Source organism: Malus domestica, chromosome 10 (assembly GCF_042453785.1).
Source record: "Malus domestica chromosome 10, GDT2T_hap1".
NCBI classification, from domain to species: domain Eukaryota; kingdom Viridiplantae; phylum Streptophyta; class Magnoliopsida; order Rosales; family Rosaceae; genus Malus; species Malus domestica.
Genome location: NC_091670.1, coordinates 37,468,942 through 37,529,889, shown reverse-complemented (window position 1 = coordinate 37,529,889; position 60,948 = coordinate 37,468,942). Strand labels below are relative to the sequence as shown.

General features: G+C 36.7%; 6 protein-coding genes and 1 pseudogene across 7 annotated transcripts; 3 read left to right on the top strand and 4 right to left on the bottom strand.

The window, feature by feature from the left end:
* The first annotated feature begins 714 nt into the window (after nucleotides 1-714).
* On the top strand, nucleotides 715-6,080 carry LOC103412399 (potassium channel KAT1-like). 2 transcript variants are annotated; one of them, XM_029110248.2, is made up of 11 exons: nucleotides 715-1,554; nucleotides 1,659-1,874; nucleotides 1,977-2,132; nucleotides 2,237-2,294; nucleotides 2,399-2,716; nucleotides 3,379-3,618; nucleotides 4,095-4,193; nucleotides 4,290-4,322; nucleotides 4,537-4,722; nucleotides 4,817-5,501; nucleotides 5,677-6,080. In XM_029110248.2, exons 1-11 carry the CDS (start codon nucleotides 1,376-1,378, stop codon nucleotides 5,817-5,819), a joined length of 2,313 nt encoding a protein of 770 aa, XP_028966081.2. In that variant the 5' UTR covers nucleotides 715-1,375; the 3' UTR covers nucleotides 5,820-6,080. The 2 variants fall into 2 exon arrangements, with proteins under 2 accessions (XP_028966081.2, XP_070661949.1); XM_070805848.1 differs by having other exon boundaries at nucleotides 1,659-2,132.
* Nucleotides 5,820-10,297, bottom strand: LOC103446189 (mannosyl-oligosaccharide 1,2-alpha-mannosidase MNS3-like). Its single transcript, XM_017335211.3, has 6 exons — nucleotides 9,859-10,297; nucleotides 8,540-9,489; nucleotides 7,758-8,013; nucleotides 6,974-7,171; nucleotides 6,692-6,840; nucleotides 5,820-6,574 (listed from the first exon to the last, which is right to left on the bottom strand). The coding sequence occupies exons 1-6, from the start codon at nucleotides 9,937-9,939 to the stop codon at nucleotides 6,316-6,318; spliced, it is 1,893 nt and encodes a 630-aa protein (XP_017190700.3). The 5' UTR covers nucleotides 9,940-10,297; the 3' UTR covers nucleotides 5,820-6,315.
* Nucleotides 10,298-12,478: 2,181 nt separating this feature from the next.
* LOC103446247 (uncharacterized) lies at nucleotides 12,479-12,949 on the top strand. The gene has a single exon (XM_008385336.4). It carries the CDS (start codon nucleotides 12,479-12,481, stop codon nucleotides 12,947-12,949), a length of 471 nt encoding a protein of 156 aa, XP_008383558.2.
* A 2,172-nt stretch (nucleotides 12,950-15,121) lies between these two features.
* Nucleotides 15,122-19,975, top strand: LOC108174293 (nuclear intron maturase 1, mitochondrial-like; annotated as a pseudogene).
* A 597-nt stretch (nucleotides 19,976-20,572) lies between these two features.
* On the bottom strand, nucleotides 20,573-21,010 carry LOC139188706 (uncharacterized). The gene has a single exon (XM_070806388.1). It carries the CDS (start codon nucleotides 21,008-21,010, stop codon nucleotides 20,573-20,575), a length of 438 nt encoding a protein of 145 aa, XP_070662489.1.
* A 10,591-nt stretch (nucleotides 21,011-31,601) lies between these two features.
* LOC103446246 (alkaline ceramidase TOD1-like) lies at nucleotides 31,602-35,414 on the bottom strand. The gene is made up of 4 exons (XM_008385334.4): nucleotides 35,032-35,414; nucleotides 34,729-34,932; nucleotides 34,068-34,628; nucleotides 31,602-32,344 (listed from the first exon to the last, which is right to left on the bottom strand). The coding sequence occupies exons 1-4, from the start codon at nucleotides 35,276-35,278 to the stop codon at nucleotides 31,983-31,985; spliced, it is 1,374 nt and encodes a 457-aa protein (XP_008383556.3). The 5' UTR covers nucleotides 35,279-35,414; the 3' UTR covers nucleotides 31,602-31,982.
* A 3,490-nt stretch (nucleotides 35,415-38,904) lies between these two features.
* Nucleotides 38,905-40,432, bottom strand: LOC103446187 (uncharacterized). The gene is made up of 4 exons (XM_008385258.4): nucleotides 39,942-40,432; nucleotides 39,682-39,828; nucleotides 39,507-39,584; nucleotides 38,905-39,411 (listed from the first exon to the last, which is right to left on the bottom strand). The coding sequence occupies exons 1-4, from the start codon at nucleotides 40,245-40,247 to the stop codon at nucleotides 39,193-39,195; spliced, it is 750 nt and encodes a 249-aa protein (XP_008383480.3). The 5' UTR covers nucleotides 40,248-40,432; the 3' UTR covers nucleotides 38,905-39,192.
* Nucleotides 40,433-60,948: the final 20,516 nt, after the last annotated feature.

Here is a 60,948-nt window from a genome sequence, read left to right as displayed (position 1 = left end):
CCTCTTCAACTTTGTTGTTGACAGCCAGTCATGCTTTCCAGGATAAAAACAAAACCAACATCCCATATGCCACATTGTGCATCAGCTGGGGCACAAATTTCATGCACTAAGATCTCATGGAGGCAGCAGATCTGCATTGCATGATTGGAGGTTTCCAGATGGGAAATTAGCATTATTCTAGATTAACTGATCCTGACCATCCAATAAAACCCTTTTCAATTAATTAAGCCATGATCATCTGTATGTATAATGATCAACATGCAGACCACAAACATGAAACAATTTTTCTTTTTAAAGAAAACCATGCAACAATTAGGCGGTGAAATCGTGTAGTGCTGAAAAAAATTTGGGCCATGCAACTACAAACGGGTCAAAATCAAAGTATAGACTAGAAAGAAAGGAAGAAAGAAAGAAAGAGAGATATAGAGGAATATGGATATATGGCACCAATCCATTTCACTTTTATGGTTCTGATTGAGTTCCATATACAAACAATCTCACTCTTAGCCTCTTACTATTGAATATGAAAGGAGCTGAAAAATCATGATCTAGTTAAAAAGAAAATTTGAGTTTTTGTTTCTTGGATTGTTTAACCACCTCTTAAAAAAATCTCCTATTGGTCCACGTGGAATATGTGAATTGAGTTAAAACATTCCCAAGAAAACTTATGTGGGACTATTCTTTAGTAATAGCGTAGAGTGAATATATATCACAAAACTTAAACACATGTTATCTTTTAACTAGACTTTTTTTACAACTTTATATTGTCACGTGGTAGTAACAACCTCACCAAACTTTTCTCACATTTCTAACAGTTTGAAATGTAAAACCGAAAACCAAAAATGCACCGATGTCATAACATGCTTAAAACCCAAATGAAATCGCTCCTTGCTGAGCATCCTCTTGGAGCACAACTTCACATGTATCAATGATGGAGCTCCCACCACCCCCACCTTTATACAACAAGAACCACCATTACCATCTTCTCTGCTTCTCTCACTCACTCCAGAACATATCTGCAGCTGCAGCAGCATTACACAAATTAAGCTGCTCATGTCTGCCACTTCCCCAACCCCCTCTCAACTTGTTCGTTTCGTGTTCACGTTTCTCTCTTCCATCCTTTACCTCTCCTTTTGTTCCCTACTCCCTTTTCCATCCGTAACTACCTGCACAACTTAAGCTTCCAGCATATTCGTTTAAAAGCAGATAAGTCACAAGTATGAACGGCGAAACTACCCGAAAAGCAACAAGGGAAGCTGCAGAGACAAGTGTCCTTACTATTATTAATAACTCTTTTCTCACAAGACTTTTACCAACCTCAAAAATCTTGTAGCTAGCTAGTTAGCGAAAACCCTTTTCTCGAACAAAGAAAAAAATGACGTTTTCGTGCACGAAAAACTTCTTCCGGAGGTTCTGTATTGATGAATACCAAATGGACACTGTTGCTCAGAGCAGCTTCTTCTCTACTGATCTTCTGCCTTCCCTTGGAGCCAGAATCAACCAGTCTACTAAGCTCAGGAAATACATTATATCGCCATATAATCCTCGTTACAGGTGATGATCATCTTGCCTTGCCACACTGCTATTCCAAGGTTAACTGTTAGTAAAACTTCTACAACTCATCAATTCATGCCCTTTATGTGATCCTCATTTTTCAGGGCTTGGGGGATGCTACTTGTTCTTCTAGTCATCTACTCAGCGTGGATTTGCCCATTTGAGTTTGCATTTCTGCCTTACAAGCGGGATGCTCTTTTCGTCATTGACAACATTGTCAACGGCTTCTTTGGCATTGACATCATTCTCACTTTCTTTGTTGCCTATCTCGACAGCCGCTCTTACCTTCTTGTTGACAATCCAAAGCAAATCGCAATGAGGTGCGTAAAAGGCTTCATTCTGGTTCAAAACATCCAACATATATGTTTTGATTTCTGTGCAAGAAATAACCCTTTTTTATTTCACACAATACAAACAAACAGGTACTTATCAACCTGGTTTCTTTTCGACGTGTGTTCCACTGCACCATTTCAGTCTATTAGCCTCCTCTTGACAAATCACGGCAGCGAACTTGAGTTTAAAGTACTCAATATGCTCCGCCTCTGGCGCCTCCGACGAGTCAGCTCCCTCTTTGCAAGGTCCATCTTCCTTCGCCTTTGTTTTTTGTCCAAACTTTCCAATTGTCATAAAACTATCAGAATACACACACACACACTTACAAACCGATTTCTGCCGACTTCAGACTGGAGAAGGACATCCGATTCAACTACTTCTGGATTCGCTGCACGAAGCTTATTTCTGTAAGCCCCGAAAAACCCCATAAGTGTATCACAATTCTTGTCATTTTTCTCTTCACCAATTCGAACTTGGGTGGCATCAAAACTTGTGTCCTGTCAAATTTCAGGTTACCCTTTTCGCAGTGCACTGCGCAGGATGCTTCAACTATCTGATCGCAGATCGGTATCCTGACCCGAAAAGAACATGGATCGGCGCTGTGTACCCGGATTTCAAACAAGATAGTCTCTGGAACAGATATGTTACTTCAATGTACTGGTCAATCACAACGCTAACCACCACTGGCTATGGAGATCTGCATGCTGAGAACCCTAGAGAGATGCTGTTTGATATTTTCTACATGCTCTTCAACTTGGGATTGACATCTTACCTCATTGGAAACATGACAAATCTTGTAGTTCACTGGACCAGCAGAACCAGAATCTTTGTAAGTTTTAGTCCTCCTCCTTTCGGTTCTTTAGTTTTTAGTACAGCAAATAAATAGATCAGTAGCTTCCGGGGGAGGTTTCTACTTCTGAATGGACCAAAATAAACCCCCTGTCGCAATCAAAGTTCTAGAAAAAGGTCCCCATGGCCATATATTGCCTGCAGAAAGACTTGGAAATGTTTCCTTTGTATCCTCTCTTGCTACCCCACGTTTTGAAAGTGTTTCTTCAAACCCTAACCTAAATCATAAAAAATATTAGTTATTAATAGTCATATGTCCCCAATCTCCATGGGACAAATATACACCTCTAGTTTTCATATATTACTCAAACCGAAAGAAAAAATCTTGGGTGTCACCCGTGATATACACCCATGTGAGTGTCTCACTATCTCTATTCTTTTGAGGGGGATCTAATTCTTTTCCCACTCATCGGTTATCTATTCATTGATGGACCTAACTCACTGAAACTTCTCCACTGCGGTCGGGTGGAACCCAGACGGCTGGTGGATCAATGGTGAGCTGTTAAGGAATGTGAGATACTTGCATGAGCGTATAACCTCAGCGATAAGGCAAAATCTTTCCGCACCGAGACAAAACGCTACTAGTTTCTACCCATAATACACCTATATTAATTGTGTTTTCTTTGGTTTTGGTGTTGATAGAGGGACACAGTGAGAGCTGCATCAGAATTTGCAGCAAGAAACGACTTGCCCCCAACGATTCAAGACCAGATGTTGTCACACATATGCCTCAAGTTTAAGACAGAAGGACTGAAACAGCAAGAGACCTTAAATGGTCTCCCGAAAGCCCTTCGTTCCAGCATTGCCCAACATCTCTTCTTCCCCGTCGTTCAAAGCATCTACCTCTTTCAAGGAGTTTCTTATGATTTCCTCTTTCAATTGGTAAAATCATCACATTGACTTATAATTATTCTCACTGAGTAACGTTATTCAGATACAAAACGGACCACATTGCCGACACTCTCACTAATAGAAGTGGGTCTCGATGATAGGGCTCACCTGTATTAGATAGTTTGTTGACAATAGTGTGTCTACACATTTTATTGTTTATCGGCTTTTTAGTTACAATGATTCTTGAGATTAGTATAACTACTTGCTTTGATCCTTAAAATTGAAAATCGATAGAAGTGGTTTTTAAGTTTGCCCACACATGTACTCTTTACCTGCTTATGCGTTCATAGCACAAGGCTTCATTAATGAAAAATTTGTCAATATCCTCTTTGAGTGGAGCGTTGGTTTGATAAAAATGCCCTTTATAAAGTGATCATGTTTCTTATGACAATTTAACAAGGATTTAGATTTTTCAGACCATTTTTGGCTTATCACAAGATGCTAAAACTATGTATTCTCTTATTAAGGTTTCAGAAATAGATGCAGAGTATTTTCCACCCAAGGAAGATGTAATTCTGCAAAACGAGGCTCCGACCGATCTTTACATACTGGTTTCCGGTGCAGCGGTGAGCCGGCTTAACTCTTACCTCTTACATAATCTCCTAACATTCTTAAAAACGCTTTCTGACATGGAGTTCAATCGGAAAAATTCATGGTTGCAGGATCTGGTGTCCAATGTTGATGGGCAAGCTCAAGTAAGTCACGCATACATATACGTAAACAGACCCTTCCAAAAACGGGATCCCATTTTGCGGGATGTGAGAGGCCCGTTGACCGAAAATACACTCTCGGTTGACTGGCTCTGACATCCCGCAAATGCGAACCTGCTTCTTACTATTAAACATTTCAATGCTCTGTGAAATCGGAGTACAGGTAGGAGTTAATATCTGACTTGACTTCTCTAAACAGTTTATACGAAAGGCAACTGCGGGGGATACTTTGGGAGAAATCGGAGTATTATGTCATAGGCCACAGCCCTTCACCGTTCGGACAACCGAACTTTCCCAGATATTACGAATCCGCAGAAGTTCACTCATGACCACCATAGAAGCAAATAAGGACGACGAGCAAATTATCATGAACAACATTTTTCTGGTACCGAACAAAATTGTTTTCGAAAAAATGTACATGCAGTCATGCACACCACCCTTCTCTTCCAAAGACTGATATTCTGTACTCTACTTTACAGAAACTGAAGGAACAAGAAGGGTTGGGCTGTGAATATCCACATACCGAAGGATGCTGTTCTTGCGCTGGATGCAAAGACAACTCACCTCAAGAAACATCAATGGAGGAAGCAAGGAACGACTTGTTTACAGGTTCAGAGGCTACAAAAAAGAGCGAAATAGGCAGATCTGATATTTCAACGAGATGTGCAATGGATGTCAGCATGATGGCTGAGGATGGCCAAACGGCTCTTCACACTGCTGTTCGTCAGGGACATATGGAAATGGTCAAAATTTTGGTGGAAGGAGGAGCAAACGTAAACAAACCAGATGCTAGAGGATGGACGCCGAAAGATCTAGCACAACAGCAAGGAAACAAGAGCATAACTGACCTTTTACGAATATATGAGAATAGGAGAACAGATGAACATAGAATAGAGTTTATTGAACCGGAAACATCTGAAATAACCAGGAATTGTAAAGGAAATTCCAAAAGACAAGAGGGTGCCCAATTTTCCCACTCTCACCAGAGAAAAGTACCCATTAAGTCCTACCCGAGCAATTCTATCCCTGATGGAGAACGGATGAGATCAATCAACAGGAGAGTAACTATCCACATGCATTTTCAAAATGGAAGTGCACCGCAGAGGCAGCTTGCGAAGTTAATTATCCTACCTGATTCGATGGAAGAGCTACTCAGAGTTGCCGGTAAGCTTTCTTTTTCTTACCTAAAAAGACACATTTAGACAAATCTAAATTTAAAGTTCTTATAGATTAGACAACATTCAACAGATTAAAGCCAAAATTGAATGTTAAACACATACCTTGAGCAGAATCAAACATATCGTAACAGCATAGTTGGTCTCCCTCTATGACATTGCAGGTGAGAAGTTCGGAGGATACAAACCTACAAAAGTCGTTAATGAAGAAAATGCGGAAATAGATGACATAAGTGTTGTTCGAGATGGTGATCACCTGTATCTTCTTCACAACGACAATAATAATATGAATTCTGATGCGGCTTAATATCATTCAAGTACAACTATATTGATGTGAAGATAACTTGTACCTTTTAGGCAATGTATGATAAGATAGGAACATAAATTTTGATGTGACTACACCAGTTGAACATTTTAGTTCCCCGAAGCCAGTAATACTACTGGAGAAGTAAGAAAGTGAACCACAGAATATGGCCCTTAAAACTTTCAATGGGTAAACCCCGTCAGGTAATTAATCAAAATTGTAAAATAGCAAGAACACATATTACAATCTTCTCATTCTTCTCCAGGTCTTGTATCTTTATCACGTAGAAGAATCACTGATGAGTTGCACAAGAAAAGAAACGAACTAAGCCGCCTCTAAGACTTCAACCAGGGTATTTACTGTCTTCTGGAATCAGATATACTCTATAAACAAGTATGAAACACCAGTGAGTCTGAAAAAGCACGTTTGCGCCTGCTACCGTATAATTTGTCCATACATACTTTCCTTCCTTTGAATCGATGCTTTAATCAACAAAGTTTTATCCCCTTTTGGCAGTGCCTTCAATTGGAATAGGATGAGCTTCTGTGTTAAAAACAAATTTATCCAATGGAATAACAGAACTATCTCCAAACAGCAAGTACAAGTACTTCAGAGTCTCGCCCAAAAAGAACGTCTCCATCTTGTCTCTTTTATGAGGAGGAACTGAAGTTACATCATCCAAAGAACTGTATCCACCAGCGTCAACCCTTGTATATTTCTCAAATGCTTCGAAAATCTGCCAACCCCATTCACGATATCTGCAATGTTCAAGTATATAAGTGAAAAGTGCTCCAAGAGGGGATATCAACCTATGCGTGTGTTATTTAAGGGGGAATAAAACTCATGGATGCATAAGAAAGAAAGTAAAAGCATACTTTGGATCTTCCGTGATGCGGTACAATACAAACAATGATTCCACAGTTTCAGGACGCAAGAGATTATGACGATCAGCAGGTTTGATGATTATGTCATTCATATATTGAGAACTCTTGTTACCACCGTCAAGACCTCCTTCAGAAAATTCCTGCTTCAATAAGAGAAATTGTCAAGTCCCTCCATTGAACATAGAGAGTAGAAAGTTGAAAAGGCTAAAAAACACCCAAAAAAAAAAAAAAAAACTAACGTATCTTAATAGCTCAAGTAGATCCAAACCTAACCTCTGTATGGAAGTAAGCAATTTCTGGAGCAAGACCAGTAGAGGTTACTGAATACATTTCAAAGCATGTTTTAGCCAGATCTTCCGCGAGTTTCAAATTTTCCAGGTCCTCAAAGTTAAGCATATTATTTCTCATTGCTTTTTCCTTGGTAAGGCCTTTCGTGGCACCGAGTGCAAGAGTGCCAGGCAAGAAACATACCTGCAAAAGGCAGTACGAAATGTCACATTAAGACCCATTTCCGAAAGAGCAAGGATGATGATCATCATTCTAGTGACAGGTAAGTGCTTTTCCAGGATACACAAAAAGCTAAACATACATGTATGTTGTGGTTGTGCAAAATACTTACAACTAGAAAGAATATAAAGTTAAATATTGACAGTCAGTTTAAATTAAATAAGTTAGAAGGTTTCACAAAGCAGGATGAGGACAGAATTCACTATCACAATTTTTAGTGGACTGTTTCCTGATAATAATGGGCAATTAATTTATCACTTCTTGTTTCCTAATGTAGAAAACAAAGAGATTGTTATTGAATTGCTTTCTCACATATAATCCCAACACGAATCCTTAAACACAATAAGCAAATCAATTCACAAAGCTAGATGTCAAAACCATGATTAAGTATATTCAATGCCACCTACACGTCACCGCCCTATGTGGAGCAACATGATGTCCAACTAGTCAAACTTTTCCTTCTCTGACTTAGAACTTATAGCAAAAAATAAAAAAGGCTAGTTAACTTATAAGCTATCTAAATGCCAAAGATTTGTGAAGTATAACATACCAGGTGATCCATTTTGGGACTAAAAGAACTATCAGCTCCGAAAGGCAATTCCCCTACAAAAACCAATCCATTCGGGATTGATTTCCGAACAAGAAGGTGTCTGACACCCTTCATTGCTTCCTCGTACATATCATGGAGATACGTAAAATTACTTTCCCGATTTTTCTGAAGCCAAACTTTCAGTAGGTATTCATAGTAGCTGTCACCACGAGATCCCAGTCTTATATTTTCTCCACTAAACTCACCAGTTCTAGGGCTGCAGAGACAACGTCAACAATTAAATAGATGGTAAATTAATAAACAAAGAGAAAATCAATAAGACATGAGACGCTGACTACACATTGTCCAGAAACAGAAGACGAAGAGATAATTTTACTGCTGAAGCTATTGCGTCTATGTCAAACATCCAAAATTCCATTTGATGTTGCAGTTATATGTAGGCTACATGAAATCAACTAGTTGAGCAATTCTCATAAAGAACAAAGAAGTACACTCTTACATATGTTTCGCTCTTAGATAAGAAATAGGGGATCCTTTTCATATTCCCAGCTCTACATTTATATTTCCATGACCCAACTATATAAATGTTTCAATCAACCTACATATGCAAAAGATTATCATCATTCGAGAAAAGTATTAATCATTTTCTGCAGCGTTAATGACACAGAAAAGCTCTCCTCAGTACAAGGAAAATGTCAACATGACGCTAGACTTATAAACAAGAATTAAGAACTTGAAAAGAATAATGATGCAAGTATTAGAATAATATTTCAGACTCATACCTTATAAATATGGGTACCAGTCCTTCCACCCTAGGTAGAGTCTTTATGTGTTCCAAGACCCTCATAGATTCCACAGTGTACTTTGGATCACCAGAAACTGAACTTAAATAATTGAACTCAAGCTGCAAACTAGACACTTCTGAAGTACTACTACGACCATCAGGAGCTGGATGTGCTGAGGGATCTCGAAGAACAACATCACCAAAGGGAATGGCAGTTGGACTAGAAGTAAAACCAACTAGTAGACGATCAGCCAAGTTCTTAGCAGTTTCTAGATAAACAACTGGCTTAGGTCCTTTATGTGTCCAGCCCATCCCATTTTCCACAGAACTCAGATGATATGCACTCAAAAGACCACCCAAAACACGTATTGTAGTTTCAAATAAATTGACTTGGCTCGTCTGATTAATCTTATTTGAAAGGTGTGTTTCAATCCATAAACCAGCTTCAGAAACAACTTTGTCAGCACCCATTATCATCGCAGTATCAAGGCCATCCACAATAGTTGCACCTAGACCACCTAACCCATCAACCCCCCGCTTGCTCACGGGCATCAACTCATCATAACCCATTGCATACTTTTTATATCCCGACCACGCATGAATAAACGCCTTCTTCACATTTTGTTGCCTAGCTATCCATTTCGAGTCAGACTTTAACTTCCTATGATCAAGACCAGTGTTACCACGACCACCTTTTATGTGAGCCGGCAACTGAGGAGGAAGCCTTGGAGGCTTTCGGAAAATATTTCCAAACCTAATGCCGCCACTCGTAATGTGCTCATGCGTACCATTCTTACTACCTTTCACTAATCCATCAGTGGTGGGACTTGTATGTGTGAGCATAAGATACGCTACACCGAATATCATTAGTAAAAGTAGAAACTTTCCCGTACTACAACTCATACAATGATTCTTTACGTTACTGGTGTGCAAGTTTTGAGTTATCACCTGGGAAACAAGAAACAGAAACTTAATTGGTTTAACAGGATAATTAGAAACAGAAACTTAATTGGTTTAACAGGATAACTAGAAAGCAAAAGAATTTACAACAGAGATATGAAAATTTGAGAAAATAATGGTTTAAATGTGATTATGTTCATAAATTTAGCTGTTAAATTCGTCCATAAGCAAATTGAAAGTTGAAAAATGAAATTTGAAAACAGGGAGCATCATAAATGCATTAATCTCCAGAATGTAAGAAAATTGAAATTTCAGGTTCTATGAAAAGACACTAAATTCAATCAATTTGCATAACTAATCGCGATCAATCATGAATCGGAGTTGGAGAAAATGGAAGAGAGCTGAGGAATGGAAGACCTTGAAGAAGGAGCGATGGCGGAACTTGGCGTTGTCGTAGTGGACATCTTTCTTGGAGTAAGGTAGAGTCTTGGACGACATGATCGATCCGATCGTCGTCGTCGCCGCCGCCTTAAGGTTCCGTTCTCAGTCCTCAGCTCCGCCTCTAATCGGAGACTGAGAAGCGCCGTGCGGCGGATTGGATCGAAATCCCGCGGGAACCTGATTTCGCGAGAAAATGAGGGAGAACGTTGGATTTCGGTTTTTGGGATTTGTGAGAATTGGGGGCGCGGAATTGGATTCCAGGGAATGTTAGACTGCCGATTAGCGATCGTTCAGGAATGAAAGCTCCTTCTCTCTCCAGTTTTTGCTCACCAGTGTATTTAGAGAGAGAGAGAGAGAGAGAGAGAGAGAGAGTTAATTGTGATTAGTTAATTTTGGTCAGTCAATTTGGGTCAATGAGAATGAAATGTATTTGGGTTTTTTTTATTCATGTATTATTTGGTCTATGTCTATTACATTAATCCATACTAGTAGTTGCTTACACATTTTATATGTATGAACACATTTTTTTAAGAAAATGAGAAGGAGAGAGAGAGAGAGAACGTGGGAGGAGTGGGAGGTTTATTTTATTTTATTTTATTTTTTAATATTAGAGGTATTTTAACATTACCGATAGGTTAGGTTTCAATAAAAAAAAAAGTAAAATTTAGACATGTGAAATTACGTTATTGTCCATCATTTTTTTTTGTATGCTAGAAGACTAAGTAGTCTTTTCACTCTCTTTTGGTTGACAAAGAGGATTTCATTAATTAATAGAGATAATGTGTCTGTTGTATTTTAAAAATGGAACTTTAACGAAAAGCTCCCGGTACTGTTCACTTTAACGAAAAATCACATTTTTATACTAAAAAGTCAATCATGGTACTATTTACTTTATCATTTATTTTGTCTTTATTGTTAAGTTATTTTCATTAGTTTCCCTTTTTAAAAAGGATAGTTAGGAAAATCAATTTTTTTTTAGGGAACTTTAACGAAAAGCACCCGGTACTGTTCACTTTAACGAAAAACCACATTTTTACACTAAAAAATCAATCCTGGTACTATTCACTTTACCCTTTATTTTGTCCTTATCATTAAAACTCAAAGTTTTCAAGCCCTTTTCATTAGTTTTCCTTTTTTTTTAATAAATTTGTAAAATATGTGATGTTTTATCAATCGAAAATAAGCACGTTAATTAATAATTCAATCATTACCAATTACGTCATGTGATTTATAAAATATAATTTTAATAGATGGTCTCCCAAGCATTACCATTTAAAAAAAATAGTATGTCTACTTGTCAGAGAGATGTTTCAGTCTGTCGAGAATATGGCTTAGTACATCAAAGTGTAATAATACAATTAGTTGGATTTTTTTTAAAGTTTCCAACAAATTGTATTATACCACTTAGTGCACCAACCCGTGTTTCTCACATATTAAAAAACTTCTCGTCTCTTACACCTGAACTCGAATTATCTTCTTGGTAGTTTATATTGTTGTTTTGTTAAAGCCAAAAACAGCTAATGAATTGCCAACGAGGGTCGGGTCAATTGGTAGGGTTTATGTCTTGTAAGTCACCCCACTAAAGTTCAAGTCATGCAAGCGGTTCGTTGATACGCGATTTGTAAATTCGTAAATCTATATAGGTAGCAACTGACAGTTAGGTGTCACGTGTAAATTCTTCTGACTTGAAATTGTGTGTATACCCTGCCACTGTTTATGAGAGTAACCAATCTTCCCTAAAACGCAAACTATTCAATTGGGATTTTGGGTGATTTTAATTCTTTTAATGAATCTAGAGGTATTCAATAAGGATTTTAAGTAATTATCTAAAATTCAAGATATATTCAATTAAAATTTAAGGATAGTTTATTAAAATCCTTAGAAATCTAGGTGTATTCAATTAGGATTTTAAAGAAGTTTATAACATTCTAGGTATTAAATTAGAAATTGATTTTAAAGAATTTGAGAAAGTTGAGGAAATAGAGAGAATTTGAGAGATTTTTCATGAGATTTCGAGGGAATTGAATCAAAATTTTATATGGAATCTCTACAAATCAATTAAACTCCATAAAAATCTATTAAAGTCTCTCAAATTCTCAATTGAATACACCCCCATAAAGCTTGCTAATGAATTCAAAAAGGGAAGATTTGAAATAGGTCCAATTTTATAGATCTACTTTTGAAATAGGTCAAATGTTTAGTGACTTTTAACTTTTGAAATATATCTAATTTTTAGTTACTTTTGACCCATATCAAAATACCTCATTCAAAAAATGGAGTTTTGTAAATGGGTTCAAGAATCTAATCAATACCCACAACCAATATAACCCTAAACAAAAAACGAAAAAAATCTTAAAATGTCTGATATATCCCATTACTTGGTTTGATGATCGTTCCTTTTATTTTATTTTTTTTTTTTTTGAGAACTTCGTACCTTTTATTTCTTAGAACCCAGGTGTTGGTTACATATAGTGTAAGCTTTCTTGGGATTTACACACCTCTCAAATTCTCAACCGCAATATCAAATTCCAAATTTCATTTTTCTTCACCATAAGTGCACTAAAGCACCAAAAACCCAATTCTTCTCAACTCTCTCATGGGTTTCTGTAACAGTCAAATCACCTTCAACTGCATGATCTGCACCTTCCTCTTCCTTCTCCTCCTCCGCACCCCCTCCTTTTCCGCCCTCTCCTCCTCCGCACCCCCTCCTTTTCCGCCCTCTACCTCCACCTCACCAAAACCCCACGAAATCCAACACCAGTCCCCACCAGCCGCCGTACCCACCGCCCCCACGCCCCAATACCGAGTGTTCTACATCAAGAACACGCCGCCGTTTGAACTGGACAAACAAGAACAGATCAAGAAGCACAGAAGGATGCGGCACAAGAAGAACAGGAATAAGAAGAGAAAGAAGACGACGGCCAAGAAAGACTTCAAAACGCGGCCGTTCTCGGTGATGCTGCCCAAGGGTTTCATTCCGCCTTCCGGTTCGTCGCCTTGCCAGAATGCGTACCCCAACTCCGTCGCTTTCTTCTGCGACCTCGCTCCCACTTCTGCAAAACCCTAAACTACCCGCTCGCTGTTTCAGTTTGTTCCGCGCACGTACGTGGATGATGAAACAAATGACGGAGATCGATGGAGCGGCGTACTACTTTTTCTTTCATCTTCTGTTGGTTTTCTACTTTTATATGAATTTCTTGGTGAATTTTGTTTCGGATCTTTCACCCGCCTTTTTTATGGAAGCGCTAGGGTTTGCAGATTCAGGTGGCGCATGATCAATTGTAAACACTTTTTTGTTAGCCGTGTAATAAACGATATATCATAACAGAAGTTACAACATTGATATATATATATATATATTGATATATATCAAGAAAAATATCAGAAAATATGTGTTTATGTCGTCATTTCGAGGGTAAAACACACTTTTGGTAACTAGAGTTAGGGTGGAAAACAATACTGCGATTCCAAATTTCTCAATTTCAGTTTCTGTACTTAAGTGCGTTAACAAATTAAGTTAATTGGCAAGTTCCATCAATTTTCTTGTTGTGTATTGAAACTTTAGAACTTTTTCCCCTAAAAAAGAAAAAAGAAATCCATACTGTACTCAACTTTCTCCTCTTAATAATTAATAATTAATTGTGTTGTGCATGTTGAGACATAATGTAGCTGAGATGTCTGTTACTTTTTGAGATATATACACAGATTTGGGCATGTTTGATTTCTCCTAGATTATACAGCAAGTCAATGAGGTGCTGGTGCTGGTGCTTTGTGAGTGAGTGTGAGAATTTAAGCCGCCGGAAAATAGGAAGAGGGCATGTGAATTTGCATCGTATGAGCCTATGAGGGGGCACATTTCTCCCCATACAAAAGAGGGTTGTTGAAGTTTTCGTAACGTGTACTCCATGCATAGAATGGTACGGGCTCTCTTTCTTTTGCAATATGTCAATGTTCATGCGTGCTAATCTATACGTATATAGGATACAAAATTCCCTTGTTTTTTGGTTCACGTGTTGGCCTTGTCTCTTTCTACTTTTTTGTGTGCTTGAATTGAAAATAGTTTTAGAGTTAGGAAGTAGACTGAAGGTTTACTTAATTTACATGGGATCTTATAGGTTGTGCTAAATTTATCCCTTTTAGACCATCTCCAATGGTGGCTTATAACCTAAAATTCTCCTTCCCCCCTCCCAAAACCCACTCCAACCCAAAACCTAAACCAAACCTAAAACTTAAAACCTAAAAGGAAGGCAAATACCAACCACAATTTAGCCCACAAAATAAAATAGGACCCACGGGTGAGAGTGAAAAGTGGGCTGTGAAGCCCACACCTTAAAAACCCAAACGCTAAACGCGCGTCATGCGCCCAACAATTTCCAGCTGAGGCCCACCCCACGTGGGTTGTCAACCTCAGCGTGTCATGTACATTGTAGCCCAACGACTACTTTTCTTCATCCAACGGCCAGTGTAATTGGACCGTTGGTTAATCCAACGGTGCACGTTCAATTTTTTTTTTAGTTTTATATTTATATATTTATTGAATTCAACGGCTTAGATCGAATATAATTAAATCTAATGGTAAAAAAAAAAGATCTAACGGTCCAAATTTAAATCCAACGGCTAAAAAAATTATTTAACTTAAAATTCAACAAAAACTCTATAAATACCTATGTATTTGTTCAAACATCCACACAAAACTCACTTTTCTCTTACAATTCTTCCAATTTGTCTTTCTACCATTTCTTCTCATTTCCAAATTTTTTCAAGATGGCAAAAGAGCATGTTAGAGGTTGTAATTGGACCTTTGACGAATATATTGCTTTATGTTTGGCATGGATTACTATTAGCGAAGATGGTGTCATCGGCACGAATCAAAATAGAAAGGTTTTGTGGGGTAAAATCGTTGATAAGTTCCATGAAAACTCCAATGCCGGTCAAAGGGAAGTTGGTGATGTTTATGATCGGTGGAAAATTATCAACAAAGCGTGCACTTTGTGGAAGGGAAGAGAGTCATGGTTGACATGCCTAGTGGAAGGGGCGCCTCATAAATTGTGAGTTTCTTCGTTGATATTTTCTTGGTCATGTACATAATAATGTTTTGAAACTAATTGTTTTTATGTATTTGTTGCATAGGGTGACAAAGCAATGACAATTTACAAGACAAGAACTACACCAAAAAATCAAGCTTTTAAGTTGCATCATGCTTGGAACATCCTCAAAGATTGTCTGAGGTGGGGAACCGATGCAAACCAACAACGTGGAAGATTATTTCATAGTGAAGCCCCACCCCCAAATGATGTCAATGAAGGTGTGAATTTTGCCGACAATGAAGGTGTCGAACAAATGAACCCAACTTCTTTTGCAAGGCCCTCGGGTAGAGATAAGCAAAAGGAAGCAAAGAGAAAAAGGAAGTCCTAAGATCCGATACGTGCACAATTTGCTAGCGAAATGGCAAGAATGAACGAAAACCAATGCCGTCGCCAAGAAGAATCGGCCCAAATGTGTTTGGCCATGAAGGAAGAAGGGGATAGGGAGCACGAAAGGTTCGAAATTAATTTGATGATGAAGGACCTCGACAAATACACTCCAGAGAGGAAGAAATACTTACGTGGTAAACAAAATGACATTTTACGAAAGAATGCCACAATGAGTATATTTCAAGATGATGATTCATCTCAAGACAATCACCCAAGTCAAGATGGTGGATATCATTATTAAGTTTATATAGTTTATGAGTTTTCAATTGTATTAAGTTTATGTGGTTTATTAATTTTTAATTTTTTAATTTTTTAGTTTATGTGGTTTATTAATTGTCATTTGTATTAAGTTTATGTGGTTATCATGATTTTCATGTATTGATCTAGTGATTTTTCAAAAATTATCGGAATTTAAATATTTTTAGGTTAAAATGTTCATAAAATTTATTTAGGATAGTCTACATAATTTTTTTTAAAATTAATTTTTTAAAAAAATAGCCTTAATTCATTATTTGATAATCTCGAGCTAAAATTTTAGGCCAGAAGGATTAGAGTAGAAAAACTATTTCTGGGCTAAAACCTAAATTTTATGGGCTAAATATTTTTAGGTTTTAGGTCACCATTGGAGATGGTCTTAGTCTCCACAAAATAACAGGATTGAAACAGATAAGTTTCATTCGTCTTATAATCCCTTATAACCCTCGCAAAATGAATTGTTCACCTATCGCATGTTTACTTATCTGGAATGAGTATTAAAAGTATTTTAGTCACGGGCTTTCAATGCGCTTACTATACACATGCGTATTGAAATTATTATGACTCATGTATTAACTCATATGAAATCAAAAGCATGTGAATCACACGATGATGGTTAGGAGAAAGTTAAATGCTTTTGTGAATCTTTTCGGTCTCCCAATAGGGTGAGCTTACGTGGCACCAGTTGGTCATTTAAAAAAAAATGCATATTGGATTGCAAACCGCATAAAGCCAGGAAATGTTTGGGCCACCCTCTAAAGAACTCCGACGGCCTGACCCGGCTTAAAAATATGACCCAATCCAATAATAAGTCAAGCTCAAGGCCCAAAAGAAGCTCAGACTAAGTGCCTGCAATCTCAAAAAGCCCAGACCAAGTACCAAGTACCAACGGTCCAAAACCATCCAAATCCAGACTATGGCTTGTACCATCTTCAACCCAACAAAAAAACTGTCAGTGAGAACTTCCATCAAACACCTGCAGTGCCACTAGTCCCCAATCCTCGAAGCCCTCACTCGCTCTCTCTCATGGTCGCTCTCCACCCCGCCGCCGTCGCCCAAGCCACCGCCGTCAAAGCTAGACCAGCAAGACCCGTACTCGCTCCTCAAGCAAGACCCAATCGAAATCTGCTCTTCTCTGTGGGTCAAGGCATTCTCTTCCCCAACCTCACCGGCTTCCTCTCCAAATTCGGCCTCTGGGTATTGGCCTACCAGCGCTCCTGCGCCCACGTGACCGGCACGTTCCCGCCCCGCAGCGCCATCCACTCCCGCGTCCTCCATGACCTCCTCTCGCTCCGAAACGCCGTTGTTCGGGGGAGTTTCTCCTGGAACAAGAAGACCCAGCAGTACATTCGAAGCCCCAATGACAAACCCAGCAAAGAGATGGTATCTAAGCGTAAACTCCGGGCTATGCTCGAGGCCGACGAGCCCTGCTTCCAAGACCGGGTCGTTCAGGAGGTCCTTTTGATGATATTGGAGCCTGTTTTCGGGGCCTGGTTTTCGCCAAAGTCCCACGCTTTTCGACCCGGAAGGAATGCCCACACGGTTATTCGGACCATCCGGAGCAACTTCGCCGGGTACTTGTGGTTTCTGAAGGAGATATCAGTGAGATTTTTTACAATGTGGATAGGAATTACGTAATGGGGTGCTTAGAGCAGGCCGTGAGGGACCGGAAAATATTGGGTTTGATCCAATCGGCTGTCGAAGCACCGAATTGAAAAAGGAGTGATGGTGATGAGGAATGGCCGAAGAACAGAAAGAAGCGGCTAAGAAGAAGACGATTTTGAACGACAAGGAGCCGAAGCCGGACCGTATTGGCTGAGAACGTTTTCAATTTTGCACCTGAAGAGGCTGCTAAGGTACCTTCTTATGGACATTGTGAAATTTTGAGTCCTTTACTTGCTAATGTTTGTCTTAATGAATTGGATCAAGTTATAGAAGATAAGATAGTTGAGTTTATTAGGCCATCTAGTCTCGATTCTATTTGGAAAACTTCGATAAACGATGGTTGTCATAACCCGTCTTGGCCCGAGTTTGTTCCTTCTAGTGGGAATGAGAAAACTGGAAAAATGGATTATATACGATACGGGGGTCATTTCTTGATTGGTATTCGAGGGCCCAGAGAGGATGCAGTGGATATTCGTAAGCAAATAATCGAGTTTTGTGAGAGAAGATTTGGGATAAGGTTGGATAACTCCAAGGTGGAGATTGAGCACATAACTAGGGGAATTCATTTCTTAGACCATATAATTTCCCGCAGGGTTATACACCCCACGCTTAGTTACACGGCCACTGGAGGCAATGTTGTGAGCCAAAAAGGTGCAGGGACTCTGCTTTCGGTTACTGCTAGCTTACAACAATGTATTCGCCAATTCAGGCGGCTTGAGTTTGTTAAGGGCGATAAAGATCCTGAGCCACTGCCCTGCACTCCAATGCTTTACTCTGGTCAAGCTCATACCAATTCCCAGAGGAATAAATTGTTAGAGACCATGGCTGATTGGTACAAGTATGCTGATAATCGCAAGAAAGTCGTTGGGTTTTGCGCCTATGTTATACGTAGCTCTTTGGCCAAACTGTACGCTGCAAGGTATAGACTAAAATCACGAGCCAAGGTGTATGCAATAGCTTCACGCGATCTCAGTCGTCCACTGAGGGAGAGCAGCAACAATTCTGCGCCTGAATATTCTGATCTATTGAGGGTGGGACTTGTTGATGCAATTGAAGGTGTTCGGTTCTCACACATGTCTCTGATTCCATCTTGTGATTACTCCCCATTTCCTAGAAATTGGGTCCCCGATCATGAGCGGCTCTTGCGTGACTACATCAGACTTGAAGACCCAAAATTCTTTTGTGCCTTGCATAGATCAATTAAACGAGATGGTTTAATTTTGCCTCAAGATGAGATATCTGAAATTCTGTGGGATTTCAAAACCCTTGGGGTTTTGAACTATAAGCTTAGTGAAGAAAGAGAAACAAGAAAAGATTGTGCCTCATGATTCATTCTATTAGAGAATGGAAAATGAAACTTGATCGAGAGTTGAACAGGGTAGGGCACCTGCGTGGAATGCTTATAGTGTCCGTTTCATGAAAGGATGTCAACTTTCCAATTCTTTCTGAGTCAAGCTGCTTTTAAATTGTTGCTGGACTGCTTGGAATGCTTATAGTGTCCGTTTCATGAAAGGATGTCAACTTTCCAATGTTATACTTCTTTCTGAGCCAAGCTGCTTTTAATTGTTGCTGGACCGAAGGACTATGCACGATTGAAGGTGAAAAAAAGCAGGAAAGGACCAGCTTTCAGTACAAATGTCAGAAGTGATGATATGGATTATGGACCAAGTTTCCTTCAATGATTTTCCTTCGTGTGGTTTGCTTAGCAAGAAATCATTTCCACAATAAAATTTAGTTCTCTGATTCAAGCCACCAGTCATTGAGGACTCGAGTGAAGTTTAATGAGATGATTCTGCGGATTCGTTGTTGAAGTTATTGTTGAAGTAAGGTTTACAGTTGAACAAATGGATCGAGAAAGGAGGATTTATCAACTGTTCCTGTCAGAAGTCTGCGTACATCGGATATGCATTGTAAATTGATGCAATTTTTCTGTAAGAGCCAACACCAGGGGTTTATTCTTTCGTCCTTCACAAAGTATAAGGAATTGATTCATCAAAGACGAACTTATTGGGTGAGGAGCAATATATAATCCAGCACAAGCTGATAACACCAGACTTTATTATATTTATGTTAAAACTTAAGACTTTCCTGAAGACCTGAGTAGTAAAAGCAAAGACTCAAGTGCTTGTCTATCGGATCACCCTCAGTTATCCTTATTATCTTTGTCCTCAAATGCCAAAGCTGGGCATGTTCCGCTCAGGCCATTGGTTTCCTTAGCGGTCCAACCCTTGAGCTGCTTAATCCCACCTTTCTCAACCAAGCATTGTGAGCTCAGCGTTGTAAACGATGGTCTTGCTGGTGGCCTTCAATTTTTGCTCACTCTTCTTCCTCTGCTTCAGCCGCACAAAGCCTGAGGGCCGGTGGTAGCCCATCTCATCGATGTCTGCTCTAAAGAGGTCTTTGGGCAAAGCGAGTTCCTCCAGCAGCTCACGGAGCTTTTGCTTGCACACAGATTCACCGTGGTAAATCTCAACGTTGTTTCGATGACTTTCGATTAGTGTCGAAGAATGGAATTGTTTGGGAAGGATCAAGAGCTGGTGGTGGGAGGAAATTGAGTGCAGGATTGGATTTATAATGTATGCAAAGCTGTGGCTGCAAGTTGCTTGCCGCCGAAGTTACAGAAACCTAACTCTAAATGTAGCTTGCTACTTTCTTGGAAAGTGGTTATATACTATGATTTTGTTATTTTAAACTTAAAATCAGTACTTTGAATGACGAGAAATTTTTCAATGTGATGGGAACACGACTTGGTACACCAAGTGTCATAATACAAATAGTTGGAAACTGGAAAAAAAAAATCTCCAACCACTTGTACTATGACACTTGGTGTACCGGTCCGTGTTCTCGACATACTAAAAAATCTCTCATGAATGACGATCATTCTATACCCTAAAATCGAAAGTTGAAGAAAACTGAGTAGATGTTAAGAAAATCTTATCTAATTACGACTATATATACGATATTAAGACACAACCAAGTGAAATCAGCTCAAACTTCAAAGTGGGTGGAGGCTTTTGAATTTCAGAAGCATAATTTTTTTAAAGCATTGACATGATGACATCTTGCACAAAGAATTTCTCATCGAACGCATCCTTAAACAAATTCATTTGATCAACTAATACCAAACAAAACATGTGAGAACATAATTTAATTTGATAATCATATTGTGGTTGGTTATCCTAGTTGGCCTTACACAAAAATCATACATACACAAATAAAATGAAACTAAAAAAAAAAGAAAATTTATTCAATCTCGTAATTAAAAGCTTTAATTTTCTCCCGTCACCGTCGCCGTTTTACTCTTCTCCTTCAAGCCCAAACGCCGTGGCGGGGAACGACCTAGACAATCCGGTACCGTTAGCGAACGTGATCTTATCCAGATCCGAATTAGGGTCCACGTAGATATCCGAAATGGAGACCCAAATCAGAAGCTCTTTGCTTTTGACCCCGGAGAGCCGCCGCATCCGGTGCTCCTCCACGAACCCCATCACCTCCGTGTCATACGACACCGTTTTGGAAATGGCGCGGAAGCGGTGCTCTTTTCTCTTCTTCTGCTTGAGCCAGACGAAGCCGGAGGTGTGGTTGTAGCCAAACTCGACGACGTCGTCCAAGGGAAGGAGGCCACGTGGTAGGCACATTTTGTCGAGCAGCTCGCGGGACTTCTGCCTGCACAGGGCCTCGCCGTGGTAGATCTCGGCGTCTTCTATGTGGCTCGCGATTTGTTGGGCTGACATTTGTGTATTGAGAGAGAGAGAGAGAGAGAGAGAGAGAGAATGGAAATTCAGATGGATTGATGTTTCTGGCTAATAAGAATTTGCATGCATGGGATGGAGGGTCATAGTAGGATTGGCTATAGTTTGCTTTCGTATATAAGTGATTTTTTTTAGTTGTCACTCAGTACTATGTTCTGGTGATATTTTTTTTTCACTTGAAAGTGAGATGTCTTAGGTTCGAATATCATGGATAACGAATTCGATATCAAATTAGACTGCCAATTGTGTGGTTTAGCCGAATTTCCCCTCCCTTTAGTGTAAAAATATCAATGTCTTAAAAAAAAGTGATTTTTTAGGCGAAACGATAGAAATATGAGAAATACTACCCTTATCATCTATTTATACCATATTTTTTAACTTCTATCTGATCGCATATATATATGTATATGCGATTTCATACAAATTACAAAACAAAAATGTAACTTTTTTCTTTAAATTTTTTTTACTGTGAGTACTGCATTATGGTAATGTGATATATACTTTGTTTTGAAGTAATGTCACATAAGTTTAGTAACACTCAAGCTCTACTGATTTGTTTAACGAGGTACTGAATTTAAATATCATGAAAGATAGTTTATAGATATATTGTGTTTGTACCATACTTGACCAATCCCGAAACTACTGAGCACCGGTCGACGTTATACCGTCAAAGACCCAGAAGAGTTTCCCTCCAACCAGGAGGCCAATCACAGCGCGACACATGTCGACATTAGAAGCCAATCACAACACGACACGTGTCAACATCAGAAGCCAATCACAACACAACACATGTTAATGTCAGAATGAAAGAAACTCTCTTCTATAAATAGAGATCATTCTCTCACAATATCCTAATATCATTTGTACTAAATCATTCACTAGTACACACAAAAGGAGAGTTTAAACCTATGTACTTGTGTAAACTCTTCACAATTAATGAGAACTCTTCTACTCCGTAGACGTAGCCAATCTGGGTGAACCACGTACATCTTGTGTTTGCTTCCCTATCTCTATCTATTTACATACTTATCCACACTAGTGACCGGAGCAATCTAGCAAAGGTCACAAACTTAACACTTTCTGTTGTACCAAAGTCCTCACTGATTTTGTGCATCAACATTTGATGCCGTCTATGGGAACGACACTTATTCCCACTCTCTTCAGCTTTGCCAAGCTGGTTTCCACCATTCGTACACTCTCTTTTGACCAGGCATCCCTCTCCAACATGGGGAGCGAAGGAAGCCACAGCACACAGAATGACACCCCTCTTGCACCTAGTGCGAAGCAAACGAAAGAATGAAGGAAAAAATGTTGTTCTTCAAGCTAAAGTTGATGAGCTAGAAGCTCAGAACAATAAGATAGCAATGAAGAATGAGGTCCTCCAGGAGCAGTATGAGAAGCTCTTTGAGACGCTCCACGAAACTAGGCGTACTCAAACACGCGAGCTCGTTGCCTCTATGGACTTCAACCATCATCTGGGTACTCCCCAACACGGAGGGTCACCACCCTTTGACATGGGTATCCTTGATGAGGAGCGAGCTAATCATCAAAACATTGATCAACATGAGACTTCTCTTAACCCAGATGCTTCGACCCGAAGCAGGAGAAGTGGAGGAAGACACCTCCTTGCAGAAGGGTTGGAATGATCGAAAGACGTTTATCGTGATTGCCGAAACTTCTTAAAGCAACGTCGAGAGAATCCCCTCCACATATGCTTGAAGATCAATGACCCAAGGGTTTCTGAAAGACTCGGTCCCCTCCCACGACCTAGGCCCGCTGCCAATCTAGGGAATGAACAACAGGTTCTAGAGGAACATGAAGGTACATGAGACTTTGATGTATTCTGACAGACTCGCCCTAGAAGTCAATACGACGAGTTTAAGAAAAAACCACACGCCGTTGCTCAAACTTTCCTACTTCCAAGAGGCGATGGAGACTTACGAAAGAAAATTCCAGTGGTACATGATTCCATTCAGGACCCTCTTGTCCTACAGCTTTTTGAGGAAATAAACAAGTTGAAGGTCGAACGTCAGGCTGAGATACCTGACTGGAACCAACTTAGGCATTGCCCTCTCACAAGAAAGATCCTCAACACCCCCTTCAAGCTAAGACAAAACAAAAGCTTGGTTTACAACTCTATACTAGAAAGGAAGACCCAATTGAACACCTTAACCTCTTTGAGTCCACCATGGCATATCGGATGCACACCGACGAAGAACGATGTCTTCTCTTCCCCTCCACTCTCTCTGGCGGAGCTCTAAACTGTATTGCCGTTTTTCACCTGAGACAATAGACTCATTTGAGGAATTGAGGAAATTGTTTGTCTCTCAACACATCTTCCAGATCCATCACTTGCATTCTGCATATGACTTATACACTATTCATCAAAAGCCGGACGAGTCGTTACAAGAGTATGCCGGTCGCTTCAGCCATGAGTATTCTCGCTGCGCTGAGGTAGATGACAAGACCGTCCTCAAGGCCTCCACGGCAGACCTACGTGATTGTTTCTTCAATTACATGATCAATGCCAACACTTGGAAGACTTACTCTGAGGTGATAGCATATGCTTACAACTACGTTTCCGTCGAAGCAAGGACATACCAAGGGAACCCCCATATGGTTAATCCCTATCAACAAATAGGAAGTGGAAGTCAAGTTCTACCAAGTGAGGAGATATTGGCTATTCAGACACCCATTGCATCATCTCCTGCCTCATTTAGCTACTCGCTAAGTCACCAAACGTATATGTCTCTTGGTAAGAGAAATGATTTTTACTCTCAACAAGCTCATCACAACAAGAGGGATAAAAGTTCGTATCAAGACAACCAGGGGTGAACGTACTGTCGACTATTATAACTATGGGGCCAAGCCTCACTCTTTCAAAGTGGAGGACTAGGTACTGAAGGAAATACTATTATAAGAAGACATACACATTACAAATGTTTCGACTATCAACCGCTTGAGATCTTTTATCACACAAGCCATACGGCAAATATTTAAAAAAGAGGGAATTCAGACAACTTCTTCTGAGTCTTTTGCGTTCTTAGCACTGGAACACTTGGTCTACGCTGACCTACCCTTATACTCTAACTCAAATCTTCAACATGCGTACTTTGACACAAAGTATGTGATACTAAGTGTTACAACCAACATGGTTCACATATCAAAAGCATATATCCCTTCATGCATAGCAAAACATTCATAAGCATCACTCATATCAATCAACATAAACATTATACATTCCAACACATTCATACATAAACATCATACATTCCAACACATTCGTACATAAACATCATACATTCCAACATATCCATACATAAGCCAATTGTGATTCGAAAGGGTTCAACATACTTTGTGTCTTCGACACTTGCTACAATGTGCCTCGACACCTTGCCCTTATTCTCACCAACCAGGTGATGAAAGGTGAAGAAGGAACTCATCTTCATGCCACCAACCAGGTGATGAAATGTACAACCCGTACTCTCCTTCATGCCACCAACTAGATGATGAAATGTATAATCCGTACTCTAATATCATTTGGCAACTTGCCATTCATGCCACCAACCAGGTGATGAAATGTACAACCCGTACTCTCCTTCATGCCACCAACCAGGTGATGAAATGTACAACCCGTACTCTAATATCATTTGGCAACTTGCCACTCATCCACCAACCAGGTGAATAAGGAACTCATCTTCATGCCACCAACCAGGTGATGAAATGTACAACCCGTACTCTCTTTCATGCCACCAACCAGGTGATGAAATGTACAACCCGTACTCTAATATCATTTGGCAACTTGCCATTCATCCACCAACCAGGTGAATAAGGAACTCATCTTCATGCCACCAACTAGGTGATGAAATGTACAACCCGTACTCTCCTTCATGCCACCAACCAGGTGATGAAATGTACAACCCGTACTCTAATATCATTTGGCAACTTGCCACTCATGCCACCAACCAGGTGAAGAAGAAACTCATCTTTATGCCACCAACCAGGTGATGAAATGTACAACCCGTACTCTCATTCATGCCACCAACTAGGTGATGAAATGTATAACCCGTACTCTCCTTCATACCACCAACTAGGTGATGAAATGTACAACCCGTACTCTAATATCATTTGGCAACTTGCCACTCATGCCACCAACCAGGTGAAGAAGGAACTCATCTTCATGCCACCAATCAGGTGATGAAATGTACAACCCGTACTCTCCTTCATGCCACCAACCAGGTGATGAAATGTACAACCCGTACTCTCCTTCATGCCATCAACCAGGTGATGAAATGTACAACCCGTACTCTAATATCATTTGGCAACTTGCCATTCATGCCACCAACCAAGGGAAGAATGAACTCATCCTCGTGCCATCAACTAGGTGATGAAATGTGATGAAAGGTGATGAAGGAACTCACATTCGTACCACCAACCAAGTGATGAAAGCAACTCACCATTCATTCCACCTACCAGAAGATGAGTAGTACAACTTGTACATGTGAACTCCTAGCATTCACAAATAATCAAAAACCCTCAAGCTTGACAACTCAACTAGGGGAGCACTTATGCCCAACAAGAGTTATAGTCACCAACAAAGTCTTATTGCAAGCCAACAACAACTTCAGTGCATGACATACGAAGATCAAGCTATTCAGCCCTCTTGCATCTGCTTCAAACATTTCTCATCTGTAACAATGCAAACACTACAACTCGTAGAAAGCTTCACACACTCTTGATCAAAATAGTGTGAAGCAAAACCAATTTATGGTGCCAACAAAAGCTTCATCAAAGGAGTTTAACTACAATTCTCAAAAGCTTCACACACTCTTGATCAAGACAGTGTGAAGCAAAACCAATTTATGGTGCCAACAAAAGCTTCATCAAAGGAGTTCAACCACTATTCTCAAAAGCTTCACATACTTTTGATCAAGACAGTGTGAATCAAAACCAATTTATAGTGCCAACAAAAGCTTAATCAATGGAGGGTAACTACAATTCTCAAACATTCGAAGTAAATTCAAGATTGTTCGAAGCAAATTCAATTTATATGGTTCATCCAAACCTTCGACTACTACAAGGTGTGGCTTGCATCACAATCTCTTGCTTAACAGTATAGAAGCAAAATTTGTATATGTTGTCTCTCCCACATTTTCAAATTTCTCGTTTCCCAAAAAAAAAAAAACAAAAAAAAAAAAAGGGAAATTCAACAAAACTTCATCAATGGAGGATAACTACAAATTCTCAAAAGTTTCACATTATCTTGATCAAGATAGTGTGAAGCAAAATCAATTCGTTGTACCTAACAAAGCTTCACCAACAAAAGTTTCATCAATGGAGGACAACTACAAATTCTCAAAAGCTTCACACTATCTTGATCAAGATAGTGTGAATCAAAATCAATTCATGGTACCCAACAAAGCTTCACCACAAAAACTTCACCAACAAAAGCTTCATCAATGGAGGACAACTACAAATTCTAAAAAACTTCACACTATCTTAATCAAGATAGTGTGAAGCAAAATCAATTCATGGTACCCAACAAAAGCTAAACCCATAAAAGCTTCACCAACAAAAGCTTCAACTTCAAAGCTTCACCAACAAAAGCTTCATCAATGGAGGACAACTACAAATTCTCAAAAGCTTCACACTATCTTGATCAAGATAGTGTGAAGCAAAATCAATTCATGGTACCCAACAAAAGCTTCAACTCCAAAGCTTCACCTACAAAGCTTCAACTTCAAAGCTTCACCTACAAAAGCTTTACCCACAATAGCTTCACCTACAAAAGCTTCACCAACAAAAGCTTCACCCACCACAAAAGCTTCCCCAACAAAAGCTTCACCCACAAAAGTTTCCCCCACTACAAAAGCTTCACCCACCACAAAAGCTTCACCCACAAAAGCTTCACCTACAAAGCTTCAACACAAAAGCTTCACACTATATTGATCAAGATAGTGTGAAGCAAAATCAATTCATGGTACCCAACAAAGCTTCAATCTCAAAGCTTCACCTAGAAAGCTTCAACACCAAAGTTTCACCTAAAATATATATATATATATATATTTTTCTTTCGGAAATTTGAAAATTCAAAAATTCGAAAATTCAAAAAAGAAAAAAAAAAGCCTAGGCCTCCTCTTCTTTGGGCCTAACAACTTTCATAACAAATATATATGAAGAATGAGTTTTGGGCTACCACTTAGAAAGGAAATGCCTCATTCGTCAACTCTCTCGACCGGAGACTTGGGGGACTCCTACCATATGCTACTGCACCTTGATACTCGGAAGTCTCACGACCACTCAGTGACTTGGATTTTTCAAGTCTCCAAAATAGAAGTTTTCCTCACTCGAAAAATTAAGGGAGCACTACCTCAACCTACATGCTTCACTCACAAAGCTTTAACATACAAGCTTCAAAAAAGGAAAAATTCAAAGAACTTAGTGAAGAAGGCCTTGGTGTATTTAACACAATACGTTGAAATGAAGCAAAGCTTGTTTATTGATATCTCCGATAAGTTACAAATATGTACATATACATGAATCAAAATAAACAAACAAGAGGGAGCCTTCACAAAGGTTGCTCAGAAAAAGTCTCAGCAGTCGGCAGAGCCCCGGAAAGAGGAGGCACCAGAGGGTGATTATTCGGAGCTTCAGTACTAGGCAGAACCCCAAAAGGAGGAGGCACCGAAGATTGATTATTTGGAGATTCATTACGCGGTACGGTCCCAAAAGATGAAGGCAATAAATGCCTTTAGAACAAACCCACAAACCTCTGATGATCAAGTAAAATCTGACAATCAGATTCCTGCAGCTGGTCGAGCTTCCTCTTCATGTTTGTAGCATAGTTATGTGCGAGCCTATGCAACTGTTTATTCTCATGCTTAAGCTATCTGATATCCTGTTTGAGGCTTATCACTTCAGCCGCCAATGATTCAACTTGGTAGGTTTGAGCAAATAGGCGTTGGGCCATATTAGACACAAAACCTGCACACTGAACACTGAGAGCCAGAGAATCCTTAACAGCCAACTCATCAGACCGTTTGGAAAGTAGTCTGTTATCTTTGAGAGTGAGAAGGTTCCTGACCACCACCGCAGCGGTCATATCATTCTTCATCACGGAATCCTCAACGGTAAGAAGACCAGTAAGGGATAAGAAGGATGTGTGCCATATGTTGTCTTGAGAAGGCATGGTTGCCTCTTCACCAAAGTTTAAGTCAAAACGACGGTCGGATGGGCCAGACATTCTCAGAAATGATGAAGGAGAAATGAGATGTAATAAATCTCTGAAGTAAGGGGAAAATTCCTACAAGCAATAACTTTCTGAATGTACTTCTTGCACACAATTGGTGCTCTTATAAAAGAAATGGCAACATGGTCGTTGGTTCAAAAATCGAAGAGACACCACTCTCCGGATTCCGAAGAGGCACCATCTTCCACACGCAACATCAACTCCTCGGGTAGCACATATAACTTTGCTAAATATCTCTGACAAAGTTTAGACACATAAATTTTGAAGGTCCAGTTACCCTACTATTACCCATAAGGGTAAAGGAACGGCACCACTACTTGATAACTAGAAAGTCTCAACGTGTGTCAACCTCTGTGCTCCGTGGCAAGGCAGACTGACAAAAATACCCAACCTTTACTCACATTAGAGAAAACACTCCCAACAAGATTGCTTGCTAAAAAATCGAAGAGGCACCGCCCTTCGAATCTCGAGAACCAGACTCCCAACATGATTATTTTCTCAAAAATCAAAGAGACGCAGCTATCCGAATCTCAAGAGTCAGACTCCCAACATGATTGCTTTCTCAAAAATCGAAAAGGCACCACTCCCCGAATCTCGAAAGCCAGACTCCCAACAGGATTACGTGCTCAAAAATCGAAGAGGCACCGTCTTCCGAATCTCGAGAGCCAGACTCCCAACATGATTACTTTCTAAAAAATCGAAGAGACACTGCTCTCCGAATCTCAAGAGTCAGACTCTCAACAGGATTGCTTTCTCAAAATCGAAGAGGCATCGTTCTCTGAATCTCGAGAGCCATAATAAAGCTTGTCTGCAATCTTCACACGTAACATCAGCTTTCCAGATACCACAGATCACTTTTTCAAAATGCTTTGACAAAGTTAAAACACGTGAAGCTTGTAGCTCTCACTACATTGCTATAACCAAGAATGGTAAAGGAATAACATTACTACTTGTTGTTAGGGAGACTCCTATATATGTCGACCTTCATCCTTCACAGCCAGGCAGACCTGCAAATAAAAAAAAATGCTCAACTTTTCTTCACATCCAAGAGGGCACTCTCAGCAGAGTCTCTCGAAATACTCATCTTCTTTTCCTCCCGATAATACCTCTGCAAACAAGCCATACCAAAGTACGAGTATCTCATATCATCATGGTTAAAAGCAAGAGTATCCCATATCATGTTTTTTCCCTGTCTTTTCCTTTGGCTTTGTTCTTACCTGCAAGACAAGGAGAAAGAGAGCAATTAGTCAGCACTTGGAATCAAGCTTCCAGTCAGGAACTGACTGCCTGGAACCCCTTGCATGATTACTTACCTGACATTGCTCTCGAGTACTCATCTTCAACATCTTATGCTTCAAGAGAAGATACCACATATGTCTGAGGAACAAATAGGACAAGTGAGAAGGATACAAGAAAGCATGTAGAGACAAGCATAACAGAACGCGTGCCAATACATCCACTACTTTGTCAACAGCAAAAGTATCCCATATCATCAGGGTCGAACATACTCTGGATTTGATGGACTTGTTTTGACCCTCAAATTCTTGAGTCGGCCTTATACTCTGGAGAAAACCAGAAAACCCTCTAGCCCAGTTCAAGAATAAGCCTATGGAAAGTTACTTCTTCAAAAGCAAAAGTATCTCATATCATATCTTCTCCATATCCTTGTTGCTGTTTACAACACAAGAAAAAGGAGAACAATCAACCGGAAGCCGAAGTCGAACCTCCGATTCAGGTTGCTTACTTGGAAGTCTGATTGTTTACCTTGTATGTTACCTCCTTCGGCAAATCTCCTAGCTTAGCGACTTGGGAAACTCTTACTATAGGGTTTGTATTGCACTTAACCAAGCCCGAAACTACAAGTAAGCTTCAAGTGAAATTGATACATTACCTTGTGCATCTTCATCGGTTAAAGATACCACCCCCGGATGGAGGAAAGTACTTCCAGAGAAGATGCCATATCTACATATGAGACAGATAAAGCAAGTGAAAATGATACCACACTTCGGTACTTAGAAGTTTCATGATTACTCAATGACTTGGATCTTGCAAGTCCCCAATCGAGGAGTTTCCCTCACTTGGGAACTTAGGGGAGCACTGTTTGTACCATACTTGACCAATCCCGAAACTACTGAGCACCGGTCAAAGTTATACCGTCAAGGACCTAGAAGAGTTTCCCTCCAACCACGAGGCCAATCACAGCGTGACATGTGTCAACATCATAAGCCAATCATAGCGCGACATGTGTCAACATCAGAAGCCAATCATAGCACGACATGTGTCAATGTCAGAATGAAACTAGAAACTCTCTTCTATAAATAGAGATCATTCTCTCACAATATTTCCTAATGTCATTTGTACTAAATCATTCACTAGTACTCACAAAAGGAGAGCTTGAACCTATGTACTTATGTAAACCCTTCACAATTAATGAGAACTCCTCTACTCCGTGGACGTAGCTAATCTGGATGAACCACGTACATCTTGTGTTTGCTTCCTTGTCTCTATCCATTTACATACTTATCCACACAAGTGACCGGAGCAATCTAGCGAAGGTCACAAACTTAACACTTTCTGTTGTACCAAAGTCCTCACTGATTTTGTGCATCAACATATTGTATATGAAAATTTTCTTGAGATTAATTCATCTCTCATCCCTCTCCCTTTCGATATATCCGAAAATGAATTCCCATTTCCAGAAGATGGTGATTAGAAATATAATTCGTATATATGATACCCATTTAGTTGAGATATGTATATGTACAAAGAATTGGCCACTATAGAAATCGGTGAAGAAAGAAATCAACTATTGCCTTGAACATAAATATTCTATATATATATTCGCCAAATATTAACTTTACTTTTCTCTCCAATCCTTAAACCAGATTTAACCAGATTTGAGAATCTACAAATTAAATAATGAAGGCAGGTGTTGATATGCAAAAGTGACACGATTTCAACATACTTGTAATGCTCCTACTCACTTAAAATTTGCATGCGGCACGAAAGAGGAACCAAAATTTGCATGCTTTTGAACAGTTGCCCGCTTTGGTACTTTTAAAAAATTATGGATCTGTACAAGTTTTCAGATATAATATTGTGTGTCATGAGCAAGGATCCTTGACGGATCCTATTTGTGAGGATTCCGAGGATTCTTCAATCATATTTATTCATCGTATATTGTGCGGTCAGTTTTCGTAAAATACTGTTTATATTCAATTTTAAATAAAAGAATTTACAATAATTTATGACTGCACAATGTACGATGAACATATTTAATTTGAGGATCTCACTAGTGTGTCATCAGACGCATAAATCCATGTGTTTGCATAAACGTTATGATTTTCATAAAATACATTAATATATACAACCAGTTGCATTACAGAATTTCCGCTATGATCAACCACTTTATAAAAACATTTTTTTTTTTTTTTTTTTTTTTTTTTTTGGTTTCTGAAGGGACCCCTGCATGCTTTCTCTAGAATAGTACATGACCTGTCAACACCCGCCAGTAGAATAATCAACTTTTGAAAAGTAAAAGGCCCTGGAAAACCTGTCATTATTTGTCGGCTTTCATCAGTTAAAGCCTCCAAGGTTGTTGTCTAGCTTTGTTTTATTTTCTGTTATTTTCCCTTACTTTGTCTCTTTTGCCCTGCTCCCCCGCGTGCGGAACATTCACTCCCTATAGCTAGAGACAAAAATCAACTATGATTCACCCCACATCTCCAAAAGATACTTCTGGCACTTGCTGCAGCAGCTGCCATTGACATACAACAAATCAGGGCTTGCCGTTTTGGTATTTCTGGTTTTGGGGGCTTTGGACCCCACAAGACTCTCAGTGGCCCCACCTTCAGGCTTGATGTTGTGCCTGTATTCCACGACAATTTGCTCAAACACTTCGACCTCAAACATGTTGAGCTTCAGCCTTGGGCTCATGAGGTCTCTCACGTATGCAAAAGCCAACTGGTCTCTAGGGTTAAATGCCTCCAACTCATTGAACAACAGGCATGAGAATAGGTTGCTCCTCAATCCATGTTTCCTCAGGATTAGAGCACTGTCTGGTACATCTGTCAAACACCAATAACTAAGTTGTTAGTTTTCGTACTGCAGAAAAGTGACTTAACCCTTATTGTATATCCGTTCTTTTCGACCTCCCTCGTCATGTGAGTAGTCATACAGAGATAACGAGAGTGATATATAGCAAAGGATAAGGAAGTTTCTCTTGTACAATAGAATAGGAAAGAGATAATCACATTTGCATGAACAGCCTGCAAAATTTATGTAAGCACAAGGGAAGAAAACAAGCAAAAACTCTGGCTTGCATGTGCGACTCGCAACTGACAAAATAATATGTTTAAGTCATATGTAAAATTATATTGTTGTATGCAAAGAATTAAGGGAATTTTAACGAAAAGCTTCCGGTACTGTTCACTTTAACGAAAAACCATATTTTTACACTAAAAAGTTAATCTTGGTACTATTCACTTTACCTTTTATTTCGTCCTTATAGTTAAAACTCAAAGTTTTCAAGTCATTTTCATTAGTTTTCCTAAGAATTAATGTAATATAAAGTTACATTCTCTATCTTTTTGTCTCACTCATCAAGTGACGAATGAAATAAAAAAATGAGGATACATCCTCAGTTACACCTAAGTTTTTCTTCTAACCTGCGGTGAACTGCAAGTTGCTTGCTTGGACCACATTGGATCACACAGTTTCTTTCCATTTCTGGACCACATATTCAAACAGTATTTTTCGTTTTTACAAAAAGACATTGGAAATAAATTACAACAGGGAGTGAAAGGGAAGAAGATCAAGAAACTTCAACCTTCTTCCCGCAAGAAATAAAGTATTCCTATTTGTCATAAGAAAGCACCTTATTAGCTGTTAGCATCACAGGTTTTCAGAAGATCCAATTAAGAAATTCGGGAGTTTGTAAACTCAGTCCTTTGATGTGACTTAAAAAATGCAAGGTCTACGTAAACACCAAGTCATCCCATTAATCTTTTCCTTTTCTCTTTTTGGCCAGACCAAGTAGTTCAATTTGATAATCTTAAAAAACCTTGACACTTGTATTTATACACCCAAGTGGTACAATTTTTTAATGGGAAATTTAACGAAAAGCTCCGGTACTATTCACTTTAACGAAAAACCATATTTTTACACTAAAAAGTCAATCCTGGTACTATTCACTTTACTTTTTATTTTGTCATTTTCGTTAAAACTCAAAGTTTTCAAGTCATTTTCATTAGTTTTCTTTTTTTTTTTAATCTTAAAAACCCTATAACATGTACATTTACCATCCCACGGCTTGAACTTCTAACCTTCTCTTCAGCCAAAAGCTTACTCACAAACACCAAAACCAGTATGTTAATAGTTTATGCATTTTCTAATCTTAGGGAACATGTGGGAAGTGTACTTAAAAGTTTAATTAGTATCCGAAGACTATTTAGTAAAAGTGGATCGATTCAAGAAAGATTAGTGACTTTGGCATTCCCAGTTTAATTTCTATCACTACAAATTAGATATTATATTTTTACAATCACAAGAGTGCTACAAACGAAACTAAGAGCGTGAAAATCACTACCCGTAGAAAATTCATCAACATGCCAAGTTATTTATTGTACATAGATCACAAGTTCTAGTTTCTAAAGCGTTTTCTACCGTTGAAAAATAAAGCAACATCATTAAATGATATCATGTGGAAGCTTTCAACTAAAAACAACACCAAAAACGTTGAAAGATGACATGATTTGAAATGCACTAATTGTGTGCAAGTGCTTTGGTTACCTGAGGGATAAGGCAGCTTGCTGGGGGTCCAAGGAAGCAATCCATTATCGCAATAAGCCTCCATCTGCCTCTTCAACCCATCAACATCCCTCCATTTCTGCCACCTCGCCGTCGCCATTGCCTCCTCCATAGTATGTACATAGTACGGATGTTTCGAAATAGCCATGTCAGCGTTCTCGGACACAAGAAGTGAATGAATCAACAGCAACGGATCGACCACTAGCTGCAGCTTCGCGTCGATCCAAATGCTGAATTTTGAGTTTGGGAAAAGCCTATGGACTAAATATTTTGGTATCACACCGTTCATTGCAGGATTCTCATACAATTCCTTGCTCAAAACTTTCACTACTCGCCACACACCGATCTTAAAGTTTTTAGATTTTCTCGGAATCAATCTATGGTAGTCAAGTCCCTTTAGGGTTACATCATCTATGAACAGAAAAAAACATATATTGTCTAGGGTTTTCGATCCGAGGCCTCGGGGTTGTCGGATTTTATCATGGTCGTTGAAGATCGCCGAAACCACTACGACTCCTTCACAGTTTTCCATAGCCCTTCGATCTTAATTACATACAAAAAAAAAAAAACATGTTATTCACAAATGTAGGTAAATGAAATAAAAATTGGGCTTTATAGAACTTTGCGTGGATGCCAAACTAACCAGAATCACTAATCGGAAATTTCTTCAAGAATCCACAAGGGATTTCAGTGCTCTCATTGTAATGAACAAAATAGGGAAACCTTTCTTGGGTACTTAAATTTCCTGCAAACGTCTCAGCCTTCCCCTGCAAATACCTCAAAGCCGACGGAGACCACGAAGAATTCTTACACAAATTCTGGATCTCCTTCAAGACCATCCAATAATCTGATCACGAAAACAAAACCCAATTGCTGGAATCCAAAATTAAAATCACCAAAAGGCAAAAAAGTGAAGAAAAATTGAGCTAAAAAAATGGAGTGTTACCTGAAAAATAGACGGGGGAAGAGCAAGAGGTGCGGTGGGTTGGGATTGCATACTTGTGCTCGCCGTAGGTGGAAGGGTAGGAGAAGAGAGGGGCCTGAATCGGGTCCAAGGGGGAAGTTCTGAAGAGGCATTTGGTTTGGGAGAGAGAGGTGTAGAGAGCCAGAAACAGAGAGGTGAAGAGGTAGAGCAGAGAGAAACATACCAACTTTGATCGAAAGAAGAGAGGAGTAGACGTTGCTTTCCCCATAAAATTCCCGTAAGTTTCCTCGCCTTGATTTATAATCCTTTAATTATCTATTATTCTATTGGTTTTTTTTATTTTTTTTATGTGGCAACTTCTTTTTAGAGAAACCCCACATGTTAATTAGTTAGTTCTCCAAATTACCCCTTGAAATACAAGAATGATTTACATGAAATAGAAACATCAAGATATTGGTATTCCAAACTAATTATGCAATATCATATTAAAAAATTAAAATACATAATGATAAGTAATAAGTTTAAAATGTTACGGTAACTTATCAGATGATGTAGATAAACTATTCGCGTATGAGAAGAAGAGGAAAGATAGTGGGCCTTTTGTTTGCAGTCTTTCTTACCTTTATGTTGTTGGAGATTTTTGGAATGGTGAATCCATGGGATGGGAGAGTTGCCGTCGATGTCTGCGATGACTCCACCACAAACAGTAATTGGACTTGAAGACCATGTCATGAAAGGTGTTGAGGTAGATGTACATTCTTTACTCAACCATAACAACGTGTAATTTGCTTTTCTTTTTCTTTTTCTTTTTCTTTTCCATTCAATTGCTGTTACTCGTAAGATTTGAATTTAGAAATTTTTTATCTGATAAAGAAAGATTGTACATAACGAGACCAAATGTATAGGCATTACTTGCTTTTACTTTGGATTAAAACATGGGAACTTTAACGAAAAGCACCCGGTACTGTTCACTTTAACGAAAAACCACATTTTTACACTAAAAAGTCAATCATGGTACTATTCACTTTACCCTTTATTTTGTCCTTATCATTAAAACTCAAAATTTTCAAACCCTTTTCATTAGTTTTCCTTTAAAACATAAATCTAGCATAACTACACCTAGGTTGGGTAGAGCTAGTTAGGCCACCAAAGCCCAACCTTAGCTAGTTCATTACTATAACTCACATATTTTCTGTTTTCTATTTTCTCTGTTTGCATAACTGATGAATGAGTTCAAATGATAACACTCGAATTTTTTTTCTAAAAAAAAGGAACCAGCTGGTGGTTTTATCACGTCAATCTACCATTTTAGAAACAAAAAAGACTCAAAGGTATTTTAGCCTTGAATTAAAGAGTATCAGTATATCATTGCACATACAAGGAATAAAGTGGCCTAACTTTAGACCTGACATTCGTGTCGTGTTTTCCGTATTCGTGTCATACCCGATATCTTAACGGGTCGTGTCGTGTAACACTTGTTAAAATAAACGGGTAAAATGACCCGACCCGAAATCAACCCGATAATATTAACAGGTAATATGACCTGACCTGTTACCCGTTAAGGAAAATATATTTTAAACCAATAAATAATCAAATGAAAAACATAATACTAAATAAATATATACATACCATATTGTCACATCCAAAACATAAAAACGCAATTTTCTTTTAAGTATATTTTCACTTACCTAAAGTCTTTAATAGTTTTTTAATTAATGTAGAAGTGTAAAAAATATAGAAAAAATATATAAACATTCGTAATGACAAGCTTTACAACTTTCATGAAGAGCTTAACTTTGAATTCGCCAGTATAATCATATAAATCATAGATCAAAATTTAACTGTTGATTGTTGTTTACATTTACGCTTCATTGTTCTCATCAAATTTTGTTTTTTCAGATTTTGTTTTTTTAAAATTTGATCTATTAGAGGATGCAGGAAGATGAACGGTTTGGATCGTTGATACTATATTCAGAGTTTTACGGTTAGTGAAAATATTGCTTGATGTTTATAATGTTTCTACAAACTATATGACATCGACTCATATTTCAGTTAACCGTAAATATCGAAACGTGATATCAGAGATATGAATCGTTCATCTTCTTACATCAGCTAGATGATCACGTTTTCAAAAAAGAAAATTTTAAAAATGAAATTCAGTAAGAAGAATAAAGCTTAAATAGCAATCGACGGTTAAGGTTTATGAATTATATTGTTGAATTTCGAAGCTGACCCCTTTATGAAAGTTGTAAAGTTTGTCACTATAAGTGATTGTATATTTTTTTTACATTTTTTACACTTCTACAATAATTATTATTAATTTTATTAATTTTGCCCTCAAATAAAAAACATTATTCATGAAGGTTTGGAGGATTTTGAAAATCTAAACGATAATGTAAGTGTAACCATTATGATAATGATGAATCACGAGTGTTTATATATTCTTTCACATTTTTCATACTTGTATGTATGTCTTCGTAGTTCTTGCCTATACAAATACTATATTAGTTTATTTTAATTTTAGACAACAACATGTTAAGTAAAATTTATCCTAGTAATGATAATAAGGAACTCTCATAATAAAAATAAATAATGACTAAAACTTTTTTTTTAACTTATATAGAATAATAATACAAAACTATATATTTAATATAGAATATATTGTATATATTAATATGGCTATAGTATTTTATAATAAATCTTTTAGTAATTAAACTTTAAAATGATCAAAATAAATTTTTTCTTAATGGGTCGAAACGGGTTACCCACGTGTTACCAGTTAAGAACCCGTTATTAACGGGTCACCCGATAATGACCCGATAAGTTATCGTGTTGACCTGAAACCTGTTATTTTTGTGTCGTGTCAGAAACTGCCGGGTCTACCTAACTTCAACACCCTATTAATTTTGCTCGGAGGAGAAAATGATTAAGTGACCTGACTTCAAAGCTCAAAAGATTATGCGTAAAGTGCAATGGATTGCATTCCTAATTAAGTGTATAGCATTTTCAATGCTGCATCATTGGATAGGACATTCGGAACTTTAGGAGGAGGAGGATGATGAAGGATAAGCATCATATCTCAAAATATAGAACTGGCTTTTGCTTTAAGATAAATACTAATCAAGTTTGTCGACGACCTGCAAGCTGCAAGGTCCTTTGATTTTATCTGATTCATATTTATCCAAATCAACCACTAATGGCAGGTCTGATTTGGACACTAATTATCATACTGTCAAAAGCAGATGATAAAATAGAAAAGGGAGGTGATTTTTATATTTTCAGTCTCTTACGCATTTTTTTTGTAGCTTTTGTCTTTTGAATTGAATAAATCAAGCAAGAATAATCAACAAAAGTAAATATAAATGTGTATGAAGAGAAAGAAAGGTGTTTATCAGAGAGAAACTTCCGTTCGATCTACTCCATCATTCCATTTGGTGACAACATAAACTTCCGCAATGTAAGTTGGATCCTAGCTTAGTTGTAGTGGTAGAACACTTTCAGCACCAAAATAAATGCTTTCCACCTTTGTTTTTTGACAAAAATATTTTGAAATGCTCTGATTTACATGGAGGAGGATATGAACTTGGGTCCAAGAAGGATGAGGTGGACACATTATCTTTGTTAACTAGCCAGATCCACAAGTGCAAATGTTTCACATTACTAACATTGTACATTTTGTGTTGAATATATATAAGTGATTGCAAAATGGGTAGTAGAAGGAGTGATCCTACATGGAAGTCTTGAGAAGTCCAAGTAAGCCAATTTTTCTTTACATACATCAAAAACATTATTTTCTCAAACAGTTTAGCAAGTCATTGATTAAGTTAACTTTCGTTTGAATATATGACCGAAATTAAATTTGGCAAGAGAACATTATCTTATAACACCAAAGCATGGTTAACAACTATCATTCCGATTTCTTGACGAACTTAAATTTGTCGCCAATGTGTGGTTAACAAAATTAAATTTGTCAAACTATTAATGACCAGAATTTGGGCTTCCATAATATTCTGATTTCTTGACCCAAAAGTAAAAGGTAATGCTTGGTTAATTGGAAATTTGTAATGAACTTTAGAACGAGTACAAAATGAATGAAATATGCCACTCATAAGCTTATCACTTCCATGTGTGATTGGTTTATTTTTTCGAGCAAAGGGAATTTACTAGTGAAAAGTTCATCTCTTATTTCTTTTTCTTCCATGCTTGCCCCTCTATGTCATTTCTTAGTACGTTGACGACCTTCTCGAACTCGTCGTAATTTGTACTCAGATTATAAATGTGGCTTTCTTCCAAGCTTTCTTTGTTACTAGGCAAACATTGGAATTCTTTCAGAACATTAAATTCTTTCCAGCATTCTCTAATTTGATCCTTGTCACGCTTTAACATGATGTAAATAATAGCCTGTCAATATTAAACACAAAATCTTAATCACGTTAATCCGTATGGGTGGGGTTGAATGGTTGCCAAGATAATAATTTCAGGAAAGGTTTTCTGACCTTGTACAGCGGACGCCTTGCATCTGAAATCTCTACGTGCCGCAAGCATTCACTGCGTAGCGCCTCCTCAAAATCACCCTACAAGGCACAGCAATCATCGTATGCTTTATATGCTTCATGGTTTTCCTCTAAATTGGAATTTTATAAATTTCGAAGTGAAAGTAGTAGCAAAAACCTTGTATATAAGCATTTCCACTAGTAGCATCTCATTTTCATATGCTTCATGTTTTTTTCCTTCGTTATGTGCCTTTGCTATCGCTTTTGCCAATATTTCAATTGCCTTGGATTCTTTTCCACTCATTTCAAGCTTCGCAACAACTGACTTTCGTGCGCAAAGATGGAAAAGATTAAGAGAAATTACCATTTGAATGAAAAAAAAAATATTTATCGATCAAGCTAGTAAGGACTATATATTTCTAAGTGGAGGTGCCTAACCTGCAGCTTCTTGTAATCAGGGTATTGCTCCACAAGGAAAGTCCTCAATTCACATTCAGCTGCCTCCACTGCTGATTTATCTGCCCGAACTTCATGATATTCAAGCAATCTCTGCAAGGCAAGCTGCCCTCCATGGAGGACTGCGATGGACATGGACCTCGTAAGTATATGCCCTTGTGCCTCTTCTTTTCTCATAGCGCATGCTCGAAATATATAAGCCCCCGCAAGATAAACGCTGGCAAAGGCTGTGGTTGCCATTGCTCCATACATAGTTCTCACCCTGAAATTTTTGGCAAAGTTCACCATGTTTTTTTCCACTGATGAGGATTTTGTCGTTTACGTAAATGTTACCCTAAATTTGTGAAACGTAGGAGTAGAAAGGATATGCCATATGACTGGCAATTTTGAAAAGGTGGAAATGGAAGGCTGCAATTGATATTAAGGAAAAGACGTCAAATAATTCTGATTTCAGTCTTGCAATGTGGGTGATCGAAACCGTTTGATGTTTTCGGGTGTTTTTCAAGCTGTCAGAGAATTAATTCTTCTCCTAGATAAGAAGCGAGAACCTCATCCTTTAATGTTTTATTGTGATTTCTTATTTTCCAAGAAAAGAATTTTCAAGTTCTAGTTATTGATTAGAAAAAGGAAAAGGTCTAAATGCCCTGACCCTGGCCTATATATATAAAGCACGTTAGGGAGACTATGTAATGCAGCTTCTAGACAACTGTTAGTGCTGTTTCTTTCTGCAAAATTCTTCCTTGCACCTCATGAATATGTAACACATTTTGGTTTTTCGAGCAGAAATACGCAGCAGTCCCATTTCGCTGAAAAAGTAAATTCTATATCAGAAAAGGACATGAGGGTTATTCATTTTCCTTAGTTAACTAATTAAGTGATGCCTTCACTCCCGATGTGCTCCTCATATTCAACCCTTGCCATTCAGACTATGACCAATAAATGCATATTTAGTAATAGTATCCTCAAAAAGCACAAATTGTTTCTGGATTTTGTATTTTGACTCCACCGTGGTGCTCCACCTTCTATAATTTTACTTGTGCCTTCCACCATAAGTGTGGCCAGGCTTCATTCTTCTTTCAACCCTTGTCTCTCACATTTTTCCGATTTTCCCACACACCACGCTACACCGAAGCATGCCTTCGTTCTTGTTGTTGAGAATGATGTAAGACTCATGTTGAGTTGTCAATTATTATGAATCGAATTACTTGAAAGACAAATAACTTGATCTTCAAGATATTTGGCTTTTAATCTGATTCAATATTGGTTGGCAAGAATCATGGAACCAAGATATATTTAGTTGACTAATTGAAACCCTAATTAAGTAGGACATATTGTACCTGCCTTGGTGGGACAACATTAAGAATAAATGGTGATTTGGTGTATTCCTCTAATTACTATAATAGGTGGAATTAGGGGAACCCTAATCACTATATTAAGGGTGTCCCTGCTTTCACAAAACACACGTTCCATTCCGAGCAAACCCTATTATTGCTGGAACACTTCCGCTTGTTGAAAGTGGAAGACTCCTTTGTCATCCGCAAGAGCCATGTCTTCCATATTCCAAAGATAAGTAAATTGTAATTGATTTATTGTAATTTTGGTTTATCAAATATGTGATCCTAATCTCTTGTTGTTGTTCTTATGATTTCAGAAATATCTTACATGTGGTATCAGAGCCGCACAACAAGCTTAGGGTCCGATATAAAGGTATAAGCAAATTTGTTTATAGAAGACTGATTCAATTGTTTGTTCCATGGCGACTCCATCAGAGCCACCCAACGTGGCTAGGGTTCTTTATTTTTACTAAAGGAACTGAGGTATATATTTGATTCTGGTTAAATTAATGCTTCCGCTATACTCTAACCAATTCTTCTGCAATTTCTTTTACACTCAATTGCATGATGAATAATTTCATGGTATTCTTCGAGTTGTGTTTGTTACATTTATGCAGAGAATTACATCCATTCAGAGTAATGAAAACACTTGGATGATCTTGGTTAAATGCTTCCGCAATCTTGAATGAGTTTGTTGTAAACTTGCTGCATATTTCGCACGCATCAAATAGAAGGAGTATCAGACTTCAACAAATGAAGTAAAACTTTAGGAATCAATATCATTTATCTATCACTAAACGACTTGACAGATAAATTGATGATTGATTTTATTTTGGATGAACCATGTGAGTGTTTGCTTAATGGTTCTTGGTTAGCGGTTCAACTAATTAACATAAGCTTGAGACGCAAATATTTTTCCGGCGGCTTTTGGCTCTATTCGGCGTTTTTCATTACAAATTCTCCCATATATGACTACTGTTTTGCTAAAGAAGTGAGTTTTCTCAGGTTTCTTTGTCTCCTATAAACCCTAAAATTATATATATATATATATACACACACACACACACATACATATATATTAGTTCGACTAATTGATATGATTCTGGTGTTTTTTCTTGTTTCCGCTTATTGCCATATAAACTAGCCTTTAAATTTTTAAATTTGGTAAGTTTGCTTGTATTCATATTATTTTGAGTTGATGGATCAAATTAACCTTATGGATACTGGTTTCCTAGGTGCTCATAGAAGATTTTATCGGCTTTCATGCTTGCAAATTTTGAGTTACAATTGTTAATTAACATGTTATAAAAGGCATTCCCAATCTGTTTGTTTTCGATGAACCGATACTGGTGAAACTATTTACAACTTATGTATATATAAACAAATTATTGTATTATGAAGGATTGCTTGCTGTCATAATTTTGATGTGTGGTTAATTACATTATTATGAATTGCTTTCAGTCGGTTCGTATTGGGGTTTTCAAATTTTTAATAAATTGATTCAATTGTGGTGTGAATGATTTCTTGCCTAAACTTTTGTCAAAATTAATCATGCTAAATTATAGTCTTTTCAAACTATAATATTATAGGGGTATGACTCCATTAAAGTCTCATTAAAAGGAAACCCATTCATGTCAATAACCTGGGCTTGATAGACTTCCATAACTCCAAATATTATGAACTTCGATCATGTCGTAATGGATTGTAGATGCTGGTATCTTTCCACGTTTTTTTGGACACAAAAAAAAAAAAATGGATTTATGGTAAATTTTTAAGTGTGATACCATGTTGCTGGAATTCTGCAGACTTCTGCAGAATAGTGTGTTTGTAATAATTTTCACCAGCATTGGTCTGAAAATGAGTTACTGGTGAATTTTTAATCCCGGGACTATACTGCAGAATTTATGCAGCTTCTGCAGCACATTCCATTTCGAATTTAGTTTTAGCCCACTTTTAAGATTGAAAAAATTATGGAACTTTGGGTGACAGTAAACTTATATGTCTACTTCATTTCTGAAAATCTTCATGCATATTGGAGAAAAATTGAATGTTTGGTGAATTATTTAGTCTCCAGTATGTATTGCATAATTTCTGTTGTTTCAGCAGCACAACTTATTTCGAATTTGTTTTTAGTACACTTGTAAAATCTCAAAAATTATGAAATTTTGGGAAATAACAGATTTTTATGTTTACTTTATGTTTGAAAATTCTGATGCATATCGGATGAACAATGAATATTTGGTGAATCTGTAATCTCAGGTAATTTCTGAACATTTTCTGCTATTTCTGCAGCACTCTCTTTTCAAATTCATTTTTGGCTCGCTTATAAGATTTTAAAAATCATACAACTTTGCAAAATAGTAGTCATATATGTCTAGTTCATACTAGAAAATTTTCAAGACAATCTAAAGAGAATTGAATTTTTTAGTAAATTTGCAAACTAAAGTAGTACTACTGAATTTTGGTACTTCAAAACTAGTTTTGTTATGTGATATTGTTTCACTGATTTGTGCACATCTATTGGTACCAATTATTATACAAGGTTATGGTTCCAATATGTCCTTATTATATGCAAATTCTCAATACTAATGAATTTTATATAGACAACACTGATTAAATTTTGATTTAAAGATGTATTAGTTTGTTTTGCTTAAACCAATGTTTTGTTTGGTCATCAATTCTGATTATGATGATTGTCTTTTGAGAGAAAATTGGAAAGTGGCATCAGTTTACTAATTGATCATTTTGGTCGCTATCGAATAACTGAATAACCATGTTTTCTTTTTCGAGAACTCTATTGTTCAATGTCAATAACGACATACTTTTGTGTCTGATTGAATCTTTTGAGAATCATTGAATATCCAACTAAACGGTTATTTAATACTATTCTAAAGGATTATTTTGAAAAAATCAGAATTCTAATTTATATGGTGAATACTTTTGTCCCAATGGGAATTTTAGGAAATCACTCACCAATTATAAATTAGTATTATAGCAAATCATAAAATACTTCTAACGTATTTTCATCTGGCCAAAGCTGTTGAAGCTATATGTATTTTGTGTATTTTATGTTTTGGCTAGCTATGCATGTATTTTCTTTGCATGATGAGTTTCTGCCCAAAGGTGTAACAATCATGCAATTTGAAGTTGGTTCGATCCACCACAACTCGACTACGTCCATGATGAATCTTGCAGAATCAAGAATGAGTAGGTAAATTTGCCAATCTTTTGCCTTAATTTTCTGTGAGTTCTAAATTGGATTAAAATTATTGTTAAAAATTGATGTTGTTGAGATATCTATGTGTTTACTTTAATTCTACTTTGTTTTAGAATTAAAACATAAATTTTGAGTTTGAATTCTCTTATTAGGTTTCATTTTAATTTATGACCTAATTTTAACACATATGTGAGTCTTCTCTCATACACTAAATAAATTTTGTAGCCATTGGTTTATCTAATCACTTGTCACTTTTAGATCAATTAATAATGTTGAGATATTGTTCCTTATATAAACCTAATTTTGATACATATAGATTGATTTATTATGTCCAAACCAACTATTTTGTGACTCAACAAATTTGTTTAAGAAATTTTAATGTTTTGGGCATATTAAAGGTTATTTATCTAATGAAATGAACCTTTAATTTACTTAAGAAATTCTCGTGTTTTGAGCATATTAAAGATTGTAAATTGGTTTTATTTAAATTATGATTAAATCTGAAATTTTGGTAGAGCTTGGGAAATACTGATGGAGTTTTGCATACCTTGCAACGTGTCCTATTTGATTACAATTTTGATAGATTTTTCTAACTCCAAACTTTGTAAAAATTTGCAATGTTATATTATATAATGGATTGTGTACACTATCTTTATTGATTCAACTAGCCTATATTTTGTTATATGAAAACCACTTTCTCTAGTGTTTATCTTGCAATTTTGAGTGTTTGCCCAAGTGGGAGAAATAATGTATTATAGGCTTCACACTCATCGTTTTTTGCATGCTTTTCATGGTCATAGTTTTGATAGATAAAACGTCCATTATCATATTTGTTTATATTTTATTTGTTATATATGCAATTAATCTTGTAGGAAATTCAAGAAGGGTTAATGAGTATATTCTGCTCAAAAGTGTTTTGCTTATTAATTCTTGTACGTTGTTCAAGAAATTGGACTTGTGATTTATATGTTATTGATGGATAATTAATCTGCTCAAAAGTGTTTTCTTATTCAGTACAACTATAAATCAATGTATAGTGAAACATGAAGTTGACAAGATTGCATATACTTCATCTGCTCAAAAGTGTTGAAGCTATATACGTTTGCCCTTGTATTTTATGTTTTAGCTATGCAAACCTAATATAATTAGTTTCTGTCCAAAGATGATTCTGAAATTATATGCTTTTGATGCAATAAGAAAACATTCCAGTTAAAGTTTTCTATTTCTGTCAATTGTTAGATGAACAAAACTGACCAAATAGTTTTGTATAGTTTTTCAATCACAAGAATCACTTCCCTACAGATATCTATAATAAAGATGTTGAGCTCACAAATTTTATGTTTTATATTCCATGACTAATGTTTTGCTAGTGGGAGTATTTGAAAGGTATCTATTTCACTTTATAGGCATTTATAAAGTTTTGCTCTCTTAATCAGTGGGAGTAATAATTTGTTTATCTCTGCTAATCAGTGGGAGTAGGAGATTACCTTTTATGTTAAAAAATTTGAAGTGTTATTGCCTGATACTTTAAGAGTAAATTCTGTTTAAATTTTGTTCATAAATTTTAATGAAAAATCCTAATCTCGTTATTATATCAAATTGTTTAAATTGACATAAATTCGTGCAAAGAACTCAATCTAGAGTTCATTTTGTTTAGTGAAATTGATATTTGGTTCATCAGTTTCAAACACCATGGCATAGTCTGCAACTGTATGCTTTGATTGAATGTGCATGTGATTATAGAGCACAAATGCAGAAAGATATGCATTTGGATTTCTATAGTTCTACATTCAGTTTAAGTAATAGTTGTCTTTTGAGGGATAACTGTTGTATCTTTGGTTCAGTGATCACTGTGATTCTTGTTGCAATCAAACTGTTGGTATTGACACTCAAAGTGGGAGAATGTAAGACTCATGTTGAGTTGTCAATTATTATGAATCGAATTACTTGAAAGACAAATAACTTGATCTTCAAGATATTTGGCTTTTAATCTGATTCAATATTGGTTGGCAAGAATCATGGAACCAAGATATATTTAGTTGACTAATTGAAACCCTAATTAAGTAGGACATATTGTACATGCCTTGGTGGGACAACATTAACAATAAATGGTGATTTGGTGTATTCCTCTAATTACTATAATAGGTGGAATTAGGGGAACCCTAATCACTATATTAAGGGTGTCCCTGCTTTCACAAAACACACGTTCCATTCCGAGCAAACCCTATTTTTGCTGGAACACTTCCGCTTGTTGAAAGTGGAAGACTCCTTTGTCATCCGCAAGAGCCATGTCTTCCATATTCCAAAGATAAGTAAATTGTAATTGATTTATTGTAATTTTGGTTTATCAAATATGTGATCCTAATCTCTTGTTGTTGTTCTTATGATTTCAGAAATATCTTACAAATGAATCCCACATTGATGTGAGGAGGAACCTTGCATGTGTTTATAAGAGGTTGGGTTACTTCCCATATTGTTAATTGGTTTTATGGTGGAACCTCAACTTTCTTCGCCTATGATTTATGCGCTTAGCAAGCGCTCAACGCCTTCAACAAATGAGAAGGAAATTAAATGAAAAGAAAAATTGTCAGAGGCATTTTTGGGGGGGGGGGGGGGGGTACGTCTGTGGTTTTGGCCTGTGTCCTTGGAATTGTCACTTGCAACTGTAAGTTCATTCCTACAGCCACTGCAGCTACCAGGGACAGTCATCGTATAGGTCATTCTTTCCAAAAGCAAGAAATATTGTACCCGAAGGTGCTTAAGGATATGTTACGATCATTGTTGATCGTTAATGAGCATGTAGCGCCATCTAAACGGAAGATTTTCACAAAGAAGCTAAGCCGCCTCCCGAGCCTTTGATGAAGATTGTGAAGATCTTAAGGTTCTCTTCAATCAATTTCCATTTCACATTTACTTAAGCAGCAAAATGTATCGGTAACTTTAAATCTTTAATCCTTGATAACTTTAAGTCTTTAATTCTTAATTTAGTGTGTACTTAATTCATCAAAGCTGGAATGTCTGATGAAGCAGAAAGACAGTTGGAAGATACATACAAAACCATGGTGAAAGGAAGAAAGTCGAAGTCTGCTTACAACGTGCATATGGCATTAGTAGCAATTCTCATTTTCCAGGTTTGTCAAAAGCGTAATTACGGAAAATTTTGAAAAGCGGTCAAATTTTGGACATGTTAAAACTTTTATACCCGGTTTTTAAAACTTAATAAAATTTACCCACTCGAGGTAGCGGGGAACTTGATCATATTCAACGAGGGTTCGAGCACTACTCGAGAGGTCAAAAGGGTTCGAGCACCCCCCACATGTATCCCAATTCAATATGTGAAATATAACGTCAACAACACTTTTTCTTCTTTAAGTTTCATCTTTCGTGTTATCATATTCATATGAACAAATGCATGTCTACTTGTTATTATGCAGGGTAAGTACCAAGAAGCTGCTCGAGGAAGAGGACGCTCTATATCAAAATACAAACTTCGTCGGTGTTCACTTGGTTTAAAACTTTAATATACTGAATGCGTAGATTGACAACTGTCTATTTTTTTTCACAAAATAAACGCGCCTAGATCACACACGACCTCTTTCAATGATTATTTTTTTACTAGGGTTAACTATTCACATCACCTCATTGACCCATTTTCTTTTATTGTTACTTATAGTCTATTTACCTCTTAAATTTCGGTTTTGCTAGCTACTATAGCTTCATGATTGAAGAGAAAAACAAATAAAAGAATCTCACTATTGTTACTTAAAAATTCAGACTACACACTACGTTGGATGAAAATAAATAAGCAGAGTGCTGGGAAACGCTCATCAGCTCTCTTGAGAATGAGGATATGCCATTTTTTCGAATCTTTTGACAACCATGATTTGCAATGGCACCACCTTTAATTAGACGGTCTAATGTGGTACCATTTACTGAGAGACAATCAAAGTATATTGTTTTTTTTTCTAATGGTGAGGCTGAGAGCCTGATGCTTCAATTAATCAAGTATATTTTTCGTAAGAGCAATGAATGAAAGTTAATTTAGGTGGGGAGGCTTAACTAGATGAAATTGTGAGTTGGATAAAATGGAAGTAACTTCAATTAACATTTAAAATTTTGAGTTTAATTAGATATGTATTTGGTTCGTAGATATCTTATCGTTAGTTCTACACTTTTATTCTACTTAGAGCATATTTAATAGGCTTTATAAATGAGCTCCTAACTAATAGAAAAATGAATAGGACCTCATAAGTATAAAGAATACATAATTAAACAAATAGAATTAGTCGAAAAGCCTCTTCACATATTCTTACGAATTAAAACGGAGGACAAGGATGCAGTTTGAGGTCAGATTTGTCATCCCCAACTATGCTACATCAACTAAACGACAAATCTGTTGCATATTGGGGGTTTGATTTATTCTTCCGTAAGCAAGTCGAATAACAATATAATTATTAGTTCTAATAAATATCAAAATATATTTAGTAAGAAAAGTCATTTCTCCAAGGGAGCGGCTCGAAGTCATATTCGTCATTCTTATCCATGTTATGTCAATTAAGCAACATCTTCGTTGTATATTGGATACCTGCTTTATTGTTCTGTAAACATATCAAATAACTTTTAAGTTCTAAAACCATAGTTTTACATGTTTCACATGTTATTTAATTATAAAACCGTAGTTTTACATTGTTCTTTTTGAAAGTTAATGTTAAACAGGGGCCAACTGCATCAATTGGATTAAACTATTCAGTTTGTGGGTGCACGATCATTTTAAACTTTACCCTTGAATTAGAGCTTGATATCAATGTGTTTGTGTTGGAAATATGAGTTGTTAAGAGCAATAAATAATTAATAATCATGAGGGTAAATATACACAACCAAAATTAAATAAAATTATAATGAACAAATAGAATAACAATATAATTAGCAGGAAAAATATGTTCGCATGTGCGTGCAAATTATAAGGAGTTCGATGTTAGATTCTAGGGTAAATTACACTTTATCATTTCAGATTTAAGGTCTATTGTAACCTCATACAACATCTTCAAAACATTTTACTTTCATACCTCAAGTACTATTTTATTTCAATATAATACATCTATTACATTTTTCATTCATTAATCCGTTAAGAGCTAACATGGCTACCAAATTTGTGCCACATGGTAAAAATAATAATTTTTATGCATTAAAAATATTATAATAATTTACCTTATTGAAAAAAAAAAAAAAAAAAAAAAAACTGAAAACCCATTCCCCTCGACCACCTCCCTCTCCTCCACTCTCTTCACCTCCCCCCCCCCCCAATCCAAAAACCCACCCCATCCCACCCTACCCCCACATCCCCCGCAACCCCCAGCACCTCGACGGCGCCGCTATGTTCGTAGCCTCCAAGCAATTTCAGGATTTGAATGTGGGGTTTATGTTGGACGAAGGCCAGGCTAATCCCTCTCCACTAGGACCCACCACCCTTTCCACTCTAGCCGCAACGAGGGCCTTCAACGATTAAACCATGTTCTTATGCCTTCGGACCGCGCCCCGTGACCCCACGGAATCCACAGGTAGCATGACGAACACCAGTGATCCTCTCCAGCGACGCTGCTGCGAGAAGCTGTGGAAGAGCTCGTACTGGAGGTCGCCGTTGTCCGACGAGATCGAGCCACCGACAACGGAAGAAAATGGAAGGGATACGAGTCAAGGTGGAGGGAGACTCGGTACGGGGGCGGCAGAAGGAGGCAGAGAAGGTCGGAGGGGATGGAGATGCAATTGCCATTGATGGAGGCTCAGGCTTACAGGAATAAAAAAATGGTGGTGTGTGGTGGTTTTGTTGGGAGAAATGAATGAGCGAAGGATAGAGAGTGACAGAAATTACGTTTGTGGTGCGATGGGGTGGAATTTGATCGTGAAGGCACATGGGGAGGTCGGGGTGGGGTGGGATGAGGTGGGTTTTTGGATGGCAGGGGAGGTGAAGAGAGTGGAGGAGAGGGAGGTGGTTAGGGGGAATGGGTTTCTGGATTTTTAGTTTAGTTTTTTTTTTTTTTTTTAATAACAGGGTAAATTATTATAATATTTTTAACGCATAAAAAATTATATTTTTGCTATGTGGTACAAATTTGGGAGCCACGTCAGTTCTTAATGGATCAATAAATGGAAAATGTAACAGATGTATTATATTGAAATAAAATAGTACTTGAGTTATGAAAGTGAAATGTTTTGAAGATATTGTATAAGGTTGCAATCAAGGTATTAAATATCGGTAATATCGGAAATATCGGTAGTCCAGAAACACGGAAATATCGATGGAAATATCGGGATATTATCGATATCGATAAAAATAATATGGAAACCACATAAATTGTAAGAAAAACTTGGAAATTTTTATTGAAACTTTGCAGGATGTTTATTTAGTCAATTACCTATTAGTTTATCACAAAAAATTGGAAGGAAATGCATTGCATGATGGATTTAACTGATTTAAGTTGATTATATAGCGAGCCGGCAAACATTGTGAGTGTAGAAAATATGTAGTAATTAATGAAAAAAATTTAAACACACAGTCACAGACTATCAAAAATTGTACATGTAAAAGCTGTAAATGTTGAATTATTTAGATGCTTTTTTTTCTTACACACCACCCACACACACACACACAGACTCTCACACGCCAACACACACGCACACATAGATCACACGCGCATACACACATCACACACGCAGACAGAGACTGAGGTCTCTCTCTCTCTCTCCATCCTTCTCTCTTCTCTCCGACAGAGATTGAGGTCTTTCTCTCTCTCTCGATCCTTCTCTCTTCTCTCCCTTCTCCATTCTCCCACACACACACACATACACAGATCTCTCTTCTCCCTTCTCCCACACACACGCACAGAGACATCGTCCCTCGTCATCGTCATCGTGTCCCACACACACGCATAGAGACCTCGCCCCTCGCCCCTCGTCATCGTCTCCACTGCAGATCTAGGTCTTTGAACGTCAAAGTTTCGAGCGCGCCTCAGATCTAGGTGATCTGATTTTGACGCCGTAGTCGTCGCCGCCGCCACAAACTTCCTAAGCCAAGAACGGAGAACCTGATCTCGTTGGTGAACAAAATCCAGAGAGCTTGTACTGCTCTAGGGGACTATGGCGAAGGTAGCGCATTCGTCGTCGCCATCGCCGTCGATGGTCAGGTCAACTCCCGGTCCCTCACCTTCTTACCTCTTCGATTGATTCATGCATATGAATTGTGGTTGTGTTTTCAATCGCTCTGTAGCTTAGATCTTGATCTTAATCATGTTTTTGCAAGGTTTTTGGGACGAAATCGGCTCGGAAATCGACACACCCATTTCCGGCGTTCTTCTCTGATTCGCACGTATCCAAAAATATCGCGATATTTTCGGTAATATCACGATATTATCAATATTATCGAAAATATCGCGATATTTTGTCGAAAACTGCTTGGATAAGGATTAAAATATCGATAACCTGAAAAACCGATATTATCGGCGAAATATCGCCAATAATATTGGCATTTCAGACCTTGGTTGCAATAGACCTCAAAGCTGAGGTGGTAAAGTGTAATTTACCTTAGATTCTAAATTCCATCTATGTTGCATCAACTCGTGAAATCTGTCATGTATCAGAGCTTTGTTTTATTCTTCCCTAAACAAATCAAATTACAATATAATTATTTAAACAAATTGAATCACTATAATTAGAGTAATGTTAGGGACTAAATTTGTAGATAAAATTTGTAAACTAAAATAATGTGCCACCAATAGGAAATTAGCATGTTTATCAATACTAAATAATAATCCAATAATCAACTTTCATGTTATTTAGTTTATAAAATTTTGTTTACAAATTTAGTCTCACTAGCCTTACTTCTATAATTATTAGGAGACACTTTGAAAGCGATTCCTAATCAACTCAAACTTTAGACTAAAACCATATGTGTTCTAATTTCTTTTGTGTTCTTAATACACCATGCCACATGTCTTTTTCCATTTCAAAATTGTTTTTTATATCATTTAAAGCAATTTAATCTAGGCCAAATTGTTTTGAAAAAAATCTAACAAATTATGAAATTTAAAATTAATTCAACCATTTAAAGGGATTTATTTTGTGGCATTTAAAAGCTTTCCAAGAGACAAAAACGTTCGAAACAGTGTATAGTTACATTTCACAAGAATGTGTCCATCCATAGATTCTATACATAAAATGTGTACAAGTCCAATAATTATGGGTGCATATAATCAACTAATGTAACCATATTAGTATGGATACATTTTTTTTGTCAAATATTAGTATGGATACATTAATATGGTAGACTTTGAATGATCGATCAAAAGGCTTATGGGTACATAAGCTACAAGTGAAAAATTATTGTATCCATTACATAGTACTATGAATCAATGTGGTTGGTTTATATACAATTGGTTATGTACCAAATGAGTAGCACATGAAGAACATTGAAAGAAGGCAAGGGAGAAAGAGAGAGAGAGAGAGAGGTGAATACCCAACTTTGATCATATCAATTGTTTTTCAACAAAGAATTTTGAAAAAAAAAAAATCAGTTGTTAATTTGAATATGAAATTATAGTTTTCAAGTTAAAAATAAAATAATTGACATTGAAATACATTAACAGTCAAATAATGATGATAATTGACATTGAAATATATTAACAGTCAAATAATGATGTGTACAAGGTACATGGACTTTGATAAATAAATAAAAACTAAAAACCAACAAGATTTCAGTAATAGAGTATTGATAATTAGGTACCGGGACCTAATTTTTTCAATTATTAGTAAAGTACAATATAATAGAAAAAAATCTCATCAAGTGTGCGTTCAAATTAATTTGGATGACAAGATAGTCATTCAGGGTCAGATTTGTCATCCTCATCTATGTTGCGTCAACTAAACAATAAATTTTTGTCGCGTATTAGGGATCTGATTCAATCTTTTGAATACAAATTGAATACCTTATTAGTTCTAAAAAACTATCAAAATGTATTAGCATGAAAAAACTCTTCACATGTGCGTAGAAATTAATACGGATGACAAGCAAGTAGTTCGAGATCAGACTTGTCAATCAAATTCGTGTTGGCGTCCACTAAATAGTAACCCTATCGTTTTTCGAGGCACATAGTTATTTAGTCGTAAACCATTTTACCTTTTAAAAGTAACATCCTAACAACATCAAACATTTGATATTCAAAGTAATAATCTAGTTATATTAAAGGTTATAATATGCATGTGGGAAGGAGGAGATATTATTAAGAGCAGAAAGAACATTAAAGTGATAAAAAAATAAAAGTCACAGATGTTGGGTTAAAAAACTAAAAGCACGGATGGAGTAACACTAATCAACTCCAAAAATTAGTATATACGGATTGGTTTGGCTTCGACGGTTTTAATATAGGGAGAAATCAAACGAAACAAAACTAATTACAGTTTTGTTCGGTTTGATCTAAACTGACACTTATTGATAATTGTTGAAACAGAACCAAAACGACTCGCAATTCGCATGTTTTGAGTGATACCAAGGATTGTGCCCGCCAAGATTCCAAGACAGAGGCAGAAAATCATGGAACCACTGCCAGAAATCATGTTGCAGATGACCAAGTGAATGAAGAATATATATTGTTGGTTTCCCTGTCTCGTGCTGCATGACAGGTGTGAAAAACATATTATGACGGCTAATCATGGACGGAGCCAATGAAGACTCACTGAGGCAGATGCCCTTGCTGAAGTAATTCGTTTGTTTAGTTACAGACTACAATTATATAATATACACGGTTTATCTTTGAAGAAAATATGTATCTAATATCCAACATACATTCATTCTACTTATACTCCATATCAAATATTATATGAGCAATAGTGCTCTTGTTCTGTCATTCAAACTGAAAAAACCCTCTCCCACCTATCATGTATTTATATTTTTCTCATCACTTTGCCACTTTCCACTACTATATTAAAAAATTTGTAACATTGAAATTGTGATACATTATCATTTGAAACCATCCTAATATCATATTGCGTATAATACTATAATAAGGTTTTCTTAATTATTTTCTGTTGGCCCCACTAAAAGAAATTTCTAGCTCTATCCCTGCAGCTGATTGCTGAACCAGGAGCTCATTGAGCTCATGGCCTAGCTCATGGCCAGAGTCTGTAAGTCATGAGTCCCTGACCACTTTTGGTTAAAAGGCATGAGGTTGAGCCTCTGAAGCCACGGGGTGCAGTGACCTAACGGCCAATATCTGAGCAACATGTTCACCAATACACGTGACGGGATCAGCCCTCTCTCTCCCTCAGCGCGACAAATTGCTTTGTTGTGATGTTTGTTGTGTGGGACGGCTTTGAAAATATATAGATTGTGGTGAAGATACATAAAACCAAGTGCTGATAGCATATTCTATCATAGTCTGAGGGCCGTAATTAAGTTATTACGTACAGAACTGGGATTTTATCATTTTTCCTTATATTTTATTAAGTTGTAGCATTGTCACAACCCTCTGTCACCACTCGGCACGCGAGGGTTGAGCTTTAGTCATCCTCCAAAAGATCAGAGATTTTAAAAGACAAAAGTTGTTTAGTTTTAAGCAGATGTAGGATTTGATCATTGGGAGTACAGGTGCTAAATGTTTTTAAGTTTTTCATTGGAAACAGTCGAAGCGAGAAAAAAGATTATAGTTTATTTGCTGAAGTCTTTCATTGAATACTTGAAAGTTTGTTATCCTCAACCGAATCATGGTGCGCATATATTAACAAATGTCGAAATATACTGAAGTAATAATAAATGTTGTTGAGAGAATTTGTCCAATACTTTTGACGCAACATGTTAGTATTGCTGAGATATGCCTATCAGACATTTATCAAACACTTGGTCGTCACAAATTGGACTCATACCAAATATTTGAAAGATCCTCGAAAAAACCTTCATGTGTATATTTTTTAGACTCGTCATTTTTTGGACCACCTTAGACTATCTCTAACCCTTGGGTTAAAACCTAAAATTTGCAACCCGAAAACGGTTTTTCTGCTCCAACCCTTCTTGGTTAAACTTTAGCCCGAGAATATTAAAGAGTGAATCAAGATAATTTTTTTCATAAAGTAACTTTTTAAAAAAAAAAATTATGTAGATTATCCTAATTTAAATTTTTTTAACATTTTTTAAACTAAAAATATTTATATTCCAATAAATATTGAAAAAATACTAAATCGACACCATAAAACTCGTGAAACACTATGAAAGAATTTGTTTTTAATTATTTTAGCCATTTGTTTTAAATTTGGACTATTAGATTATTTTTTTACACTTGGATTTGATCATATTAGATCTTATTTGTTGGATTCAATAAATTTATAAATATAAAACTAAAAAAACACACATATGGCGGGCTAGCGCCCACTAGCCCTAGGAGGAATTTTGGCTTAAATTTGTTCTAAAAATGAATTTTGGGTTAAAACTCATATTTGCCCCAAAGATTAGAGCAAATTAGAATAGATTTAAAACCTAAAATTTAAGTTTAATTCTAAGAGTTAGAGTATGACTTAGTCCCAATATACTTCTGTCACTGTTTTAAGCATATTGGTTTCATTTTAACAACCATATGCATTCCAAACAAAAGAGGGAAAAAACAAACCCGAATTCGGAAATAATCCCATAAACAGGTCCCAAGAACGCTACTGTCCCAGAAAATATTTCAATGCAAGAAAAATTAGAAAGATAACTATTTAGTCAATATAATGTTTTTTCATAGAGAACTGATAGAGAATATCAGTTCATTTTCGTCAAGTCATGTTGTGCAACGTTAACTTCACATATTTTATGTCCAATTACTAGTATCCAAGGTCAATTAATTTTTTTTATTACCGTCTAATAAAATTGATCTGCAAGAATCCCTTGGCCAAATTTCTTTAGTATTTCGATTGTTCCCACGTGTCTTCTGGCTGTGCAATCCAAATCACTACAGAAGTTGCAGAAGATAGCTAGTTGCTTGCGGCTATGATCCAGATTCTCTCCGCATCATTTTATCCGGAGCCTCAGGATGACATATTTAATAATATATTTTATTTAACCATATAAAATCACAGCTCAAAGCTCTTAGAATATTGAAGCAAATTACCATTTTACCATAGGATTTTTCAGGTTGATTCGACAGGTATTTTGATAAAATCCAGTTGGGGAACTACATTATAATTATAATAGACTGAGAGTTTGATTTGCAGTGTATTAATAAATAAAAAAATCCATTTATAATCTTTTAACTTTAAGTACATCTGCTATGTCAACCATTATCTATTAGTCATGACTCTGTGTCAATATTTTTATTAAATATTATTTTGGTTAGTTTTTGCATGTCATTTTATGTGGGAATTATCTAAGCTTGGAAGGATATTTCAAGTTCTTAAATTACTATCGATTTGTCTGTTATAATCGATCGGCTTAGTCCTTTTTGTCTTCCAAGAAGATGATTATGTTGATTCCTTGTTCTTGTGAGTTGGTTTAGTTTTAATTTGTGATAGGCAATATATGTATTCGTTTACATGTGTAACATACCTTTCATGTATGAATAAATAATATCTAAAATTATTTTAGACAGCAAATTAATGCGCTTACCTACAAACTAAAGATCTTGATACTTCAAGGGAAAAAAAAAAACTAAAGATCTTGAATTTTCTACTTATTTTTAGCAGAAAGTATTTTTCTAATGTTATAGTTCTAATCGATAATATACTTATCTTAATTATCTTTGTAAATTTTTATATTAATTAAATGACTTGTTATATTAACTTTCCACATATTGTTGAATATACCTCACTAGTTATAATACACTCCACATTTGCACTCCATAAATTTTTTCATAATACCTTCACACTGCATACTCTCAACATACACATTACATTTTATACACTCCCACATTTTCTACATACACTCAATGTTAGCCTTATGAGGTTATACAATTCAAACACAAACGAATGAGTAACTGACCTAATTCCAACGGCGGCCATGGAAATCGAACACAAAAGTAGTAGGGCACGGCAACACTAGGATCTTCTTTAAACTCCTAGCCGGATACAACTACTCTATAGGAAGCATTATGTTGTGTTCTAGGGCTTATAGGGACTGGTGTTTTATATAACCTAAAAGTTAGGGTTTCCATCTATAAAGGAAACCTAAACTTACTTTCTTAGCCTCCAAGTCAAGTATCATAATCATATTAAATTAAGGATTCCATCAATCATATTTCCAATATAAGACACCTTATATAGGATTGATATCTTTAAGAGATCAAATCACAATCACCATTATTCTCCAATATTACATTCCTATTACATGTAGTAGACCACTTAAAGATCGATTTATGTTGGATAAATCCAACATTCTCCCACTTGGTCTACAAAATGTAATATTCATGTTTATACTTGAGATTGGAGATTAATGTCACTTTAGTGGCCATGTAACAGTGATTACATCTCGTCCTTATGCAGTTTCTGTCAAATGCATTTCTTAACATGGAACTAACAAGGTTGTAGGATTGACACAACCCAGAACCTTCATAATCACACATGCTAAGATCCTTATTCACATGAAACACAAATTATGATCAAGAGATGAAACTTTAGATAAACTTTAAATTAACCAAAATGTCTTACTTTATATCATCTCAAGTCCACCTTATTGTAACTCACAAGTTACACTTTATGCTTTTTCGAAGCCTTAAATCTACCAATGCATATATCCTTCATCTGATGAAACCACCATAACCTGCAGGTGGGAATACATCTCCAAAACAATCTTGCATCACTTTCATTAGATCAATAATAATACAAACGATGTTTGTAACCAACAGACACAACTGAAAATACCAAATAAGCACATGTCCAAGTAAAATATCCCAAAAACTTCATAAAACAAATTAATTCAACACTTGTGAGCAAGATGAATTAATATGTTTTTGACACTGATCTATGCACCATACCAGTTACTTTCATAGTGATTTCCAACACCTACGGGCAAGATGGAAATCCTCACAACTGAGGTAGTGCACAAACCATGTCATGCCATTTAATATGCAATTTGATAACAACTTGATATCTAATATATATTTCATCAAATAATTGACTAGCACACGAAAAAATGTAACTTAATGAATCCAACTGGAGATTAATATGAATACATGGATTCTATACATACTTTATAGGTTATTTGCAAATGTAAGGCATTACTAACACGAAACTCAAACTCCCACTGATCTGCAACATCGTTACTTAATTTGCAAATCAATACTTAAATCATACTTTTGAAAATATGTCTTTGGGAATAGCCTTACTTAGTCAATGAATGCATATTACCTCAATGAAAGGTACAACTAAGAATGAAAGCATTCACCGCTGTTTACACAAAAAACGTGCATCCAACAACCATCTTATTTGTATTAATAAGTCCACATTTATGCTAAGTTCTTATGAGCCTCAAAACAAATGATCAACCAAGAAATCCAAATGATTGCAAATAACAGAAAAATGTACGCATATACCAAGTATCCATTTATGCAAATTAAACATATTATAGACATTCGAGTAACACAAATTCATGGAAGATAGAATAACGTTTTAATAGACTCATGCAAGTCCACTTAATGCTCAAAATTTTAGAACAACTCCCACTAAGTTTTCATAGTTTATACTTGCAAATAAGTTAATGAGTGTGAAGCCCAATTTTCGTTCACTAATTCTCCCACTTGGGCAAACACTCTTTAAAAAATGTACCTAAATAAAACTGCTCTATATTTTGGACATAATAAAATAGACATTACAACCAACATAAAGTTGTCAAACAGAATTTCAGCAATGAGTTGCACTTACTTTAGAATTTATCATAATTAATTTACAAGCTTGATTTTTACCAAAGTTATACTGATCAAAATAGACATACTAATCTTCCTAAGACAAAAATATGGAGCTGTTTTGGGTCAAAATAGTAGTCTAAAGTGATGTCTCAAAAAGACTAACACAATCTGCCAGTAAAACTGCCTATACAAGCATGGGTTACTAGTAAATTCACCATAATTAAAATACATGGAAAAAAATTACGAAAATTTGCAGACACATATTAGACATTTATATGTTGAACATATCCAAAATTCAGGTCATTTGGTGACCATTAGACGTGTCATTCACCTGATTTAAATCAAGTCATGTAATCTGCCAGATACAATTATGTGCATCTATCATGAATTAATGCATCCTTAACAAATTCAATTTCATATCATTTCAATTTCAATGTCCAAAGGAAACTTTAGAAGTCAAATTTCATCATTTAAACCGACATCATAGTTCAAATTGAAAAGATTTACAAGCATAAATTTTAAACAATGCGTACCTTAGCAATCCTTGATTAACCTTCATGGGTCCAATACTTTGCATCAACAAGTCTCATGAAGAGACACAAAATACGTCATGATGCAACCGATTTCCATGCCTTCAAACCACAACCTTTTACGGGGCTCATTGTGGAAATATTTGTCACTAATGACATGGAACTTTATCCCAATAAACTTCATGAAACTAAATTAATTTACACCTGTAGGCAAGAAAATTAACAAGTTTGTAGGACTAGATTTTATGTCACAAAAGTACATTCATGAAAAACTTCAACAACTATAGGCAAGATGAAGATTTTCACAACTTCTGTGAAATAAAACCCATACTATGCCTTCTTAATTAAACTAAAAGAAGTAATCCACACATGTAGGCAAGAAGATTATCCCTTTTATTCTAATTAAGATGCAAAGTTGACCGAAGTAACTCAAAACACAGTCCCATCATCAACTAAAATGTTGTGGCTTGCTTTAGTTGAAAAGACATTGATCAACTCTGCCTTGAAACAATACAAGAAGTCACATGGATTAATTAACTGTAAGAGATTAATCACATATAGAACAAGTTTCATTCCACCACAAGAATGTCAATACTTATCATTATGGAGTCAATTACTTAAAAGCTAAATTGCTCAAATGTTTTCTTAAGTTAAACATGTTCCTTTCCTTTTTATATATTTCTTTCCATAGTACAAAACTACTAAACATAGCATTAAAATCATGCATTAGCTTTGTAAATACCAAATTAAATAAAAGGAACAACCAAAATTATTTTCTTCCATAGAAAACATCTCCAATATGTACATTAGCTTTGAAAAGTTTCTTTTCTTCTCCCCTTATGACACGTAAAAATTTACTAATCAAAGCATTGCTTAAATTCTTAAGGCATAGGAAAAACCACAAACAATAATACATGTTTGAAATTCATGCTTATCAATTAAGCCACATACTTTGAATGGATTACATACCTCATGCCTTCATATGTTCACCACTTCTTTGTGAACATATATATAATCACATGACCAACCAAAATTCTCATATAAGAATAG

Excerpts from the sequence above, each read along its gene's own strand:
- LOC103446187 (XM_008385258.4), bottom strand. The coding sequence starts at position 40,247 with ATGGTGAACTTTGCCAAAAATTTCAGGGTGAGAACTATGTATGGAGCA. Across the intron at positions 39,585-39,681 it reads TGGAAATGCTTATATACAAG|GGTGATTTTGAGGAGGCGCT; the intron begins GTTTTTGCTACT and ends TGTGCCTTGTAG. Across the intron at positions 39,412-39,506 it reads CAAGGCGTCCGCTGTACAAG|GCTATTATTTACATCATGTT; the intron begins GTCAGAAAACCT and ends TAATATTGACAG.
- LOC103412399 (XM_070805848.1), top strand. The coding sequence starts at position 1,376 with ATGACGTTTTCGTGCACGAAAAACTTCTTCCGGAGGTTCTGTATTGAT. Across the intron at positions 4,194-4,289 it reads TACTGGTTTCCGGTGCAGCG|GATCTGGTGTCCAATGTTGA; the intron begins GTGAGCCGGCTT and ends TCATGGTTGCAG. Across the intron at positions 4,723-4,816 it reads TCATGAACAACATTTTTCTG|AAACTGAAGGAACAAGAAGG; the intron begins GTACCGAACAAA and ends TCTACTTTACAG.
- LOC139188706 (XM_070806388.1), bottom strand. The coding sequence starts at position 21,010 with ATGTCAGCCCAACAAATCGCGAGCCACATAGAAGACGCCGAGATCTAC.
- LOC103446247 (XM_008385336.4), top strand. The coding sequence starts at position 12,479 with ATGGGTTTCTGTAACAGTCAAATCACCTTCAACTGCATGATCTGCACC.
- LOC103446246 (XM_008385334.4), bottom strand. The coding sequence starts at position 35,278 with ATGGGGAAAGCAACGTCTACTCCTCTCTTCTTTCGATCAAAGTTGGTA. Across the intron at positions 34,933-35,031 it reads TTCCCCCGTCTATTTTTCAG|ATTATTGGATGGTCTTGAAG; the intron begins GTAACACTCCAT and ends TTTCGTGATCAG. Across the intron at positions 32,345-34,067 it reads CAAGCTGCCTTATCCCTCAG|ATGTACCAGACAGTGCTCTA; the intron begins GTAACCAAAGCA and ends GGTGTTTGACAG.
- LOC103446189 (XM_017335211.3), bottom strand. The coding sequence starts at position 9,939 with ATGTCGTCCAAGACTCTACCTTACTCCAAGAAAGATGTCCACTACGAC. Across the intron at positions 8,014-8,539 it reads CTGGTACCCATATTTATAAG|CCCTAGAACTGGTGAGTTTA; the intron begins GTATGAGTCTGA and ends TTGTCTCTGCAG. Across the intron at positions 6,575-6,691 it reads CGCATCACGGAAGATCCAAA|ATATCGTGAATGGGGTTGGC; the intron begins GTATGCTTTTAC and ends TGAACATTGCAG.